The sequence below is a fragment of the Ranitomeya imitator genome, chromosome 2 (genome assembly GCF_032444005.1).
Source record: "Ranitomeya imitator isolate aRanImi1 chromosome 2, aRanImi1.pri, whole genome shotgun sequence".
NCBI lineage: Eukaryota > Metazoa > Chordata > Amphibia > Anura > Dendrobatidae > Ranitomeya > Ranitomeya imitator.
The window spans coordinates 538974728-539035675 of NC_091283.1; the positions used below are offsets into that span (position 1 = coordinate 538974728).

General features: G+C 44.6%; 2 protein-coding genes across 2 annotated transcripts; one reads left to right on the plus strand and one right to left on the minus strand.

Moving 5' to 3' along the window:
• Positions 1–6886: 6886 nt before the first annotated feature.
• CNTD1 (cyclin N-terminal domain containing 1) lies at positions 6887–37350 on the minus strand. Its single transcript, XM_069755724.1, has 8 exons — positions 37343–37350; positions 34798–34979; positions 32472–32547; positions 26643–26796; positions 25738–25900; positions 21836–21980; positions 16743–16839; positions 6887–7165 (listed from the first exon to the last, which is right to left on the minus strand). The coding sequence occupies exons 2-8, from the start codon at positions 34970–34972 to the stop codon at positions 7043–7045; spliced, it is 933 nt and encodes a 310-aa protein (XP_069611825.1). The 5' UTR covers positions 34973–34979; positions 37343–37350; the 3' UTR covers positions 6887–7042.
• Positions 37351–37784: 434 nt separating this feature from the next.
• COA3 (cytochrome c oxidase assembly factor 3) lies at positions 37785–44329 on the plus strand. Its single transcript, XM_069751904.1, has 2 exons — positions 37785–38017; positions 43911–44329. Exons 1-2 carry the CDS (start codon positions 37822–37824, stop codon positions 44012–44014), a joined length of 300 nt encoding a protein of 99 aa, XP_069608005.1. The 5' UTR covers positions 37785–37821; the 3' UTR covers positions 44015–44329.
• Positions 44330–60948: the final 16619 nt, after the last annotated feature.

The window sequence follows — 60948 nt, forward strand, 5'->3', positions numbered from 1 at the left end:
ATAAAATCGTCCCTTAAATCTAGACGGCATGAGAAGAGCAGTATGGAGATGGTATCCGATTCCAGCCCTTCGTTGCAAGAGGGCGAGTGCTCGGAGAGTTCTTCACCATCCTCCTCAGATGAGGAGGGAAGACCTTGCTTTTCCACTGACAATATGGAGACTTTAATTAAGGCAGTCCGTGCAACTATGGGGGTTGCAGAGAGTAAAGAACCGAAAACAACCCAGGAGATCATGTTCGCAGGGCTGAGCCAGAGAAGTCGCAAAGCTTTCCCGGTGGTAGATTCCATTAAAGATCTGGTCAAACGGGAGTGGGACAAGCTGGATAAAGGGTTCTTACCTTCGGCCGCAAAAAGAAGGTACCCCTTTGAGGATGACACCTTATCCCAGTGGATGAAGATCCCAAAGGTAGATGCGGCAGTAGCCTCTACCTCGAAAACAGCCTCACTACCATTAGAGGATGTAGGACTCCTTAAAGATCCTTCAGACAGGAAGGCTGACATGCTCCTTAAGAAGTTGTGGGAAGCGTCATCTGGAGCCTTTAAGCCCGCAATCGCAGGCACCTGTACGGCTAGATCAATTATGGTCTGGGTAACTCAGCTGGAGGAACAGCTTAAAGCTAAAGTACCCAGGGATAAATTGTTAAATTCCCTGTCTCAGGTCAGAGAAGGAGCGGCTTATCTAGCGGATACCTCGATTGATTCCCTGAAATTGGCTGCAAGATCAGCGGGTCTTTCAAATGCAGCCCGGCGGGCACTATGGCTAAAGACCTGGAAGGGGGATGCTCAGGCAAAAGCCAAATTGTGCTCCATTCCATGTAGGGGTGAGTACCTATTCGGCCCGGTGCTGGATGACATCCTTGCAAAGGCAGAAGACAGAAAGAAGGGATCTCCTAAAACATTTCAGAAAATTCCAGTCAGACCAACAGGGATATAATCGTGACTGGGAAACGTCGGATCAAAAGAAGAAAGGTGGATACTATAAGAACCCTTCATCTTTCTCAAGACGTAGGCGTAATTACAGATAGAACAGATCTACCAGTAGGGGGAAGACTAAGGTTCTTCTCAGAAGAATGGAGAAAGATAACTTCTAGTGCCTGGATAATGGGGGTAGTTGAGTCAGGGTTAAAATTAGAATTTTTGAGAACTCCCCCAAATCATTTTGTAGTAACATCACTGGACACTCCGGCCCAACAACAGGCCTTAGAATTAGAGATTACCGTACAAAGCGAGTTATTGAAGAAGTACCAAAACATCAGGAGAAGACGGGTTTTTATTCTCCGCTATTCTTAATCTCTACACCTGATGGGTCCTTTAGGACTATCATAAATTTACGTAAACTAAATAAATATCTTCAGTACCACGCTTTTAAGATGGAATCCATTAAATCAACAACTAAGCTTTTGTTTCCTAGGTGCTACATGTCGGTCTTGGATCTAAAAGATGCGTACTACCATCTTCCAGTTCACAGAAATCACCAGCAATTCCTCAGGATGGCAGCATGGGTAAACCATCAGATTAAACATTTTCAATTTTTGGCAATGCCCTTTGGCCTGTCCATGGCACCTAGAGTTTTTACAAAAGTTGTTTCGGAAGTAATGGCCCATATCAGGGAAAAGGAAACCCTTGTAGTGCCCTATCTAGACGATTTTTTGATAGTTGGAAATTCAATTGCTCAGTGTACGTCTAGGGTAAATGCCATAATATCATCCCTACAGGAACTCGGATGGATAATCAACTGGGAAAAGTCAAAACTGGAACCCACAAGACGTCAAATGTTCCTAGGAGTTCTTCTAGACTCAGAAGATCAGTCATCCTTTCTACCAGAAGAGAAGAAGCAGAAGATCATTCAAAGGATCACGGCCGTAAGGGAAGTTCCAAACTTAAGTCTAAGAGACGCAATGTCTCTACTGGGATCTTTGACTTCGTGTATATCGGCGCTGAGATGGGCTCAGGCTCATACCCGAATGCTTCAATACGAAGTTCTTCAAGCAGAGAAAGATCTTCACGGTGCTCTAAGCAGAAAGTTCAAATTATCACCCGCTACTCTTCACGATCTAAGATGGTGGCTCAATCTAGCACATTTGTCAAAAGGAGTTCTCTGGACCATCACTCCGGACAATGTAGTTACAACAGATGCCAGTCCGTTCGGTTGGGGAGCCCATATGGGAGACATTCTAACCCAAGGGCGATGGTCGATTCAAGAGTCCCAGAATTCCTCAAATCTAAGAGAGCTTGCTGCAGTCAATCAGGCTCTTCTTTGCTTACTACCATCCCTGAGGAATTCGCATGTACAGATACAGACAGACAATATGACTGTGGTAGCCTACATCAATCATCAGGGGGGGACAAGGTCACGATCCCTAATGACCACTACAGCACAGATATTGTCTCCGGCCGAGAATCACTTACAATCCCTGTCGGCAGTTCATATAAAAGGGGAACTCAATATAGAGGCGGACTATCTCAGTCGCCATTCCTTTCGTCAGGGAGAGTGGTCCCTAAACCAACAGATATTCGATCAAATAGTCAATCTGTGGGGATTACCGATAATAGATCTATTTGCTACGAGGAAGAACAGGAAGGTCAGGAGGTTCGCATCCTTACACATAGCAGACCAACCATTCATAGTGGATTCCCTTCGTGTCCGTTGGGACTTCCAGCTGGCATATGCCTTTCCCCCAATGTGTCTGATTCCGATAGTTCTCAGAAAGATCCGGGAGGAAAGATACAGAGTGATTCTAATCGCCCCCTTTTGGCCCAGGAGGCCTTGGTTCTCTCTCCTCAGGACAATGTCTGTGTCCGATCCCTGGGTGTTGCCAGTAGTTCCGGAACTCCTTTCTCAAGGTCCATTTCGTCATCCAAATTTGGAGACTCTTCACTTAACGGCTTGGAACTTGAGAGGGAGATTCTGAGGGAGAAGGGGTTCTCTAATGCTTTAATAGCCACCTTATTGAAAAGCAGAAAGGAGGTCACTACGAAGATCTATACAAAAATTTGGAAGAAATTCCTTATATTTTATCAGCAACCATTAGGAAACAAGGCTCCGATTTCAGCTATTTTAGAATTCCTTCAGAAAGGCTGGGAATTGGGTTTAGCAGTCAACACTCTAAGAGTTCATGTTTCGGCCTTGGGAGCTCTATATAACAGTGATATAGCTGGTAATAGATGGGTTGCTAGGTTTATTAAGGCATGTCAGCGTTCTAACCCAATCCATATTGTAAGAATACCCCCTTGGGATTTAAATTTGGTGCTTGAGGCGTTGACTGAACCTCCTTTCGAGCCATTAGACTCTATTTCAATGAAAAATTTAACCTTAAAAACAGCTCTACTTTTAGCATTAACTTCTGCCAGGAGGGTCAGTGATATACATGCGTTATCAGTAGATCCTCCCTATCTAATAATTCTCCAAGATAAGATTGTCTTAAAACCTGATCCTGCATACTTGACAAAAGTAGCAACTAAATTTCATAGAAGCCAGGAGATTTATTTACCATCTTTCTATGAAAATCCAGGTTCAGAAGAGGAGAAAAAATATCATACCCTAGATGTAAAGAGGGCGATATTAGAATACTTGGATAGGACACAAAGCTGGAGGCAGAGTAGGGCTCTGTTTGTTTCTTTCCAGAATCGGAAAAAGGGTTCTGGTGTCACGAAGAACTCTATCGCTAGATGGATTAGAGAAGCGATATGTCTTGCCTACTCTGCCAGGGGAGTAACACCACCAGAAGGCATCAGGGCGCACTCCACTCGGGCTATGGCATCATCCTGGGCGGAGAAGGCAGATGTCCCCATTGAAATGATATGTAAGGCGGCAACTTGGTCATCACCTTCCACCTTTTTATAAGCACTATCGCCTTGATCTATCTGCTAATTCCAGCTTACAGTTTGGCCGTTCAGTACTTAGTGCTGTGGTCCCTCCCAGTTAAATAGTCTTTGAAAGTCTCTCGTTGTGGGTGCTGTCGTGGCGATAGGAAAACCGGTTTTTACGTACCGGTAATAGGATTTTACAGAGTCCACGACAGCACCCATACATTCCCCCCCGTATTTAGTTACTTATTCTTGCACTCTGTTGGAAGGTGTGCCTTAGAAATCACTCTATAGAGGTGGTGGTATTTAGTAGTGTTTAAGATAATATTGTCATGTACTGATTCATTGGCGGTATCCCTTGTACTCTGGAACACAAACTGGAGGGCGAGGGGGACCGCCCCTTTTTAACCTGTAGGTTCCTGTCCGGAAGGTGGGCGGATCCCCTCTCTTGTTGTGGGTGCTGTCGTGGACTCTGTAAAATCCTATTACCGGTACGTAAAAACCGTTTTTTTTTTATTCTCACGGCTCTGCGTTATAAACTGTAGTGAAACACTTGGGGGTTCAAAGTTCTCACAACACATCTAGATAAGTTCCTTAGGGGGTCTAGTTTCCAATATGGGGTCACTTGTGGGGGATTTCTACTGTTTAGGAACATCAGGGGCTTTGCAAACGCAATGTGACACCTGCAGACCATTCCATCTAAGTCTGCATTCCAAACCGAGCTCCTTCCCTTCCGAGCTCTGCCATGTGCCCAAACGGTGGTTACCCCCACATATGGGGTTATCAGCGTACTCGGGACAAATTGGACAACTTTTGGGGTCCAATTTCTCCTGTTACCCTTGGGAAAATACAAAACTGGGGGCTAAAAAAATAATTTTTGTGGAAAAAAAAAATTATTTTTATTTTCACGGCTCTGTGTTATAAACTGTAGTGAAACACTTGGGGGTTCAAAGTGCTCACCACACATCTAGATAAGTTCCTTAGGGGGTCTACTTTCCAAAATGGTGTCACTTGTGGGGGGTTTCAATGTTTACGCAGATCAGGGGCTCTCCAAACGTGACATGGCGTCCCATCTCAATTCCAGTCAATTTTGCATTGGAAAGTCAACCGGCGCTCCTTCCCTTCTGAGCTCTGCCATGCACCCAAACTGGTTTACCCCCACATATGGGGTATCGGCATACTAAGGACAAATTGCACAACAACTTTTGGGGTCCAATTTCTTCTGTTACGCTTGAGAAAAAAAATTGGGGGTGAAAATATCATTTTTGTGAAAAAATATGATTTATTTTTACGCTCTACATTATAAACTACTGTGAAGCACTTGGTGGGTCAAAGTGCTTACCACACATCTAGAAGAGTTCCTTAGGGGGTCTACTTTCCAAAATGGTGTCACTTGTGGGGGGTTTCAATGTTTAGGCACATCAGGGGCTCTCCAAACGCGACATGGTGTCCCATCTCAATTTTAGTAAATTTTGCAATGAAAAGTCAAACTGCGCTCCTTCACTTCCAAGCTCTGCCATGCGCCCAAACAGTGGTTTACCCCCACATATGGTGTATCGGCGTACTCAAAACAAATTGTACAACAACCTTTGGGGTCCAATTTCTCCTGTTAATCTTGGTAAAATAAAACAAATTGGAGATAAAGTAAATTTTTTGTGAAAAAAAGTAAAATATATATATATACATGTATATGTATGTATATATATATATATTAGCTATTGAACCCGTTCTACGCCCGGGTGGCGAGCATTTATATTGGTATATGGTCTCCATCCTGGTATGTGCTGCTCCATCCTGCGTCCCCATCCTGTCATGTGCTGCTCCATCCTGCGTCCCCATCCTGTCATGTGCTGCTCCCATCCTGCGCCCCCATCCTGTCATGTGCTGCTCCATCCTGCGTCCCCATCCTGACATGTGCTGCTCCATCCTGCGTCCCCATCCTGTCATGTGCTGCTCCATTCTGCGCCCCCATTCTGTCATGTGCTGCTCCATCCTGCATCCCCATCCTGTCATGTGCTGCTCCCATCCTGCGCCCCCGTTCTGTCATGTGCTGCTCCCATCCTGCGCCTCCATTCTGTCATTTGCTGCTCCCATCCTGTCATGTGCTGCTCCCATCCTGCGCCCCCGTTCAGTCATGTGCTGCTCCCATCCTGCGCCCCCGTTCTGTCATGTGCTGCTCCCATCCTGCGCCCCCGTTCTATCATGTGCTGCTTCCATCCTGCGCCCCCGTTCTGTCATGTGCTGCTGCCATCCCTCGCCTTTTCTGTCATGTGCTGCTGCCATTCTGCGCCCGTTCTGTCATGTGCTGCTCCCATCCTGCGCCCGTTCTGTCATGTGCTGCTGCCATCCTGGGCCCGTTCTGTCATGTGCTGCTGCCATCCTGCGCCCGTTCTGTCATGTGCTGCTGCCATCCTGCGCCCGTTCTGTCATGTGCTGCTGCCATCCTGCCCCCGTTCTGTCATGTGCTGCTCCCATTCTGCGCCACCATTGTATGATATGCCCCCCATAAGACGCTCCAGTGTGTATGCCCCCGTATGCTGCTGCCATATATATAAAAAAAAAAAAAATACCATACTCACCTATCGTCCGGCTCCACTGCAGGTATGTCTTCAAGAAAATGGCGCCGGAAAGCGCGGACTGCGCAGGCGCCGATTCCGGCAGCAGGAATCGGCGCCTGCGCAGTCCGCGCTTTCCGGCGCCATTTTCTTGAAGACACACTCCGGCTCCTCTGCCTGTGACTGGTCAGAGGGCGGCGCTGGCGCGCATTAAGCGTGTCATTGCGCCCTCTGAACTGTCACAGCAGAGGAGCTGGGAGACGGAGCCGCACGCAGCGCTGGAACGGGGAAAGGTGAATATACTTACCCTCCTGGCGGTCCCTGACTCTCCGGTGGAGATCGCGGTATGCGTTCAGTGTTTACGCATACCGCGATCTCCTGGGAGCGTCACTCTGTGGGGGCCAGACTGCGCAAGCGCTTGCGCCTGTGGTACAATCAGCGATCTGGAGAACAGAACTCTGTAATATCTATGTGACCGTGCAAGAAGGAGGAGTGCTGTACCTACACCAGGACCAGTGCGAGGGTGCGTACGTGCATTTTAATGGCGCATTTCAGAGTCAGTGGGATCCCAGTGGTTGCATCTGCATTGATCTGCAAGTTATTACCTATGATGTAGATACATGGAACAATCTCTAACATAAAAAAAAAACATTAAACACATTAATACAATATGCTTAAAGGTTATTGGGAATCCTCGTGACTAAACACGGCGGTGTCTCCTACACAGTGCTTCAATATTGCTGAACACATATCAAACACGGAGTTCACTGAAATGCCTGTGATGTTACTCAAATGCTCCAAAACCTAAAGAAATTTATAGAGAGGAACATTTTAGAAAACTGAAAAAGAACAAGGCCAATCTTAACGAGAGGGAAATTAGCAGTATCGGGAAATCTCCAGCATTTTAGTGAAGGTAATTCTCCCTCAGACTTATCTACAGTTGTTTTTGGCTATTATCCATGCAACAAGACAAACCTGTGCATTGCTACAATGGGAACTCAAATTACTGATACACACATGGCCAAAACCATGATCCCAAACAGCACAGTGACTACTTTTTTTCCTTTTTAGATAGGCAGCCTGAATGTAGATGCTAATTACAGGACATGCCTTAGTTTTCCTATGGTCAAATTATTTACAATCTTTTCTAGGTGTACTATCATTTTTGCCCAGGCAATTTTTTTTCTTCAAAATTTTATGATAACCCACAATTCAAAAGCAATGTCTAATTTTCATTAGTTGATATTCAGTAAGTTTACATTGAAAATTCCTTTTCTCGATCGCTTCATTGGGGGACACAGGAAACCATGGGGGTATGCTGCGGACACTAGGCAGAAAAAAAAACTCCCTAGCAGGCTACACCCACCAACTGGAACAGAGGCTAAGTTCACACTTGCATTTGGCTGGTCTGTGTATGGCTGCGTACCTTCTCCCTTAAGCTCCGCCTATTTCTGCATACATCCTGCGTACCTATCTTTAACATTGAATCCAAAAGAAGAACAGGTGTGTCCAGCGAGTGGTGAAGGTAAAAATTAACTTAAGCTACATCGTACCTTATTGTGTCTACCAGGCACAGCCCTATCCCCCCTAACACATCAAGAGTGTTTGTGGCTTCCTCACAGAGGGATAGGTGGACTGGTCCTTTCCATCTATTTCCGACCCTCGATGCTGTCAGCTATGCTGCTCTGGTATCCAGAAACAAGGTGGCCGTTCGTAGGGTCATATGGCTTAAAGTGTGGAACGCAGACTCTGCATCAAAAAGTCCCTAGCCAGTCTTCCCTTTCAGGGCCTGCACCTTTTCGAGGCTAAGGTGGATCAGATGACCTCTGATGCTACAATGGGAAACAGCACCTAGCTTTTCCAGCAAAAGCCCAGACATCCGCCGTCTAAATGGCGAACCCCATTCTTTTGTTCCTTTTGACGGTTTTCCTATTCTGGACGTCTCATGCGTCAAGAAAAGGCCCCTGCGTGGCAGGAGAGGAAAAAGCCCTCTTTCAAACCAGCGCCCTCCTGGCATGCTTGCAGTCAACAACACAGATCTTCCACAACCAAATCCAATAGGTTTTCCTCCACATGATGGGCTGCTCCCACCTGGATTCTCTCCCAAGGTGTATGGCCATCTCCTTTTCTGGGACAAAGCCTAGGTCAGAGAGGTCATTTCCTCCGGCTACAAAATAGAGTTTTCCTCTCTCCCTTAAAACCGTTTTTTCATGTCTTAACTCCCAAACTTCCTGATTTTTCTCGTGATGGAACGTTTTTTCAAGTTTCTATTCAAACCTATTTGTAGTTCCAAAGAAGTCCTATTCTTGACCTAAAATAACTGAACAGGCATGTCTGTCTCTGTCACTTCAGGATGGTGATAGCGTCTATGGGACCCGGGGAGTTACATTGCTTGGAAGTCATCCAGGATGCTTACCTTCACATTCCTATATTTCCATGTCACCAAAGATTCCTCCAGTTCATGATTCACGACTCCCATTTCCAGTTTTGGCCTAGCTACCGCTCCTAGAGTCTTTTATAAATGTTATGGCTGCAGTCATGGCTATGCTCCAAACCAGTAGGATTATATCCAATCCCTTATCTGGATTATATTCTTATCAAAGCACTATTTTAACAAGACTGTTGTGAGAGTCTGCACCTTAAGGTACCTTCACACTCACCAACTTTAGAACGAGAACGACAGCGATCCGTGACGTTGCAGCGTCTTGGATAGCGATCTCGTTGTGTTTGACACGTAGCAGGGATCAGGATCCCGCTGTGACATCGCTGGTCGTAGCTAGAAGTCCGGAACTTTATTTGGTCGTCAGGTCGGCGTGATTCGTCATGTTTGACAGCAAAAGCAACGATGCCTGCAATGTTTTTTCATGGAGCTAACAACCAGCAAGAACTATAAGTACGTCACTGCATCGCTCCTGCATCGTTCAGCTGTTGCCGTGTTTGACGTCTCCTAGCGACCTAAACAGCGACGCTGCAGCGATCGGCTCGTTGTCTATATCGCTGCAGCGTCGCTTAGTGTAACGGTACCTTAACTCTCAACACCTTATCCTATCTCAGCTGAATCATCAACAGATAACACAGGTCAACAAAAAAATTTTTTTTTTCTGGTGTCCAAAATATTTTAATGAATTTGGGGTATTTTTGGGGTGCTGATTCTGAATATGCTATCAGTTTTGCCAGATTGGCTCAAGTTTTTGAGATTTTTGGTATCTTATTTATCGCACTTGTTGGTAAATGCGACGCATCATCTCATTAATTTCTTTGGATTAGTACTTGAACTGAGCAGTTCTCAATATAGTTTTGTGTTAGTGTTCTAAAAGTTTGTTCATAGCTTGATTTTTGCATTAACTTTATGTTGTTGTCTGTTTTCCAGTGAAAAGCATGAACTCATCAAGAAGAAGTTGTATTAACGATCCAGACTCATTCTGTTACATTTGTGGTGAATACACACTGCCAATACACACTTCATCATCATCAGGTGGGGGAAGGTCAGGTAACATGGTAACCACAGGTACAGGCACATCTTCACAATGAGGGACAGGCCTTCTTGCAGATTCCATGTTAGGTTACTCCCATTTTCGTTTCTTATGCTTATTGAATCCTTGCACTTGCACTGCACAGAAATAACAGTCATCATGATGATTTTTTTGCTCTCTCCACACCATTGGAACACCAAATTTGAAGCTTTTTCTTTGTCCTTTGCTCCATTTTCGTAATAATTCGATACATGCTTTGCACACTATGTGTGGTGCCCAAAACTTGTCTTGGTCCCCAAGCATAACCCCAAAATAGGCAAAATACACTTTTTTTTACGAAGTCTGTTATGTTTCTTCTATGTTTTGGCAGTGTGTATTCACCACAAATGTAACAGAATGAGTCTGGATCGTTAAGACAACTTCTTCTTGATGAGTTCATGCTTTTCACTGGAAAACAGACAACAACATATAGTGCAAAAATCAAGCTATGAACAAACTTTTAGAACACTAATTAACACAAAACTATATTGAGAACTGCTCAGTTCAAGTACTAATCCAAAGAAATTAATGAGATGATGCGTCGCATTTACCAACAAGTGCTATAAATAAGATACCAAAAATCTCAAAAACTTGAGCCAATCTGGCAAAACTGATGACATATTCAGAATCAGCACCCCAAAGTTACCCTAAATTCGATGAAATATCTTTGGCACCAAAAATGCTGTTGACCAGTGTAATAATAAATAATAATCTTTATTTTTATATAGCGCTAACATATTCCGCAGCGCTTTACATTTTGCACACATTATCATCACTGTCCCCGATGGGGCTCACAATCTAGATTCCCTATCAGTATGTCTTTGGAATGTGGGAGGAAACCGGAGTGCCCGGAGGAAACCCACGCAAACACGGAGAGAACATACAAACTCTTTGCAGATGTTGTCCAAGGTGGGATTAGAACCCAGGACTCCAGCGCTGCAAGGCTGCTGTGCTAACCACTGCGCCACCGTGCTGCCCCAAAGTCGTCTCTGATCTCAGCCCAGCACCTAGTATTCCTAGGTAGCGATTTCAACACAGTTCGCACAAGCGTCTTTCTTCACAAGAAAAAGGTCTCAGCCATTCTTCTCAGAGAGCTCTCTTCAGTTCTGCATGAGCATGTTGGGCAAGATGCTGGCAGCAGTTGAAGCAGTTACATTTGCTCGGTTTCACACCCATCCTCTTCAGCTAACCATTGTCTCACACTGGGACAGGTTGATTGTAACCCTGGATAAGTCTATTGTTCTTCCCCCCACGGGTAAGACTATCATTAACTTGGTGGAGTTCCTCCCCACTTGTCTGTCACGGGAGACCCTTTCTGCCTATCCAGTAGAAAGTGGTGATGACAGATGCCAGTCTTCTGGGTTGAGAAGCTGTACTCGAGGATCTCACAGCCCAGGGTTGCTGAAAGGTCCAGGAATCCTCTCTTCCTATCAAACTTCTGGAGATCAGAGCCATTTACCTGGGCCTCCTTCATCGTCAGGGCCAGGTATCAGCCGTTCCGTTCGCATCCAATACAGCAACAACCAGGGTGGAACACAGGGCTGACCAGTCATTTCGGAGGTGTCTCGCATCCTGGTTTGGGCCAAAGAGAAAATCCTGGCTCTCTCTGCTGTACATACTCTCCCAGGGTGGACAACTGGCAGCTGATTTTCTCAGTCACAAGGGTATCTCTGCGGGAGAGTGGTGTCTAAACCTGACTTTCTCTCAGATTTGCATCCAGCGGGGCATCCCTGAAGTCGACTTGATGGCATCCAGAATGAATAGCAAGGTTTCACAGTTTATTACCAGGTCTCACAATCCCCTAGCGATCAATTCCTAAACTCTGGCAATGTCCTGGGTTCAATTCAAACTTTTATCTTCCCCTCCTCCACCTATCCGATTTCCAACCTCCTCAAGAATATCAAGTAGGTGGGAGTCACCCTCACAGCTCCAACCACAACAGGAGGAAAAAAAGGAGGAAAAAAACCTCCACTATTCTAGAGAAAACACAGAAAAAAACAGGTATAGGTGCTTACCTGTCCAGGACTTAAATCAAATGCACTAACATGGTGCAGTGGGCCCAAGTAAAGATGGCGACTGCACAGGTATCAAATGAGACAGCCAGCCTACAATCAAGGATTGGCCGCTTGGCTCACCAGTGCAAATAAATAATCCTCATAGCTCCAGACTGACCCAAAAGAGCCTGGTATGCAGATGTAATCAATCTTCTCGCAGATGTCCCCTGGAGGCACTAAGATCATCCAGAGCTTCTTACCAGGGGTACCCTCTTCCACCAGAATTCAGTCTCTCAGTTTAAAGGCATGGTCATTGAAGCTGCAATCTTGAATGCCGCAGGGTTCTCCAACCAATTTATTCAGACTATAATCAAAGTGAGAAAATTGTCTTCCTTCCACATATACCATGGCACTTGTAAAGCCTTTTTTTCGATGGTGCAAGGCCAATCAGGTCACGCCACTATCCTTTTCCCTCCCTCCTGGCTTTCCTGGATTCGGGCCTGGATTCTGTCCTGTTTCTCAGCTCTCTAAAAGAGACAGATCTCTGCCCTTTTTATTCTCTCCCAGAAGAACTTGGCCTCTTGCACTCAAATGAAGACTTTCTTGCTCACTCCATCCATCGGACTCGCTTAGAACCGTGGGATCTCAATTTGGTCTTGTTCATCCTTCAGGGTGTACCCTTTGAACCAATAAAGGATATTTATTTCTCTCTTCCTTCCCTCCTGGAAGGTTTTGTTCCTTATAGCGATCACTTCCATTAGACATGTCTCCAAACTTGTAGCTCTTTTCGGTCGTTCGCCTTTACTTGTGTTCCATGAAGACAAGCTGGTCCTACGTCCAGTTCCAAAAAATAGCAAAAAAGGCAGAGATGCTTACCTGCCTAGGCCTCTGAACAAATGCATTATCAGGATGCAGTGGACCCAGTGGTTAAGATGGCGGTTACACAGGTGCAGAAATACCAATAAGGCAGCCACTCACAACCTACCAAATTAATGGAGGGGGTGGCTGCTTGGCATATGACTGCACATTAGAGACTTGTATGTGGCGCTGTTCACCCAATGGGAATGCACAGCATCCAGGTTAACAGCCCTTCTATTAGCTCAGGCGGGCTTCCCAGAGCTATTAAGATGCATCCCTGCATCCTGATAATGCATTTGTTCAGAGGCCTAGGCAGGTAAGCATCTCTGCCTTTTTTGCTATTTTTTGGAATTTTTGGAGGATTTTTGAATCCTTTCTTTGTGCTAGCACTGGTTACGTACAGTTCCATCCTTTCTTCCTAATGTGGTTTCCTCTTATCTCGAATGAGGACATTGTCCTTCCTTCTTTCCATCTCCCGATCATCCTCTGGAGTGGTCTCTACCAAAACTGGATCTCGTCAGAACTTTGCTTCTCTATGTTTCCAGGACAGCATCTTTCAGACATTCAGAGCCTTTTAGTGATTTCTGAAGGTTCTCGTAGAGGTCTCTCCGCTTCCAAGGCTTCCACTGCCCGATTGATTCTTTCTGCCATACTGGAAGAGTTCCGAGTGAGAAGACCGCCCCCACCAGGGGGTCGCTACTCACTCCACACGTGCAGTGGAGGCTTCTGAGAGGTTCGCTTTAGGCCTTTGCATTGTAGCTCTGCAAGGCCGCCACCTGGTCTTCGCTCCATATCTTTTCCAGGTTCTACAGGACCACACCTATGCCTTGTCTTTTGCCAGCCTGGGCAGGAAGGATCTGCATGCAGAAGTGGACCGGTCTTAGATCTGTGAGTAGCTGTTTATCGCACCCTATAGACTGCTTTAGGACGTTCCATGGTTTCCTGTTTCCCCAATGAAGCAATAGGGAAATCAAGATTTTCCGTGCTCACAGTAAAATCTTTTTCTCTGAGCCATTATTGGGGGACACAATTAATTGTGCCTTTGTTGGTTAAGATTTTATGCTACCTCTCTTTCTCCTTCCTACTGCTTTCCCTCTAATGGTATTTTCATATTATGTTTAGGGAAACACTCTGTGGATCCGTGGGGGCATATGTCTGAATCCCCCGCAAAACGGGATTCGTGTGTATGCGCCGACAGGGGCTATAGACTGATATGGTGCCTGCAGAGCTAACGTACACTGTGATGTGCATCATTTTCGGGAGTTTAGCTCTACAGGATGTGGACACTCAGACCCAGTCCACTACATCTGAGTGTCAACCTCCAGTAGGTGTACACTCCCGAAAATGATGCACATCAGAGAGCACATTCATTCTACCAATTACCCATTACAGTCTATGGCCCATTGGCGCAAATGTCCAAATCCCGTTTTGTAGGGGGTTTGGACGTATGCTTCAACGGTTCCACCGTTATGCAATGTGAACTGATTAACTTGGTTCCTGTTGGTGGGTGTAGCTTGCTGGGGAGGAGTTCATTTTTTTCTGCCTAGTGGCAGCAGCATACACCCATGGTTTCCTGTGTCCCCCAATGAAGGCTTCGAGAAAAAGATTTTACGGTGAGTACCCAAAATCTTGTTTTATCAATTTCAAGTTATTTCAGTGAGCATTGCAGAGTTTTCTTACTTTAACAGAAGGATACCAACAATTTTGCCCATGTGTGTAAATAATTATGTATATGTTTCAATACAAGTATAGTGGCATGTAAAAGTTTGTGCGCCACAGGTTAAAATTACTGTTACTGTGAACAGTTAAGCAAGTTGATGATTAAATGATGTCTAAAAGGCCTAAAGTTAAGATGACACATTTCCTTTTTATTTTAGGCAAAATAAAATATAAATATTTTCATCTTTTACATTTTAAAAACTACAAAAAATAAAATGGGCCAATGCAAATGTTTGAACACCCTGCATGGTTAGTGCCTAGTAGCACCCCTTTTAAACATATCACAACTTTCAATTCTTATTTGAGGTATTTACATCCATTCTTCCTTGGAAAATTCTTTCAGTTCTGTGAGCTTCCTGGGTCATCTTGCATGCACTACTATTTTGAAGTCTAGCCACAGATTTTTAATGATGTTCAGATCAGGGGACTGTAAGGGCCAGTGTAAAACCTTCACCTTGCGCCTTTTGAAGTAGTCTATTGTGGATTTTGGTGTATGTTTAGGATCCCTTTAACTTCATTGGTCCACAGTACTTGTTTCCAAAATGCAATGTTCAGATGTAATTTTGCATACTTCTGATTAATTTTATGGTGAGGACGCAGGGAACGTTTTTTTTCTGATGACTCTTCCATAAATGCTATGTTTGCGCAGGTGTCTCTGAACAGTAGAACAATGTACTACAACTCCAGAGTCTGATAAATCTTTCTATTGGTCTTTTGCAGTCAAGCGGGGGGTTCTCATTTGCCTCTCAAGCAGCTCTCTCTGAAATTTTGCTTGGTCTTCCAGACCTTATCTTGACCTCCATGATTTCTATTAACTGCCAAAACTACCTTTTCAACTGCGGACAGGGCCACTTGAAACCGCGTTATCTTTAGAGATGAGCGAGTATACTCGTTACTCGGATTTTCCCGAGCATGCTTGGGTGGCCTCCAAGTATTTTGGCGTGCTCAGAGATTTAGTTTTCGTCGCCGCAGCTGCATGATTTGCGACTGCTAGACAGGTTGAATATGAAAACTAAATCTCCGAGCACGCCAAAATACTCGGAGACCACCTGAGCATGCTCTGGGAAACCCGAGTAGCGAGTATACTTACTCATCACTAGTTATCTTCTTATAGCCTTCTCCTGCTTTGTGGGTCTCCACCTTTTTCAGAGTGCTAGGCAGCTGCTTAGAAGAACCCATGGCTGCTGTTTTTTGGCACAAGGCTAGAAGAGGCTGGGTTTTTATAAAGCTGCGGAATTTGCATCACCTGGCCTTTCCTATCAAGAATAGTGAACAAACCATAACTCTAACAGGCAAGGTCTCAAAGTTATCTGAGAACACATCTCCTTGGGTTCCCAAACTTTTGCATTGGCCCATTTTCTTTCAAAATTTAAAAGGTGAATTTTTTTTTTTTTTTTTGCCTACAATGCAAAGAAAATGTGTCACCTTTAACTTCAGCCCTTTTAGAGATCATTTAATCTTCCTAGGAACACTCATTCACGATAATTGGTAAGGATAAATGCACCCCGTATGTAAACAGCTCATGTAAGATATTTACAGCATGGCAGGTGACTTCAAAGGCTTCAGTAAGCTCTATTACAGAGCTCAACAGTTTCCCTGAAAAAACACTACTGGTCCATGCAAGCTGCACAACTTAGGGTACATCTGCAATGGCAAAATCCAAGGTTTGCTGCAGAAATCACTGTTTGCACTGCAGTAAAAATCTTCCCCTAAATTAAAATGCTGCAGGTGACAAACTTCCAGGGCTGGCAAATTGTTGCTGCGCGTTTATGAGATTTTCAGCCCATGTAGATACACCCTAAGGGTACGTTCACATTTGCGTTGTTATGTGTTGCGTCGGCGACACAACGTACAACGCATGCACAAACGCATGGTTTTGTGACGCATGCGTCCATTTTTGGCTTGCTTTTGGACGCAAAAAAAAAGCGACTTGCTGCGTCCTCTGCGCCCTGACGCTTGCGCCAAAAATGACGCATGCATCACAAAACGCAAGACAACGCATGTCCATGCGCCCCCATGTTAAATATAGGGGTGCATGACGCATGTGTCGCCGCGGCTGCGCCCGACGCAACACTAATGTGAACGTAGCCTAAGAGGGAAGAAGACATCAGACAATGATCTCTTCCCTTTCAGCCATTAATAGTATCTCAATGCTTCATCCGGAAACCTTTTTTATATTGGATTATATTTATATCACTGTCCAGTTTTACACATTAAACACTTTTCTTGCTAATTAAATAAAATTCTCTGCTGCTTAAAAGGTGGAGATTGGAGTTGAAAGGAATAAAGGCTGGTTACCTGATTCCAGGAGTCAGGGTGAATAATGAAGGTGCTGGCAGATATTACGCCTGTGCCCAAGAGCATGTGATCTTCCTTTACTGGGAGAAACGTGCTCCTATCAAAAGAAGGTAATGAATTCACAATTAGAAAGAAACCAAATGATGAAAAATGGGAGTAAGGCGGATTTTACACGGCAGTTTGTTTTCTTATATCACAAAATTGGGGCTTTTTTTTTACTGCGCTGAACCCATTTTTGCTCCATGTATCAGTTTTTACAATCTGCCTCTGTTGAAGAAAAAAAATTCTTAGCCATACCCATTAACCCCTTCCCAATAGGGCAATTTTCCATTTTTGAGTGTTCATTTTTCCTCCATATCTTCCCAGATCTATAACTTTTTAAAAAACTTTTCCTTATGTGTAGGGCTTGTGTTTTGCAGGACGAGTTGTACTTTTAAATGACACAATCTATTTTGTGATGTACAGGAAAGGGGAAAAATATCAAAATGGCAATAAAATAAATAAAGTGCAATGCCGCTATTGTTTTTTGTGTTTTGTTTTTACACCATTTATTGTACAGTACAAATGTCCAAGCAATAGGATACTCCAGGTCAGTACAATGAAGGTGATACTAAAACTGCAGTTTTTGTTTAATTTAAGTGGTGGAAAAATAATGTTGCGCGTGTCTCATTACCGTGTTTACCCATAAGGTTAATTAATGTAATATTTTGAAAAATCAGGCTTTTACGGATGTGTAAAAACCACATGTGTATTTTTTTTAAATTTCTTTTTAATGGGAGAAAATGGGTGACAATTCAAACTTTTATATGTATATATATTTTTTAAAACCTTTTTTTTTACGGTATCGTGCAGTCCCCTTAGGGGACTTGAACCTGTAATCTTCTGATCGCTTGTACTGTATACTGCAATACCAAAGTATACTGCAGTACCACAGGCTGGCTTTTATACAACCGCTGGCAAAAATTATGGAACCACCGGCCTTGGAGGATGTTCATTCAGTTGTTTAATTTTGTACAAAAAAAGCAGATCACAACTTCAACTCAATCCACAAAAAAAGCAAGTCCTCGCTCAGGTCTGTCGTCTGTTAACAGAAATATAGGGGGCTTCCGCATTACTGGTAGTACAAAGACTCTGGAAAAGCTAAATGGCTCCTTGCCCCTCAAAAGAAATTCTCTGCTTCCAAATCCAAATGCCTCCCCTCCCTTCTGAGCCCCATAGTATATCTAATCCACATATAGCATCCACGTTTGACATTTCTGAAGTGATGAGAGCCCACCTAATTTGCGAGTGCATGCCTCCAGAAGCACAGGCTGGGCATAACGTATTGGTGACTGCAACGTACTGGTCACTACAACATACTGGTCACTAAAGTGTACTGGTCGCTACAATGGCAATTTGCAATTTTCACTCGGCAACATTCATTGCTGCTTGTTTTTGGAAAATACCCATGGAGTCAAAATCGTCACTACACCTGCAGATAAATTCCCCAAGTGGTATAATTTCCAAAATGGGGTCACTTGAGGGGGGATTCTGCTCTTATACCTATTAGGGGCTCTGTATATGGAGTCTGCCAACTGTTCTAGGAACATCTGCCCTCCAGGAGGCAGATAGCGCTCCGTTCCTCACAAGTTTCTCCGTATGGTTAAGTAGTACTGTTCAGCCACACATGGGGTATTGCCACGTTCAGTATCAATTGTTGGACAAAGTTTGGTGCCATTATTACCCACTTCTTGTGTGAAAATGTAAAATCTGGGGCTAAAACAAAATTTTGGTGGTAAAAATGTAGTTATTTTTTTCTGCACTGCCCAATGCTATAAAATTCTTTGACACACCCGTGGTGTCACTGTGATTACTGCACCCCTAGATGAATTCATTGAAAGGCGTGGTTTGTAAAATGCGGTCAGTCATTAGGGTTCTGCTGTTCTAGCACCTCATGGACTCTCCCAGTGTATCATGGTATCTGCAAACCATAACCGTAAAATCTGGCGCTCCTTGCCTTCTGAGCTTTGCACTGTGCCTGAAAAATATTCCCAGATTACATGTAGGGTATTGGCGCGCTCAGGAAAAAATGGACCTCAGTTTGTAAAAAAAAATCCTATTAGTTGTTAGAAAGATTAAAAACTTGGAGCTAAAACAACATGTTACTGGTAAAAATGTAATTTATTTATTCCTCACTGCTCAACGGTATAAAATTCTGAGTCACATGTGGTGCACCCCTACGAATTCATTGGGTAGTGTAGTTTTTAATAGGAGTACACATGTAGGGGGTTTCTGTTGTTCTGGCACCTCAGGAGCTCTGCCAATGTAACATGGCACGCTCAAACCAGTGCAACAACATCTGAACTCCAATATGGCGCCTCTTCCCTTCTGAGCTTTGCATTGTGCCTCAAAAGTAGTATTCCCCCACATATGGGGTATCGGCGAACTCAGGAGAAATTGTACTACAATTTTTATGGTGCGATTTCTCCTGCTACTCTTATGAACATGCAAAATTTGGGGCTAAAATAAAATTTTTGTGAAGAAAATGTGATTTTATTACTTTCACGGCCCAATGTTATAAACTTCTTTGAAAAGTTCCTGGGGGTTCAAGGTGCTCACCACAAGTCTAAATACATTTCTTGAGGGGTCTAGTTTTCAAAATGGGGTCACTTGTGGGGGGTTTCCACTGTTTAGGCACCTCAGGGGCTCTCCAAATGTGACATGATTCTAGGAAATTTTACATTCAAAAAGTCAAATGACGCTTCTTCCCTTCCGAGCTCTACTGTGCGCCCAAACAGTAGTTTTCTCCCTCACATGGCGTATCGCGTACCCAGGAGAAATTGCACTACGAATCAAATTGTATGGTGCAATTTCTCCTGTTACCCAAAATTTGGGGCTAAAAAAACATTTTTGTGAGGAAAATTGTGATTTTATTATTTTCACGACTCAACATTATAAACTTCTGTGAAGGACTTGAGGGTTCAGTGTGGTCACCACACATCTAAATCAGTTCCCTGAGGGGTCTAGTTTCCAAAATGGGGTCACTTGTGGGGGATTTTCACTGTTTAGTCACATGAAAGGCTCTCCAAACGTGACAAGTCATCCGCTAATTATGCCAGCAAACTGTGGTTTTCTCCCTCATATGGGGTATCTGCATGCTCAGGAGAAATTACACAACAAATTTTGGGGTCCATTTTTTCTTGTTACCGTTGTCAAAATAAAAAAAAATTAGATCTGAAGTAAGTTTATTGTGAAAGAAAGTTAAATGTTAATTTTTTTCCACATTCCAAAAATTCCTGTGAAGCACCTGAGGGGTTAATAAGCTTCTTGAATGTGGCTTTGAACACTTGAGGGGTGCAGTTTTTAGAATGTTGTTACTTTTGAGTATCTTCTATCATATAGACCCCTCAAAGTCACTTCAAATGTGATGTGGTCCTTAAAAAAACTGGCTTTGTAAATTTTGCTGGAAAAATGAAAAATCGATGGTCAACTTTTAACCCTTATGACTTCCTTACAAAAAAATTTTTGGGTTCCAAAATTGTGCTGATGTAAAGTAGATAAGTGGGAAATGTTACTTATTAACTATTTTGCGTGACACATTTCTTTGATTTAAGGGCATAAAAATTCAAAGTTGGAAAATTGCAAAATTTTGGGCAAATTTCTGTTTTATTCACAAATAAATCCAAGTTATACCGAAGAAATGTTACCACTATTATGAAGTACAATATGTCACGAAAAAACATTTTCAGAATCACTGGGATCCGTTGGAATGTTCCAGAGTTATAACCTCATATAGTGACAGTAGTCAAAATTGTAAAAATTAGCTTGGTCTTTAACGCGCAAATCACTTTTGGGGGTAAAGCGGTTAAAGACGGAAGCTGACATTGGACGTGCCGTACATCGCTCTAACGTCAATCATGAGTTAAACAGTAAGATACGGACAACACATGGATGACAAAATATGAAAGAGCCCTAAAAAGCATATACTGTACGTATAAAAAGGCTCATATTTATCAAGATCTTTGAACCTATTTTTTAGTTCATGTTTGTAAATCAGTTTACCCAACATTTCTTGAGACTTTCCAGTTTTGAGAAAAATTAGTGTGATTATTTCTTGTTAGGGCACGGTGTACATATCAAACATTTATTACTAGGAAAGCCTGATAATGCAAATTTTGGCACAAATCGCTCACTGCAAGGGTTGATTTAATTTTCTAACGTTTAGATTTTCTCATTTCTCAAATAAACCAAATGCATGTAATAGGACTAATGCAATGTCAAATCTACAGTATTCTGTGACATTAACTATTTGCGCCATGAACATGAGTTTGGAAAAATGAGTTACGGTACCTTTGCACCTATTTAACCAATCAATACCGCGCTTGAGGAAGCAAACAGAATAACAGCTAGGTGGAATGCTTGGGGACAAAGTGACAAGTAATCAATCTGCCAACAAAAACCTTAGACTAGCCACACGGTATGTATGGATTTGACTCAGGTGCCGATCTCCCTCAGCTTACCTCTATCAGATGGATGTAGCTGAATGTGGGACCGTGCTGAGTATCCGTTCACCTGCCCGGTAAGTGCACCCGGGGCTGCGGCGCCGTGCGTGTTAGATGGCAGAGTGCAGTATAAGTCCAGGGAAGCTCCGGCCGGTAGCGTTCCCTGGATACCGCATGGAGCAAAAAGACGGCCGATAGGCTCCTCCTACAAGTGACGTCACCTACAGTATGGAGCGCTGTGGCGCTCAAAAAGGGGAGAGGAAACAACCAACGCATTTCGAAGAGCAGCGCTCTTCTTCCTCAGGGTTACCGCTCCCCTGGCTCACCCTATCTTATATCGTAACTAACCATCTATACGCACCGCCCCCAAATTAACCCCAGGTTTCCCAGCACGTGTCAAGACATCCACATCAATCACCTATGTATTTACAACAGCGCCCGAATTTGCTTAGAAGTAGAATACGTATGTTTTAGCTTGTTTTGATGGGGCAGACGCATGCATTTCGTGGTGTGCTGAATTAATATATAAATAAATAAATGTGTATATGTGTATATTAAAACCATAGTTTTATTTGGGAATACGAAATATATAAAATATGTATTAAAACTTACCTTTGCAAACTAGTTGGAGTAGAAAGATCCATGGAAGCCTTCAGAACGGCATCATACATGGGGGTTCTTAGTAAATAAACCAAATCCAAGACCATTACACAAATCTCATGCATATCTTTCAATCGCAGAGAACAGCCATTATGCCCTGTCGATGGTAAACACAACTGTACTACTTCGGCATTAAATATATAACTTACAATTGCTGTGCAATTCATGAATAAGAGAGATCACCAAGATTATTTTTGGCCATTATGGATTAAATCTACTGTATAAATGTATGGGATGATCTGCAGAATACATCTGCGCATGCTCACTCTGTTGTGTTAAACTTTAAAAAAAAAAAAAAGGAATTGTTCACATTCAAACTTTTTTATTATTGTTAATTCCTAAATGCAAAGTTAAGTAACTTTCTATATAATCTTCATAGAAATCTACAACATTTTGCTTCTCTGGAGAATAAATTATTTAATCTAGCTGAATGATCTGCAAAAAAATCCATCAGAGCTCTTGATTGTGATGACTCTGCTCTTTGCCTCCCTTCTTTCAGTGTTAAGGCCCCGTCACACATAGCGACGCTGCAGCGATACCGACAACGATCCGGATCGCTGCAGCGTCGCTGTTTGGTCGCTGGAGAGCTGTCACACAGACAGCTCTCCAGCGACCAACGATCAGGGGAAAGACTTCGGCATCGTTGAAACTGTCTTCAACGATGCCGAAGTCCCCGGGTAACTAGGGTAAACATCGGGTTACTAAGCGCAGGGCCGCGCTTAGTAACCCGATGTTTACCCTGGTTACCATCGTTAAAGTAAAAAAAACAAACGCTACATACTTACCTACCGCTGTCTGTCCCCGGCGCTGTGCTTCTCTGCTCTGGCTGTGAGCACAGCGGCCGGAAAGCAGAGCGGTGACGTCACCGCTGTGCTCTGCTTTCCGGCTGCCCGCCGCTCACAGCCAGAGCAGAGAAGCCCAGCGCCGGGAACAGACAGCGGTAGGTAAGTATGTAGCGTTTGTTTTTTTTACTTTAACGATGGTAACCAGGGTAAACATCGGGTTACTAAGCGCGGCCCTGCGCTTAGTAACCCGATGTTTACCCTGGTTACCAGCGAAGACATCGCTGAATCGGCGTCACACACGCCGATTCAGCAATGTCAGCGGGACCTCAACGATCAAAAAATGGCCCAGGCCATTCCGACACGACCAGCGATCTCACAGCAGGGGCCTGATCGCTGCTACGTGTCACACATAGCGAGATCGCTACTGAGATCGCTGTTGCGTCACAAAACTTGTGACTCAACGATCTCGCTATGTGTGACGGGGCCTTTAGAGATAGTAGGAGGTAGGGAGTTGTATATAGTTCTGCAGTGGAGGAGAGTGGGGAAAGAATGTGGAGAAAAAAATAAATGCAGTTCTGGAGCTGTGATGATAGAAAGTGACATCAGCAGCTCCTTGGGACACACAGTCCTCACATCCAGCATGTATTACTTCGATCAGATTGCATATCGGGGGGTCTGAAAATGCTGGAGGGAATGAAGACTACAAACTGAAAATTAGTGCAATTTTATTAGCTGCACGTACCCATTGAAATGGTTATCCACTACCTGGACAATCCCTTTTTAAATTAAGTTGTCCCTGTTGTAAAATCAAAATAACATATACTCACCTCCCGCACCAATGCAGTTCCAACAATGTTGGTGCTTGCCAGGGTTCGCTTAGCATTTTCTGTCACATGAGCCCTGCAGCCAATAAGCTGCCGATATTGGCGCAGCAGCCCCATAGCAACCACTGATTGGCTGCAGAGCTCATGTGACCCAACAATGTTACATGAGTCCCAGGAGACCCAGCATCGGTGAAGGAGCCGAGTATATTTTTTTATTTGACAATGGGAACTACTTCATTTAAAAAGGAGTTGTGCAGGTAATAGACAACCCCTTTAACGTGTAAAAAAATATATATATAATGTCAAAGATGTCCACCGCATTTAAATATGACCCTATGTTGATGGCTGGATCTTTTGTATGAGTGATCTAAAATAATTGATCAGCCAATCATAATTGTAGTGAAAGGTTTAATGCCAGCCATAAATATGAGATCACTGTTAGACAAAACTCGTTAAGATAAGTTACCACCTCAACCCCCCATTACCATCAATCTACATGATTAGATAGGCTAGGTGCGCATGTCTAGCTAAATATGCATAGGGAGATAAGCCGATCCTCTATCTGATTCATCTGCCGTCATTGGTGGGTGTTAGTATGTATAATCTGTATGAAGCTACGATTAGGCAACAGGGTTTAGCAATGTGGGCTCCATTACCTTCTAAGATCCCACTTGCAGTCAATTAAAACCATACACTTCTGAATGGATTACATGGATGTATGTGCACAGAGCTTTGTTTCATTCACTTCCTGAGAGCTCATAACATAACACCTAGGTGCTCTTGTCTTCATAGACACATTAAGATTAATTTCTATGTGCAGTACATCTGAGAATAAGGCTGTGTTCAGATTGTGTTTTACCCTCAGTTCAGTGCCTCTATTGGGACTTATGTCGGAAGCTCTGGAAAACGGGACTCTGCGTTTGCACCGACTGGTCATTGAGTGTAATGATGCAGATGGAGTCACTGTGTGCTCTGGTGAACATCATTTCCGTCCGTGTCCGCCTACTCGATGAGGTCTCCTAGACGTAGCTGACTGCATCTTGGAGGCCGCCTCATATGAGGGAAACTGCCAAAAATGATGTCTGGACAACATTGCAAAATGGGCTCTGACAGAGCAACAACATTGCAAAACAAGCCTAAATATACAAATTGTCATGATCCCAGTGCTGGGTTTCACCTGCACGCCAGGGGTTAATGTGTTGATCAGTGCAGGCTCTGACCTGCACACCTGGGGCTTGTTATTGGCCTCTCTTTGGTTCGGGGTGAGCTTCTTATAGTCCTGGGAAGCTTTAATCTCTGTCAGTTATACTTTTGCTATTGGCTGAGTGTGTTGACCTCTGTTTGCTTGTGCCTTGTGCCAGTATTGTAGCTTGCTTGTATGGTTCTGACTCGGTTCTGTTCCCTGGTGTGATTTTGCCTTCTGATTCTGTACTGTGTATCTGCTTCTCTGGTTTTCTGACTCCTGCCACGTCCCTGACTATTGTTTATTTCCTTGCTCCTTGTGTACTGCGTTTCCGTTCCCGTTTATTGACCTCGGCTTGTCTTGGATTGCGCCTCCCTCTGCCTCATCCTTTCCCTGGTGTCCGGTGACTCCCTTTCCCTTCTTCTGTACCCTTTGTTCCTGTAGTATCCTGCATACTCCTGCTACAGGACACTAAGCCCCGCCCCCTGTTGTCACGTGACCACAGGTCCTTTCAGTACATTCACTACCTGGCGCTCTGCTCACTCCAGCTCTGCTGTAACGGTGTTTTCTTGCCCAGCTCTCCCAGCATAAACCACTGGGGAGTGCCACCTGGTGGTTTCTCCTGATACAAATGTCCAGTAATAGCAAAGGTGCAATCAGACAGGCTATATTTTGGCTCATTAAAGAAGCACTCCCATGAATATTTTTCCTCATTAAATGTGTATATGTGTATGAGTGTATAAGTGTATAATATACTCACCTACCGGGGTTCTGTTTACATTGGCTGATGAGTACTGATGGGAACAGAACGACCATTAATATGATCATTCTTCCCCATATAACCTAACGTTGTAGACAGCCCAATCCCTGTGCTGCTGATAATCATTTTTATGCCGACATAAAGGATCCAATCCTCTGACTAACACGGCTTTGTTTGTTCATCTAGTGATCACTGCCATCTTTACACTCACCGGTAATTGGGAATGATCATTAAAACGAACTCCCGCACACCGATTGTCGCCCATCTAAATGCACCCATAGTCCAGGTGTCACTGCACTTACCTAAAACTTCCAGAAGTATTTCCACATATGTCAAAGGAGAGTGGATATTTATTTGGAAATTAAGGGTTTTTAACACTGTCAGTTCAGATCTCAGAACATCTTCTTTCTTATAAGAGTAATCTGCGGATCTCAGAAACTGCAGAACCATGTGGTTGTTGACAATCTGCAATCAATAGCAAAGTTGTATGTATAATATTCATTTTCTAGATTTTAGTGGAGTATGGCTCTAAATGCTTATTCCCATCTTGACATATTATCACCTAGCCAAATTACAGGTGCTACATCGCTGAGACCCCTGACTCCAAGAACAGGGCTCTGCAATGCCCCATTTGAATAGAGCTGGTGCACTGTTGTGGTTATGAGACTACAGAAGATAGGTCTCTCTAAGTATGGTACTTCGCTATCCCATGCCAGCAAATCACCGATCCTGTAGATCAGAGTGGGCTGTGGGGGCATTATACTGTGTGCATAGGAAGGCTATGGGGCATACTAATGCGTGTGGGACAGCTGATGGGACATCATACTGTGTGGGGGACATCATACTGTGTATGTGTGACAGCGGTGGGGATATCATAGGGGGACTGTGGGGGCTATAACACTCTGGGGGAGCTATTAGTCAAGTCACATCTATTTATCTTATACTTCAGACTGAATAGCGGGAGCATATGATTTATAAACTTTATAAAAAGCAGTGCACTATATGGTGTTAATTAGCTGCTAGAGTTAAGGATACATGTTACAATAAGCCCTATCCTAACATGCAGTAGCAATGAGCCAAGATACTTAATTCTGCCTAATATTAAGCAAAATACTTATTATTAATATGCAATAATAAGTGAAAAATAATAATATTAAGTAGAATTAAATGAAATAACCCTTTAAATAACTTAAGAGAAATATCTTACATTATAGTGGAAATGTAACTTGCTTGTGATCTGAATACAAGACACCAAATGGAGTATGAACATGTTACACAGATTGGCTTTCATGAGATCCCATCTCCGATTGAGACTTCTGGCACTGGATTTATATAGCTCCTCCACATGAAAAATCATGAATCTGAAACAGAGCACTCGCTATTATTACAGCTGCTTCTCCTTACATGTGAAATATCAAATTAAATAATCTCTCCCTCCCTCAATATATATATATGTATACAGTATAGACCAAAAGTTTGGACACACCTTCTCATTTAAAGATTTCTCTGTATTTTCATGACTATGAAAATTGTACATTCACACTGAAGGCATCAAAACTATGAATTAACACATGTGGAATTATATACTTAACAAAAAAGTGTGAAACAACTGAAAGTATGTCTTATATTCTAGGTTCTTCAAAGTAGCCACCTTTTGCTTTGATGACTGCTTTGCACACTCTTGGCATTCTCTTGATGAGCTTCAAGAGGTAGTCACCGGGAATGGTCTTCCAACAATCTCTGGGAACTCCTTCAAGATTCTTAGCACTTGTTGGCCCTTTTGCCTTCACTCTGCGGTCCAGCTCACCCCAAACCATCTCGATTGGGTTCAGGTCTGGTGACTGTGGAGGCCAGGTCATCTGGCATAGCACCCCATCACTCTCCTTCTTGGTCAAATAGCCCTTACACAGACTGAAGGTGTGTTTGGGGTTATTGTCCTGTTGAAAAATAAATGATGGTCCAACTAAAAGCAAACCAGATGGAATAGCATGCCACTGCAAGATGCTGTGGTAGCCATGCTGGTTCAGTATGCCTTCAATTTTGAATAAATCCCCAACAGTGTCACCAGCAAAGCACCCCCACACCATCACACCTCCTCCATGCTTCACGGTGGGAACCAGGCATGTAGAGTCCATCCGTTCACCTTTTCTGCGTCGCACAAAGACACGGTGGTGGGAACCAAAGATCTCAAATTTGGACTCATCAGATCAAAGCACAGATTTCCACTGGTCTAATGTCCATTCCTTGTGTTCTTTAGCCCAAACAAGTCTCTTCTGCTTGTTGCCTGTCCTTAGTAGTGGTTTCCTAGCAGCTATTTTACCATGAAGGCCTGCAGCACAAAGTCTTCTCTTAACAGTTGTTGTAGAGATGTGTCTGCTGCTAGAACTCTGTGTGGCATTGACCTGGTCTCTAATCTGAGCTGCTGTTAACCTGTGGTTTCTGAGGCTGGTGACTCGGATAAACTTATCCTCAGAAGCAGAGGTGACTCTTGGTCTTCCTTTCCTGGGGCGGTCCTCATGTGAGCCAGTTTCTTTGTAGCGCTTGATGGTTTTTGCCACTGCACTTGGGGACACTTTCAAAGTTTTCCCAATTTTTAGGACTGACTGACCTTCATTTCTTAAAGTAATGATGGCCACTCGTTTTTCTTTACTTAGCTGCTTTTTGCTTGCCATAATACAAATTCTAACAGTCTATTCAGTAGGACTATCAGCTGTGTATCCACCAGACTTCTGCACAACACAAGTGATGGTCCCAACCCCATTTATAAGGCAAGAAATCCCACTTATTAAACCTGACAGGGCACACCTGTGAAGTGAAAACCATTCCCGGTGACTACCTCTTAAAGCTCATCAAAAGAATGCCAAGAGTGTGCAAAGCAGTCATCAAAGCAAAAGGTGGCTACTTTGAAGAACCTAGAGTATAAGACATAATTTCAGTTGTTTCACACTTTTTTGTTAAGTATATAATTCCACATGTGTTAATTCATAGTTTTCATGCCTTCAGTGTGAATGTACAATTTTCATAGTACCAAAAAGTTGATTTGTGGCGGATTCAAAGTGTTCCAAAGCCTCTAATTGCACTGGAAAGATCACTTTTCTTCAAAAACTAACCTTCTCCACTGATGCGCAGTCTCACACTATCAGTACAGTTTCTTTAATATTTTATGGCTTTCTATCTCTATGCCTAAGTAGTGAATTGCACTATCCAGATTCACTACAAAATAGCTGCTGCATTCTCTATCTCTGCTTTTATACAGGCTCTGATAGTGTTTCCTGATTGTATGTGTTATACCATGTGATGTGATAGCTGCAAAGCATTTTGTGAGTGCCCACCAGGTCGTCGTGCCTTTGGCATTGTGTAAAATGGTGGCAGCCATTTAGGTGATTCACTGTAAGAGATTCTCACATTTTTCAAATTCGCCAAATTCAGTGATATTAGACAGATAGCTAGATGTCTAATCAGTGTTTAACCGATAATGTGAATTTAATTATCTTGTGACAATGGCACAGATTGGATATATTAGCCAGCAAGTGAACAGTCAGTCCATGATGTATAAGAAGCAAGAAAACTGGGCAAGTGTAAAAATCTAAATGAATTTGAGAAGTTCAGTGGAGGAAAATGGTGAACCAATGACAGGATCATGGACGCACAAGGCCTATTGATTGGTTTGGGGAGCACAGTTGGCCCATGTAGTCCAATCCCACCGAAGAGCTACTGTAGCACAGAGTGCTGGAAAAGTGAAAAGGTGTGGTCCACTACTGGATAACCCCTGCTTAATTGAGAACCCCAGGTGAAATAAAAACATTCATTATATACTCACCACCTGCAGCGTCGCAGTTCCAGCACTGTCAATGCCACTGTTCCCAGTGACGTCACTTGGTGTATCACATGCCTGCTGTCGGCAATGAGAGGTCGCCATTAGTCTGCAGCTCATAAATATTCCTTCAAGGAGGACGTCCACTCTGATATACAGTAATAAAGGCTGCAGCTAAACAGTGGACAATCATTGGCTACAGCAGGCACGTGACACAAGTCACATCACTCTTTGGAAACAGCGGCACTGACCATTGCTTTTATTTTAATTGAGCCGTTCCTTTCATTCTAGCTGCGATAGAATCACATCACAGTTTTCTGCACCTAGGACAAGTTTATCCCTGCTCAGTGCTAAAAGTGGCAAAAATGAGCACATATGCATCAGAACTGGACCACAGAGCTGAGACTGATAACACATTTTTCATTTATATACAGTATCGCCAACATATTCCTTGGAACATTTCCCTGTAACACATACAGTAATTCAACAGTTAGAGGGGGAGAAAGGGCCCTGCTCGCAAGTATACCGAAATGGGGGTCACAATAGGTAACAAGGGCTCGTCATGTATAGTCCAGCCATTACAGAATGCTACGTTGTTTGTTGTTTATCATTACAGGACAACACGGCTCATGCAGGGTAGTTTAACCCTGACCCCAGCACTGACTAGCAGCTCTCTGTCACTGTACAATGTACATAAAAAGCTGTGGTGCGGGGTTATACAGAACTCAACAAATGAGCTCTGCTAGATCTGCAGCAGAGAAAACTGCGGCTCTCAGTATACTAAGTGATACTTCACTGGAATCAGAGTCTCTCGCTCTACCACATGGTGCTGTTCAATTACATAGCTAAAACCTGCTGACAGATTCCCTTTAAAGGGAACCTGTCGGCAGGATTGTGCACAGTAACCTACAGACAGTGTCAGGTTGGCGCCATTATACTGAATAAAATGATACCTGGGGTGATGAAATCCGTCTTGTGGTTGTTGTGTAATCTTTATTTTCAGTTTTGAGTTAGATATGCTCGTGCTCCGCGGCGGTCTGTGGGGCGTTTTATTTGGTGCTCTGATTAGGTATTCATCAGTATGGCTTCTGACAGGTCACTGACCCCTTTACCCTTTTTTCTGTAGAAGTTGTTGTCTCTTTACATTGGCCGCATGTTGATATGCTGTATTCACCACAGATAGGGGGTAGTTTTTCTCTTTAAATCTATTTGTCATGTCAGCTGCCTGACTATGAAACATACCACTGTCTGAACAGTTTCGCCTAAGTCTTAGGAATTGCCCATTGGGGATTCCCCTTTTGAGCGGAGTGGGATGGTGGCTGTTCCAATCCAAAAGGCTATTTGTACTGGTCGGTTTGCGATAAATACTTGTCGTCAGATGCCCCCCTTCTGTCTTTTTCATCATTACATCTAAAAATGCCAGTTGCTCTCTCTGTATCTCCCAAGTAAATTTTAAATTGATCTTATTTACATTAAGTTCTTCGATAAACTTTATAAACTGTTCCTTAGTGCCCGTCCATATCACCAGGACGTCATCTATGAACCTTAGCCACAACGCCACCATATCATGCCACCATTGTGTGGCCTCGCCAAACACTACGGTTTCCTCCCACCAGCCCAGGAACAAATTTGCATACGATGGGGCACAGGGACACCCCATCGCAGTGCCCCTGAGCTGGTGGTAGTGTCTGCCATTGAACTGGAAGGCGTTGTGGGTCAGGATGAAGTTCAATAGAGAGATCACGAACTCATTATGTTTTTTACAGGCGACTGACCTCTGTTTTAAATAGTGTTTAATGCCTTCCACCCCTTCAGCATGAGGAGCGGGGGCGCCATAACGCTTCCCCTAGGGTGCCTACCCCCGCAGATAGGTAGCCATTCAGCATAGACGTTCTAGTAGGGTGACTATTCCCCCCACTTTAGTTTATTCACGGTGTGTTGTTTTTCGTTTTTTTGGGGTGAGCCATTGGTTGTTGGCTTTTTAGAGATATATTTAATAAATTTTGTGATTTTTAAGGGTAATTCATGATTACACATATACAATTACTACCTGGATATATTTACTTTAAACATAGGTCACTGACCCCTCACTGACCTGCCCCATAGTTTACAAAATAAATACATGTACATACTAAAGAAAAAAAAACCTTCTGCAGGCTGATGACGGCTGTGGCACCTGCTCTGCAGAATCATCGCACATGTAATGTCCCAATAATAAATGTGGTTGATGTTGTTCAGATAGAAAAAAAAATCATATATATGATTGAATGTATATAGCTGTGATCCAATAGCTGCTACTGCGCATGAGCCGGTGGCGCCATCTTACTGGAGAAAAAAAATGTCCTCCTCCAAGATGGCGCCGCCCGAGCCTGCCATTTTAAAATTGATTTTTTTTTTTTTTTATCTGAACAACATCAACCACAATTATTATTGGGACATTAAACATGCGATTATTCTACAGAGCAGGTGCCACAGCCGTCACCCGCCTGCAGAAGGGTTTTTTTTCTTCAGTATGTACAGGTATTCATTCTGTAAACTAGGGGGCAGGTCAGTGAGGGATCAGTGACCTGTCAGAAGCCATACAGATGAATAACTAATCAGAGCACCTCATGCAGACCCCCACAGGCTGCCCCAACTCACGAGCATATTATTAACTCAAAACGGAAAATAAAGATTACACAACAACCACAAGATGGATTTCATCAACCAAGGTATCATTGTGATCAGTATAATGGCGCCAACCTGACAGTATCTGTAGGTTACTGTGCACAATCCTGCCAACAGGGGAACTTTAAGGCTATGTGCACACGTTGCGGATTTGGCTGCAGATCCGCACCGGATTTGATGCTGCAGATTCGCAGCAGTTTTCCATGCATTGTACAGTACTATGTAAACCTATGGAAAACCAAATCTGCAGTGCACATGCTGCGGAAAACTCAGCGCGGAAACGCTGCGTTTTTTTGTCGGCAGCATGTCAATCCTTTGTGCTGATTCCGCAGTGTTTTACACGTATTCCTTTATAGGAATCCACAGGTGTAAAAACGCAGGCGAATTCCGCACAAAATCCTAAGGTAAAACGCAGGTCAAAAGCAGGGCGTTTCACCTGCGGATTTCTCAGAATCCACGCTGAAAAATCCGCAATGGACGCTGCAGCGTGTGCACATACCCTAAGAATGGTACAAAGACTGCATGCTGTGATTAAAAATAATGACTAATAAATACCTGTCTAATAATTCCACTGCCTGGTACTTAGTAGAATTGTCCTGACCCCAGTGCTTTGACAGAAGAAAGACCAATTCTGTAATAAAACATATGGGTAGATAAGGTCTGAATAAAAAGACAGCTCCTGTTCAGCATTAATCCAATAATAAAGTATTGAGGTAATTGATAAGGGTTTTCCAAATCTAAAAAAATCTGTCATGATGATCACCCCCCATCACACACACACACACACACACACACACCTTAGGCCGGTTTCACACGTCAGTGGCTCCGGTACGTGAGGGGACAGTTTCCTCACGTACCGGAGACACTGACTCACGTATACACATTGAAATCAATGTGTCTCTGCACATGTCAGCGTGTTTTCACGGACCGTGTGTCCGTGTGCAAAACACGGAGACATGTCAGTGTTCGTGGGAGCGCACGGATTACACGGACCCATTAAAGCCAATGGGTCCGTGTAAAACACGTACCGCACACGGACGTTGTCCGTGTGCAGTGCAGGAGACAGCGCTACAGTAAGCGCTATCCGCCCGTGGTGCTGAAACCGCCATTCATATCTTCTCTCCAGCGGCGTTCGCTGGCGAGAAGATATGAAAAATCCTTTTTTTTATGTTTTTTTGTTTAAAATAAAGATCCCTGTCCCCACCCCCCTCCCACCCCCTGTGCACCCGCCTGCTGTTAATGAAATACTCACCCGGCTCCCTCGCAGCGTCCTGTCCTGGCCGCAGCTTCTCCTCTATGAGCGGTCACGTGGTGCCGCCGATTACAGTCATGAATATGCGGCTCCACCTCCCATAGGGGTGGCGCCGCATATTCATCACTGTAATGGGCGGCACCACGTGACCGCTCATACAATAGAAGCTGCGACTAGGACAGGACTCTGCGAGGGAGCCGGGTGAGTATTTCATTAACAGCAAGCGGGCGCACAGGGGGTGGGAGGGGGGTGGGGACAGGGATCTTTATTTTAAACACGAAAAAACATTAAAAAAAAGGATTTTTCATATCTTCTCGCCAGCGAACGCCGCTGGAGAGAAGATATGAATGGCGGCTTCAGCACCAGATGCAGGGGACAGCGCTTATCTCTAGCGCTGTCTCCTGCACACTCCGTGTGGCACACAGATGGCCTACGTGAGCTCACGGACACACGGACACGGATAATTCCGGTACCGGAATTATCTGGACGTGTGAGACTGGCCTTAAATTGTGCCACTGGTCTCTGAAGGATGAGCCAATTTATACCTTTATAAAATCCACCACTCCATAGCTGAAAAATCCACATTTTAATCCCTATGCAGGTGAGGCTGAGCCTCTGCTTCTCTGGCTCTATTTCATATCTAGAGACGCATTCTTCAACTTGTCACATCCAAAAATGGCTGTCAGCACTCACTCTGTGAGATGCACGTCCATATTTACCAAGGAACCCACTTGGAGATATCACAGCAAACAAAGACTTGCAGACCGCGTCCAATCCAGGGTGTTGAATTAAAAACATGAAGTTTATTCCGCCATAAAAACCACAATGTTTGGACCCAAAATGGGTACATGAAAAGGACCCACTTAGGGTCGAAACGTTGGGCTTTATATGGCGGAATAAACTTCATATTTTTAATTCAACACCCTGGATTGGACGCTGTCTACACTTTTTGACCTTTGTTTGATGTTCTTCAACTTAAGCGACATATCACCGGCTGTGTAAAGCAGTAGAACATGGCTCTCACAAGGAATAGATAGTAGATTTCACCACTGTACAGTGCACCACAGCCACCTTAAACATACTGTCATCACTTGCATGGGCAACTAATAGTGATGAGCGAGCGTGCTCCGTGTGCTAATAGAGTTCGGGGTGCTCGAATAATATGTTCTAGTCCCTGCAGCTGCATGTCTAGAGGCTGCAACACATGCAGGAAAAAAAGAAAACATCCAGCCTTCCTTGCATATGGAACAAACATGGAGAGTGGAAGGTATAGATTGGCTTATTTCTTAAAAGTGTTATACGATAATATAAGTCCTCTGACCTAAATCTATCCAGATCGCTGGAGCGCACAATCCGGATAGCTTTATTGTCCCTGCACTCCTCCGATACTGGTGCTGTATCAGAGAGGTCACAATTCGAACCACTGGTGAAACCACACTGAGCTGTCAGTCTTCAGGGGTGCACTGCCCGAGACAAACAGGGGGCCTGGAGACTGGGGAGCGGAGCATACTCCCAAATAGTACTCATGTGAATAGCCCTTTAATAAATGTGGCCTCTACCAACCCCTGTGCCCATAGACAATACATATGTGTCAGTACATAACCCATCCTCACCTAACCAAGTTCTTACCAATTACTTTGGGCTGCTTGAATGAGCCTGTGTGCTCCGATAAGTGGTCCAGAGAAAGCTCATTGTCATTGGCCAAGCCAATAAGAATATCTTCTATCACATCAGAAGGGGCTATTCCAAATACTGTGCCGGGTAACAGTGACCCTCGATTTGATTTGAGTGGCATTTGGTTCATCCTTACACTGTAACAAATAAAGCAAACATTTTGCTGAACCATGATAGTATAAGGGCCATGCTGTCAGAATGCATGACCCGAACAGACTGCAATAACATTTAGACATATCATATACTACAAACCGAGAGTACAGTTAATGGGTTTTTCAAAAGTTTTTTTCAAAAGAGAAGGGACTGTCATATAAAAAAAATAATAATGAAACAAAAGTTTTATTTAAAGGGGTTGAACCCTTTAAGAAATTCTTCATCCCTGGCTGCAGTAAAATAAAAAAAATCCTCTCTTAGGCTGGGATCACACATACGCGAGATACGGCCGAGTCTCACAGGTGAAAACCAGGCTCTGGCGCTAGCACTCCGGAGCGGAACGTGCAGCTCTGTGTATTGCTATGCGGCCGCACGCTCCGCTCAGAGCTGGGATTTCACCTGCGAGACTCGGCCGTATCTCGCCGTGTGTGATCCCGGCCTTACCGTCCCCAGGTCCAGTACTGAATCTCCAGGGCTGCTTTCAGTGTCTGGTAGTGAATGATGTAGAAGCCAATCATCTGCTGAGATTTCCGACCGGCTGTTACACTGTCAACATGACTTCATAGCTGCAGCAAAAACTCAGTGCCGGGTATGGTAAGGAGAGGTTTATTTTTTTTCAGAACAAATGAAGATTTTCTGATAGGAAACAGCCCTTAAGGGCTCATTCACACTTGCAAATAAATCTGACAAATGTAATCCAGTAAAAAATGGGATTGCATTTGGACCAATGTTATTCTAGGATTGTGTGCTCATCTACTTTTTTTTCAGCTCCGATCGGATTGGGATCAGACTGAAAAAAAAGGCAGCATGCTGCGATTGCATGCAAAATTCGGATCGCACACACCAATATAAGTCTATGGGTGCGTGGGAAACAGGACACTGCACTCGGATGTCACCCAGATGCTGGCAACAGAGGAGATGGAGAAATCACTTTCTCCGTCTCCTCCGCGCCGTGCTGTGATTCTCCGATGTGAGAGGACTGGAGCACAGAGCACTGACACTCGGACCACTCTCGCAGCAGAGCTGGAGGTCATTAGCATCTCATATCGGATGCCGTGCGCTGGTGTGTCTCTGACCTAACACTTCAAATCTCTGCCACTACGCTGCTGCTTCTGTGGGCCCTGCCAGGACTGTAAGTGATGATGCCCTGTCCAATAAGTCATCCGACCACTGATTGGCTCAGGGTCAGCTGACTGATGGAGGGATTTGATCACTTTTCGGCTGATAACGTCCCATCCATCAGCCATAGTGTATAATTTTCAATGGTCGGCAGAAATGGTTTTCTCACTAGGGATGAGGGCCGGAGATGGTAGGGCACCGCTCTCCTCGTGACCACAGTAGATTCACTCCAGAATTCAATATAAACTTATCACTCTCATCCACAAAGCACTCCATGGCTCAGCACCACCCTACATCTCCTCTCTGGTCTCAGTCTACCACCCTACCCGTGCCCTCCGCTCCGCTAATGACCTCAGGTTAGCATCCTCAATAATCAGAACCTCCCACTCCCGTCTCCAAGACTTTACACGTGCTGCACCGATTCTTTGGAATGCACTACCAAGGATAATACGATTAATCCCCAATCCCCACAGTTTTAAGCGTGCCCTAACAACTCATTTGTTCAGACTGGCCTACCGCCTCAGTGCATTAACCTAACTATTCCTGTGTGGCCCATTCAAAATTTTCTTCAAAACCAGGTTCCTCGCATCATGTCCTCTCACGCTTTATGCAGTTAATAGCCCTCTGTGTCTGTACTGCTACATACTTAGGCAGGTAACTGGTTCATGCAGCTTTACATGAACACCCGAGGCTTACACTATGGCCGGTCCGAATAACTAAAGCAATTGTTACCATCCACCTCTCGTGTCTCCCCTTTTCCTCATAGTCTGTAAGCTTGTGAGCAGGGACCTCACTCCTCCTGGTATCTGTGATTATTGTTATGCTGTAATGTCTATTGTCTGTACAAGTCCCCTCTATAATGTAAAGCGCTGAGGAATATGTTGGCGCTATATAAATAAAACTACTATTATTATTCAAGCCTGCAGTAGGATGTTTCAGGGTTATTGGACAAATATCACACTTTCTACATTTCCTGAAATATCTGTAAGCCTCCAATAACAGGGAAGACCTCGCCAGCTCCCTGAAATGTGGGCATCGCCTGCACCTCCACAAAAGCAATGCTTCTGGAAGGTTTCTTGTGCACAATGCCGGCACACTCCACCATCAAACTGCATCCAAACACGGGTTTGGAGGGCACAAGGCGCCATGATGGGATTTGAGCACCAAACTCACAAAATAACACAAGGGGACAAGTATAAACAGACGTCAACCGCCAGCCCCTGCTCACACTGCAAGTGGTCGGACACTAGAGGCAGAGTGGTGGAAAAGAGGCTGCTACAGAGCAGCCAATCAGATGGAAAAGAACACAGCTACAGAGCAGCCAATCAGATCGCATTTACCAGGAAAGATGGCGTTTAAAAGCAGCGACCTGATTGGTTCCTACGGGAGGCCGATTTACTACGCCCAAACTAGAATTTTGCCCTGTTAGTTACACACATGACGATAATCCAATTACTAGCCCTGTTTCGTGTAGCCCACCTCACAATGGTAATGAGCTGTAACCTACGAGGCCGCCATATTTGTTGTGGGCAAAATGCCAGTCTGCGCTCTAACTGCGAGGTTCTTTATAACTTTTACCACGAGACGGCACTTTTTTGCATGGCGTTATAAGGAAATCACTTTATGAGCATTTTTTCCTCCTATTTCTTGAGCCTTGCTCCGGAGGTTACTGATGACGTCATCTTTGAGCGCTGCCGACAGATTAACATGGCGGAGAAGGGAAGCACGCAGGGGTCAGGCGCCAGGGACGCGAAGCAGCAGCAGCAGCAGCAGCAGGCGCTCACCCCGGAGCAGATGGCGCTTCTGCGAAGGAGGGAAATGGCGCAGTGGGCGAATTCTGGGAAGCTGAGGATGAGAAATGTAATAACCGGGCTGGCCATAGGCGGCGTAGTGCTGGGCATCTGTATCCTTCCCGTGTCCCGCTCACCTCCCCGCCACCCGGACACACAGGGCTCGGTGGGCCGGCAGGAGGCTGTGCTTCTTTATTTCCTGTGTACAGTGTGTGGGATAGTGCCAGTATGGTGGGCACACAAGGGGCAGTGCGCTCAGCTCCGGCTTCATTCTATGTGCTGTTCTGTTTCTTATTTTGCATTTTATTCCTTTATTTGCACTTTTTTTTTAAAAAGGGAACATGTCACCAGGAAAACGCTGGCCCCGTGTTACAGAGCAGCGAGATATATAGATTTGTGAGACCAGACTCAGTATAACCTGTGTGTTAATCCCATAATCCTCTGCTCTTTCTGGGATTTGGGGTCCAGTGGGCGGTCCTATCAGTGACTGACAGCAGACTGTGGGAACTGCATATTGGGATAATAATAATAATCTTTATTTTTATATAGCGCTAACATATTCCATGGCGCTTTTCATACCTAAGCATTACTGTTCGGATTGGGGCTCACAATCTAAATTCCCTATCAGTATGTCTTTGGAGTGTGGGAGGAAACCGGAGTGCCCGGAGGAAACCCACGCAAACACGGAGAGAACATACAAACTCTTTGCAGATGTTGTCCAAGGTGGGATTAGAACCCAGGACCCCAGCGCTGCAAGGCTGCAGTGCTAACCACTGCGCCACCGTGCTGCGCCACCGTGCTGCGCCACCGTGCTGCGCCACCGTGCTGCGCCACCGTGCTGCGCCACCGTGCTGCGCCACCGTGCTGCGCCACCGTGCTGCGCCACCGTGCTGCGCCACCGTGCTGCGCCACCGTGCTGCGCCACCGTGCTGCGCCACCGTGCTGCGCCACCGTGCTGCGCCACCGTGCTGCGCCACCGTGCTGCGCCACCGTGCTGCGCCACCGTGCTGCGCCACCGTGCTGCGCCACCGTGCTGCGCCACCGTGCTGCGCCACCGTGCTGCGCCACCGTGCTGCGCCACCGTGCTGCCCGGGATGATGGGCTGCAATACTAGACTCCACCACTAGATGGCAGCACATTTTACAAATGCAGCCCAGGAAATGACTTCTTGTAATATAGCAAGAAGGGAATTCAATGGAAATACTTAAAGGGAACCTGTCACCCCCGTTTTTTGAGATTGAGCTATAAATACTGTTAAATAGGGCCTGCGCTGTGTGTTCCTATAGTGTATGTAGTGTACCCCGATTCCCCATGTACGCTGAGAAATAACTTACCAAAGTCGCCGTTTTCGCCTGTCAATCAGGCTGGTCAGGTCGGGAGGGCGTGGTGACATCGCTGGTTCTTCCTCAGCTTTACGTTGGTGGCGTAGTGGTGAACAAGCAGCGCGCGATCTGCGCTGTAATCCCTTGCATCGGTGGGGGCGGCCATCTTCCTGGGGCCGCGCGTGCGCAGATCGAGTGCTCTGCTGCACGGGGCTTCAGGAAAATGGCCGCGGGATGCCGCGCGTGCGCATTAGAGATCGCGGCGGCCATTTTCCCCATTATGTAGTTTGCATCTCAGCTTTGGGAAAATGGCCGCCGCGATCTCTAATGCGCACGCGCGGCATCCCGCGGCCATTTTCCTGAAGCCCCGTGCAGCAGAGCACTCGATCTGCGCACGCGCGGCCCCAGGAAGATGGCCGCCCCCACCGACGAAAGGGATGACAGCGCAGATCGCGCGCTGTGTCTTCACCACTACGCCACCACGCCACCAACGTAAAGCTGAGGAAGAACCAGCGATGTCACCACGCCCTCCCGACCTGACCAGCCTGATTGACAGGCGAAAACGGCGACTTTGGTAAGTTATTTCTCAGCATACATGGGGAATCGGGGTACACTACATACACTATAGGAACACACAGCGCAGGCCCTATTTAACAGTATTTATAGCTCAATCTCAAAAAACGGGGTGACAGGTTCCCTTTAAATGAATCAGAACATCCACAGGGCTGGATTAAAGTTTAATAATAGAACCAGGGAAAAAAGATTGTAACTATATGGGATTATGTGTAGACTATCGGGTTACACACGCCTGGTGATATATCTCATCAACATCTCATAGGAATATGGGTATATCTATTGATCTGTATGGGGATTATGGGTGAAATATCACAAATACACATGCCCAGGAACATACTTCATCTACTTCTGATAGGAATATGGGTATAATTATTGTTCTGTATGGGGATTATGGGTGAAATATCACAAATACACATACTCAGGAACATATTTCATCTACTTCTGATAGGAATATGGATATATCTATTGATCTGTATGGGGATTATGGGTGAAATATCACAAATGCACATGCCCAGGAACATATTTCATCTACTTCTGCTAGGAATATGGGTATAATGGTTCTTTGTGGGTATTATAGGTGATATATCATGAATACACATGCCCAGTGTCATATTCGATCAATTCCTGGTAAGAACACGTATGTGTACAATTATTGTTTTATATGTTGATTATTGGTAAAATATGATGAAACATTTCATTAACTTCCGGTAAGAATATGGGTATATTTATTATTCTATATGGGGTTATGGTCAGAATGCTATGGATATACAGATCCTGTAACCTATTTGCATCTGACAGGATTACATGTCCATTGACTTCTCCCACCCCTGGGAGATGTGAGCCCTGGCATCATAGGTCTTAGACCCAGTGTTCCCACCTCCTTATTAGGCTGGCCATGTCATAGAGATGAGCAGTCTTGCACCATACTTCTTGCTTATATACCTATATTATTCTCAATACATTGTTCTTTATAGGATGTTGGATCTTTTGCAGGATTTTATTGGTTACTTAGGTTTGTTGACATCAATAACTTTTAATGGAGATATATAGAATTTAAAAAAAAAAAACTTTTAATAAAATAATAGGTTTTATCTTAACAAAAAAAATTTGTGATATTTCACCCATAATCCCCATACAGATCAATAGTTATACCCATATTCCTATCAGAAGTAGATGAAGTATGTTGCTGGGCATGTGTATTTGTGATATTTCACCCATAATCCCCATACAGATCAATAGATATACCCATATTCCTATCAGAAGTAGATGAAGTATGTTCCTGGGCATGTGTATTTGTGATATTTCACCCATAATCCCCATACAGATCAATAGATATACCCATATTCCTATCAGAAGTAGATGAAGTATGTTCCTGGGCATGTGTATTTGTGATATTTCACCCATAATCCCCATACAGATCAATAGATATACCCATATTCCTATCAGAAGTAGATGAAGTATGTTCCTGGGCATGTGTATTTGTGATATTTCACCCATAATCCCCATACAGATCAATAGATATACCCATATTCCTATCAGAAGTAGATGAAGTATGTTCCTGGGCATGTGTATTTGTGATATTTCACCCATAATCCCCATACAGATCAATAGATATACCCATATTCCTATCAGAAGTAGATGAAGTATGTTCCTGGGCATGTGTATTTGTGATATTTCACCCATAATCCCCATACAGATCAATAGATATACCCATATTCCTATCAGAAGTAGATGAAGTATGTTCCTGGGCATGTGTATTTGTGATATTTCACCCATAATCCCCATACAGATCAATAGAAATACCCATATTCCTATCAGAAGTAGATGAAATATGTTCCTGAGCATGTGTATTTGTGATATTTCACCCATAATCCCCATACAGATCAATAGATATACCCATATTCCTATCAGAAGTAGATGAAATATGTTCCTGAGCATGTGTATTTGTGATATTTCACCCATAATCCCCATACAGATCAATAGATATACCCATATTCCTATCAGAAGTAGATGAAGTATGTTCCTGGGCATGTGTATTTGTGATATTTCACCCATAATCCCCATACAGAACAATAATTATACCCATATTCCTATCAGAAGTAGATGAAATATGTTCCTGGGCATGTGTATTTGTGATATTTCACCCATAATCCCCATACAGAACAATAATTATACCAATATTCCTATCAGAAGTAGATGAAATATGTTCCTGAGCATGTGTATTTGTGATATTTCACCCATAATCCCCATACAGATCAATAGATATACCCATATTCCTATGAGATGTTGTTGAGATATATCACCAGGCGTGTGTAACCCGATATTCTACACATAATCCCATATAGTTACAATCTTTTTTCCCTGGTTCCATTATTAAACTTTAATCCAGCCCTGTGGATGTTCTGATTCATTTAAGTATTTCCACTGAATTAAGGGAATACTTGCTATATTACAAGAAGTCATTTCCTGGGCTGCATTTGTAAAATGTGCTGCCATCTAGTGGTCGAGTCTAGTATTGCATCCCATCATCCCAATATACAGTTTAGTCCGTCCCCGGACTGTGCGCACACTTGGGGCACACTCACACGAGAGTGTAAATCGGACGAGTGCAATCCAATGAAAGGACTGCATTCTGACCAATGTTATTCAGTGAGGCATATCGGCCTATTTTGTGACCCTAGCCTTATACAGAGCAAGCTGTCAATCACTGGTAGAACCACTCCCTGGCCCAAAAATCCCAGAAAAAGTAAATTATTTAACGGATTAAATCACAGGTCATGCTGAATCTCTTTCATAAAGCTCTACGCCATGTCAAGTATCCTCTGATCTGCGGTAAAATCATTACCACCGGCCAGCCAGCCGTGGTTCCCACGCTTTCAAATGACAGCATGAGCCTACAGCTTTAATCATTGCTAAAGTTTACCTCCTGTCACTGGCGTCGGCTGATGGGACTACTACTCCCATCAGCCTACGTCTGCTGCAGCTAATAACAGCGGGAGCTGAGAGTAAAACCAGTTTGACTTCCCCTGTGTAGGCCTCTTAATGATGTTGCTCTTGTGGTTATCAGACCAATTTTTGGACATCGTTACTTTCAAAACAAAAGCGGAACCCATTGCAGAAGAAGATGGATCTCCATTTCAGCCTCCGATTTTATGTGGGTACCATATGGACAATGCCTTGCAGAGAGGCCTTCACAAGAGAACATAACACTGGTTTTACTCCTGGGTTTGGATTATGGTGTGGCGTAATGTTAATGTTCAGCGTGGTAGAACGTTCCTCAAACCACTAAAGGGAACCTCTTGGATGAAAAAATGTTATTAACCTGCAGATATGGAATTATTCTTCAGGTTAATAGTATTTTGAACCTGCACAGCACCCGCATTTAGAGCCCCACTGCCAGGAGGAAACAAACCTTATTCCTCGCTGCAGCGTTAGGGGGTTTCAATCACGAGGATGGCGCCGTCGTGTGTCCAGTCTCCGCTGTGTGTATATGGGGCGCAGTTACAGCCACCTCTCTTTTATATGCAGAATGGAAACTGAGCTCACTCTGGCGCCATCCTAGGGACTGAAACCTGACCCCTGCCAGGAGGAATTAAGTTAATTTCTTCCTGGCAGCGGGGTTTTAAGTGCGGGCGCCAGGCAGATTCAAAATACTATTACCGTGCAAATTAGCCCCACATGTGCAGGTTAATAAAGTTTTTTTTTTTTTTTTTTGTGTGTGTGTGTGTTTTTTCACGTGGCAAGTTCCTTTTGTTAACCTCATTGATAACAGCTTAGGTGCAGAAGTGTGTATATTCCTGCATGTCGTGTTTATAGTTGATGAATTGAGATTTGTTTCCATTTTTTTCATCGTTAAGGCTATCTTCACACTAGCGTTCGGCAGGGCTGCGGACGAAAGCCTCCTTGCTCTGTGAAGCCCTGCCGAACCCTAGTGTGAAACTAGCCTAACATAAACATGTAATTACTATTGATTCTCTAATTCTACAACTTTTTAGTGTTGCAATTTCATTGTTGAGAAGTGTAGATTGCTTTGCAGTAAGCACAACTATACGTGATCACTGTGTGTAATCTTAGACTCTCATATTAGGTTTCTTAACTGGTAGCACAGATGGATACACCTTCTTCTCTGTATCCCAAGAGAAGTTTCTAGATGAGCTCGAAGATGAAGCCAAAGTTGTACGAGCAAATTATCCCAAAACATCAGCAAATTGATTGTTCTCTGAAATATGAATTGTGGCTTAAGAAGTGTCTAGAATTCTCCAGCCATGGAAAGAGAAGTACAAGCCCAAGTCTTGAACACCAGAGATACCGTAAATGTCAAGTGGCGGATGCTTGACCACAAGTTACCATGATCCACGGGTTGAAAACTATCTGTGTTACATAATAATCATTTCTTTTTATTTTGTCTGTAATATTACACTGCAAGTTTTTGTTTGTTTGTTTTTTTACTTCGTGTGTCTGCATTATGGGTGGTAGATCCCTATCATGTTCTGTTGATCTAAATTAAATTTCCTTGTATTCATAAAATGGTTTGTTTAGAAAAATTTGAATTTTTATTAACCCCCTTCATAACATGTCACATGTACATCATCCGGCACTCAACTTTGTAGTAAGAAGAAATGAATAATTTATTATATCCCAAGACATTAAACGTTTCGGTCACACAAGGGGACCTTCATCAGTAACGTACACTGGGATAAAGCGTAAATACAGTGACACACTGGATACCAAAGAGAAGAGATTTCAGCCTGTAGGGTAGCTGACATCGCGGTGTCCACTGCTGTGCTGTGATGAAGGTCTCCTTATGTGACCGAAACGTTTACTCTCTTGGGATATAATAAATTATTCATTTCTTCTTACTACAAAGTTGAGTGCCGGGTTTTGTATTAGGCTACTTTCACACTAGCGTCGGAATCTCCCCGTCGCAATGCGTCGGGCAGAGATTCCGACGCTAGCGTTTAACGCACTGCACAACGGAGGCAGCGGATGCATTTCTCCGGCGCATCCGCTGCCCCATTGTGAGGTGCGGGGAGGTGGGGGCGGAGTTCCGGCCGCGCATGCGTTACATGTAGCGTTTTTTGCTCCCGACGGTCCGCCAAAGCACGACGCATCCGTCGCAATGCGTCATCAATACAAGTCTATGGGGAAAAAACGCATCCTGCAAGCACTTTTGCAGGATGCGTTTTTTCTGCAAAACGACGCATTGTGACGGATTGCAGTTAACGCTAATGTGAAAGTAGCCTTATTTGTGATTACGGTTTGGGAACTTACCAGTGCACCTCCTCGGGTTGTACACACGTTGATTTGTTACATGTACATCATCCTTCTGGTAAGCGTACATGGAGCAGGACTATTAATGTAATGTGCCAACAACATGGTGCTGGCTGTGTTACACAGCTGGAAACTTCCATTACCAAAAGCAATCAGCTATAGCTCTAGTTGCTTTTCTTTAACCTCTTATTGGTTACCTATTTGAATACATTGTTAATGAACATGGTACTATTTTGGTGGTAGTGGGTATACATTTAGCAATAATCACAAGTTTTATGGCGAGGCAAAAACTTGTTGGAACTGATATATCCCTTTGTTTTCTAGTACCTCTACAAAAAATAAATGAACTAAACATTTTAATAGTAGTAAATATACAGCAAAGGAGAAAACTAGTAATATCTGTGTAATATTATTTAAAGGAAACCTGTGATGTTAAAAAACCCTATTAACCAGCAGATATGGGGGAAATCTGCATGTTAATATTTTTCTTAACAGGGCTATGGAATCAGTAAACCAAACCACCGACTCTGACTCCTCCTGACCCCACAGCACTGGTCACTACTAAGCATGTGCATAAAGTGCAGCATAGATTCATCTCAACTACAACTCCACAGCACTGGTCACTACTGAATACGTCCATAAAGTGCAGCACAGATTCATCTCCACTACGACTCCACAGCACTGGTCACTACTGAGCACGTCCATAAAGTGCAGCACAGATTCATCTCAACTAAAAGCCGAGATCCTGAGATCAGGAACAGAACTGACATTTATAGGAGATTTCATAACTTTTCCATAGTCTTATGAAAATATTTACTGCATTGAACTACTGAACCCAATTTATTTATTTTAGGAGTCACGGTCGGCCCATTTATTCCGATTTTACCAAAATGCACACCGATTCCACAGCCCTGGTTCTAAAGCTGTGCAGCTGCCACCCTGAAAGCCTGTTGTCAAGAAGGAAATTAAAAGGACTTTGTGAGCACAGAATGACGCACAAGCGCTCAGTGCTCCATGGTATGGACAATAATTTAAATGCACCTTCTCCCCTGCTTGTTTTCTGTCCATCCATGTCCACCCTTCCCTGGCCCTATAAAGCCAGAGCTGTCAATCAAAGAGGGGAGGATGGTGCATTATCAGTACCACATGCACGGGTGCCTCAGAATCAGCTGTACAGTAAGTGCTGTTCCCCTGTGCCAGGTGCTGAAGAAGGCTCTCATCATTGTTCCCTGCTCTGTCCATCAGCTACCGTCTGCGCTCATTATTATTACTTGAATATAACTCTCATCATTGTCCCCTGATCGCTGGCAGAGCATTATATAGAGACTGATGAGCACTATATACAGTGATTGATGAGCACTATATATAGAGACTGATGAGCAGTATATACTGTGACAGATGAGCACTATATACAGTGACTGATGAGCACTATATAGAGACTGATGAGCACTATATACAGTGACTGATGAGTAGAGTTGAGCGAATTTGATCTGGTCCCTGCTTATTCGGCAAGCTATAGCGCTGATCAGCTGTCCAGCACCGCAGTTGCATGTGTTGCAGCTATGTCACTGTCATAGCAGCATGGAGAGCCCAACACACATGCTCTCCCCAAACACAACATACCCACTGACTCTCTTGTCCAGCTATTTAACCTAGACCATGTGTTCATCTCATGACTGTAAGTAGAGGAGCTGCGGAGACACCATCACGTGTTTCTCAACGCAGGCAGTGAATAGCCAGGCCTTTCACCGGGAAGGAACAACCAAGGGAAGGGCAGCATCCAATAAAGGAAAACATCCAATAAAGGAAAACCACCTATGCCAAGCATGGTATCCATCCACAGACAGCTGTTTCGGGGTTTTTGCCCCTCATCAGTGTGGAGGAGGAAACTGGCTATCGGGAGCAGTGCCTAGTAGAAAGTCTATAAAGGCACGGATGATTGACCTCGTGGAGACCAAAACATCCAACACCGCGGAGACACCATCACGTGTTTCTCAACGCAGTGATCCAGAACACTGCCCCCAAATATGCAAATGCAAGTAGAGGAGCTGCGGAGACACCATCACGTGTTTCTCAACGCAGGCAGTGAATAGCCAGGCCTTTCACCGGGAAGGAACAACCAAGGGAAGGGCAGCATCCAATAAAGGAAAACATCCAATAAAGGAAAACCACCTATGCCAAGCATGGTATCCATCCACAGACAGCTGTTTCGGGGTTTTTGCCCCTCATCAGTGTGGAGTAGGAAACTGGCTATCAGGAGCAGTGCCTAGTAGAAAGTCTATAAAGGCACGGATGATTGACCTCGTGGAGACCAAAACATCCAACACCGCGGAGACACCATCACGTGTTTCTCAACGCAGTGATCCAGAACACTGCTCCCAAATATGCAAATGCAAGTAGAGGAGCTGCGGAGACACCATCACGTGTTTCTCAACGCAGGCAGTGAATAGCCAGGCCTTTCACCGGGAAGGAACAACCAAGGGAAGGGCAGCATCCAATAAAGGAAAACATCCAATAAAGGAAAACCACCTATGCCAAGCATGGTATCCATCCACAGACAGCTGTTTCGGGGTTTTTGCCCCTCATCAGTGTGGAGTAGGAAACTGGCTATCAGGAGCAGTGCCTAGTAGAAAGTCTATAAAGGCACGGATGATTGACCTCGTGGAGACCAAAACATCCAACACCGCGGAGACACCATCACGTGTTTCTCAACGCAGTGATCCAGAACACTGCCCCCAAATATGCAAATGCAAGTAGAGGAGCTGCGGAGACACCATCACGTGTTTCTCAACGCAGGCAGTGAATAGCCAGGCCTTTCACCGGGAAGGAACAACCAAGGGAAGGGCAGCATCCAATAAAGGAAAACATCCAATAAAGGAAAACCACCTATGCCAAGCATGGTATCCATCCACAGACAGCTGTTTCGGGGTTTTTGCCCCTCATCAGTGTGGAGTAGGAAACTGGCTATCAGGAGCAGTGCCTAGTAGAAAGTCTATAAAGGCACGGATGATTGACCTCGTGGAGACCAAAACATCCAACACCGCGGAGACACCATCACGTGTTTCTCAACGCAGTGATCCAGAACACTGCCCCCAAATATGCAAATGCAAGTAGAGGAGCTGCGGAGACACCATCACGTGTTTCTCAACTCCACACTGATGAGGGGCAAAAACCCCGAAACAGCTGTCTGTGGATGGATACCATGCTTGGCATAGGTGGTTTTCCTTTATTGGATGTTTTCCTTTATTGGATGCTGCCCTTCCCTTGGTTGTTCCTTCCCGGTGAAAGGCCTGGCTATTCACTGCCTGCGTTGAGAAACACGTGATGGTGTCTCCGCAGCTCCTCTACTTGCATTTGCATATTTGGGGGCAGTGTTCTGGATCACTGCGTTGAGAAACACGTGATGGTGTCTCCGCGGTGTTGGATGTTTTGGTCTCCACGAGGTCAATCATCCGTGCCTTTATAGACTTTCTACTAGGCACTGCTCCTGATAGCCAGTTTCCTACTCCACACTGATGAGGGGCAAACACCCCGAAACAGCTGTCTGGAGTGAGGTTTTCTGGAGCAATCCAGACCCTTTTGCAGAGAATTCTGTTTTTTTCTGTGGTCGTTTGTACCGACAGCTTTGAAGATGAGTTATGTGAAGAACACCATCCGAGTGACGTTGGAGCCATCTATCCGGGCAAGGAACAGCGTGGTCTTTATTGTACGTGACCTTATTGAGGAAAAGGCTGGAGGAAAGCGGGAGAACATCTATAGCATCAATGAGTTCCCTAATCAAGGTAACTACGATGTTACTTTTATGTCGGAGCATTATTGCCTGAATGTCTATGAGTGGTTTCGGAATCATGCCGGAGATCCCTGTTTGAAGGGAGTCAAATGTGAACCACTGTTTGGTCTTCAGGAAAGGCAGGTGACTATCACTGTCTATAACCCCTTTACTGAACCTGCATTGTTGGAGAGCTTCCTCTCACAGTATTGTGACTTTGTTTCAAAGGGAGAGAAGCAAGTGAACTGTTTAGGAATCTTCAATTGTCGATACAAATATCGTGTAAGGTTCAGAAGAGATCCTGGCAGTGTGGGTGGGTTCAGACACCCTCCGGCGAACTTCTCTGTGGCAGGGCATAGGGGTTTCCTCACGTACCCTGGGCAGCCTCTGTTTTGCAGGAGATGTTTCTCTTTTGGACATGTCCAGGCAGACTGCCAGAAGGGGCAGTGTTGCCGAAACTGCAAGAAGGAGGGGCATATGGCTGGTGATTGCCCGATGGCTAAGACCTGTGACGTGTGTGGTAGTAGTGACCACATGTATAAGGATTGTCCGTGGAGGGCGCCTAGACGCTCAGAGAGTGAATGGAGAGAGGAGGAGGAGAGAAGGAGGAGGTTGGCGACTATCAGGAGGGAAACTGAAAGAATGGAGAGAGAGGAAAGGAGGGAGAGGGAAAGACGCTCTGTGACTCCAGATGACATTGTGCTAGCACAGTGATGCACAGAAGGAAGATAAGGAGTTTTGGTTGGCGGCAAAAAAAGTAGAGAAGGGGTTTAATAAGGAAGATCAGGAAGAAGATGAGGAAGAAGATGATGACTCTACTGTGCCTGAAATGTTTTCTCTTGAGGAAGCAATGGATGCAACGGAGGAAGACGTGCGTATTTCTGAAGCTGAGAGCCCTGTGCACCCCTCAGATCCTCAGAATATTAGAGGGCTTTCTTCAGATCAGGACAGGGGTGCGAATAAGTGTCAGAGGGAGGAGGATGGGGAAAGTGATGAGGCATGCAGTAGTATGCCTAAGAGGAAAATTGTGCCAGCTAAAAAAAAATGGAGTGAGCACGAAGGGGTTAGTGGTTCAGAGACTTGCTGTTCAGTCCAAATGGCAGAGGAGGACAATGGTGATACTGGGTAAAATGAAAGCTCAGTGGATCTGTTTTTTTTTTTTTCTCTCCTTTCTGTGAGTCTTGACCTTTGTCAAGGGCTTTTTGTGTAATGTGTGTAGTTTTGTGGTAATTTTTGCATTGTTTTTTTGTTTTTATAGTATGGGTTTTTCTATAGTTTCTCAAAATGTGAGAGTTTTTAAGAAAGCGAGGAGGAGAGCAGCAATTTTGGATTTTTTAGCTATGCAGAGTGCATCTATTTTTTGTTTGCAAGAATGTGGGATTGTGGATGGTGTGAAAGGGGATGAGTGGTCTTATGGTGCGTCTGTGTGGTCTGGTAGTGCAAATAATAGAAATGATGGTGTGGGTATTTTAGTTAAGGGGCAGGAGGTTGTTTTGAATAATTATTTGGTGGTGGAGGTGGTGAGGTGTATCTTAGCAAATTTTGAATATAAAAATGCTAAGTTTTGTGTTATCAATATTTATGCGCCAGTAGAAAAAAATGAGCGTAAGTTATTATTTGAAAAAGTGAAGCTTTTTGTTCCAGGAAGAGTGCCTGTGGTGATTGTGGGTGATATGAATTGTGATGTGGGGGGAGTGAATGTGGATGTGTCTGGAAAAGTTTTGCTGGAGTTAGTTACTGACTTTGATTTGAGTGATATGCAGCGTGTGTAAGGTTAACCCTTTGTTAGATACCTTTTTTTCTGATAGTGGAAGAGCACAGTCCCGGTTGGATTATTGTTTTATTTCTAAAAATATTATTCCTGTTGGATATAAGCAGGATAGGGTCGTTTTTTCGGACCATGTTTGTGTGTTGTGCGAGTTAGATATTAATGTTAGTGGTGTGTTTGGAAAGGGTTTGTGGAAATTAAATGTGAAATTGTTGGAAAATGAAGCTGTGAGGAAGGAGTATGTGAGAAAGTATGAACAGTGGTGTAAAAGTAAGGAAAGTTTTGGGAATGTTTGTGAGTGGTGGGATTGGGTTAAGAGGCAGACAAAAAAGTTTTTTAAAAGTGTGGGGTATGAATTTGCGGCAATTAAGAGGGAAAAGTTTGTTAAGTTGAATACCCGTTTATGTTTATTGTATAAATTGAGGGAAGGAGGAATGGAGGTGGAGGAGGGGATAAAAAAGGTTAAAAAAGAAATTAAAGAGTTTTTGGAAGAGAAAGGGAAGAGTATTATTTTTAGGGCAAAAATTGATAGAATGGAGCAAGATGAAAGGTGTTCGAGGTTTTTCTTTAAAAAGGTTTTTGGGAAAAAGCAGAGTATGGGTGTTTTGAATGCAGAGGATGGAAGAGAGGTAAGTGGGGAGGATATGTGTGAACATGTGGCTAAGTTTTATGAGGAGCTGTATGCAGTGAAGTGGAGGGATGAGGCTTTGGAGCAGGATGTACTAAGTGTATTAGAAAATAAATTGAGTGAGATGGAGAGAGAGAGTGATGGGTGAGGTGACAGGTGATGAGGTATGGAAGGTAATGAATAGCATGGCGTTAAATAAGACTCCAGGAGAGGATGGACTTCCTATAGAGTTTTATAGGGTGATGTGGCATGTAATTGGTAAGGATTTTGTGGATATGTGTAAGTATATGTGGTCTAGTATGGAGGTGGCTGAGAGTATGCGTGCAGGGATGGTTGTGTTAATACCTAAAAAAGGAGATTTGAAGAGTTTAAAAAATTGGAGACCGATAACGTTGTTGAATTGCGATTATAAGATCTATGCGAAAGTAATGGCGAATAGGATGCGTGATGTGATAGAGAGTGTGATTGGGGATGAACAGTGTTGTGCAGTGCCTGGGAGACGTATACATGAGTGTGTGTGTATGTTGAGAGATTGTTTGTGGGACTGTATGAGTCGGAAGAAGAGTGTATTTGTTTTGAGTTTGGACTTTGAAAAGGCGTATGATCGGTTATCACATAGTTTTTTGTTCCGGGTATTATTGAGAATGGGGTTTCCGCCTGATTTTGTTTGGAGGGTGAGGAGCTTATATAAAGACATTTATAGTTGTGTTTTGATGAATGGTTCTGTGGGTAGAAGAGTGAATGTTTTTTCAGGTGTGCGACAAGGTTGTCCTTTGTCTCCTGTGGTTTTTATTTGTGCGATTGAACCGTTGCTTTGTATGTTGAGGAAAGATAAAGTGATTAGAGGAGTACAAGTGCCAGGAGGTGGAGGGAGGGAATGGAAGGATAGTGCTTATATGGATGACGTGTGTGTGTTGTGTGATTCAGAGTATTCTGTGAGGTGGGTGAAGTTATTAGCGTCTATTTTTTGTGGTGCGTCAGCATTTAAGGTGAATTGGGAGAAGAGTGAGTGTAAGGTTTTTGGGGGAGGGGTTTTAAGTAAGGATGTAGGAGTGAATGAGGTGACTGGGTCTATTAAGGTTTTGGGGGTGAAATTTTCAGAGAGTTTGGATGGGAAAGAAAGTTGGGATGATGCGAAAGGAAAGGTTGAGCGGAAGTTATGTTTTTGGAAGATGAGAAGTCTTTCGTTTTTTGGAAAAATCTTAGTTATTAAAAGTGTGATTTTGCCTATTTTCTTATATATTGCAGTGGTCTTTCCGCCGGGGTATATGTGTATGAGGGGGTTAAATAGGATTCTGTTTGTGTTTTTGTGGAATTCTAGAATGGAGAGGGCTAGGAGGGAGGTTTTGGTGAAACGTTTAGAAAAAGGTGGGTTGGGTTTTCCAAACCTTGAGGTGTTTTTTGGTGTAAATATTGTGGTTTTTGTGTTGAGGGTGATTAGGATGGATGGCAAGTTTTCTTGTCTGTGTAGGTTTTTGTTTGGGACGTATTTATTTCGTTTGAAGTGGCGAGAGAGGGATCTGAGGTATCCGGTTGCTTTTGACGTGCCTAGATGGTATGTGTGGGTTTATAAATTTTTGGTGAAGTATGAGCTATGTGATGTGGATGTTAGGTTGTTGAGTAATAAGAAGGCTGTATATAGGATGATTGAATGTAGAGAGACAGAGTGTGGAATAAACATGGTAAGAGGGAATGATATAGAAAAAGTATGGAAGAAAGTGCGGTTAGACGGTATGACGAATAGGCAGAGTGAGATTGTGTGGCAGTCTTTGCATGGAGTGTTACCAGTTAGGGAATTTCAGAAGAATCGTGGGTTGGGGAGAAATGATATGTGTCCGAGAGGTGGGTGTGGTGGAAGGGAGAGTGTAATACATGTGTTTTGGAATTGTCATTATGCTAGGGAGGTGATTGGAAGAATGGGACCGTTTGTAAAGAATTGTGTGGTGTGAGTTTGTTATCATTCGAGTTGTTCATGTTTGGCTTGGGAATGTGTGATGGAGTGAAGGAGAGAGTGTTGTGGTTAATAGTTGCATGTATAAAGGAAGTATCATGGGATGTGAGGAATGTGTATGTTTTTAAGAGAAAGGTAATTGTAGTAAAGAATAGTCTAAAAGTGATTTTGGGGAAGATGTATGTGTGTTTTCTATGGGATAAAAGAAGAAGGGGGGAGGTGGATGCCGAAGGGATTTGGAAGGTGAAGAAGTGGAGATACCTTGTAAATATGTCTTGACTTGTTTTTTTTGATGTTGTAGTAAACTGAAATTTTCTGATGATGATGGGAACAGCTTTTGTGTTTTGGATTTGACGCAGCTGTTTGGGATTTTTCTTTGGTCTTGGATTTCTGGACCGTGGATTTTCCCATCTGAGGGAAAAAAAAAAAAAAAGAAACAGCTGTCTGTGGATGGATACCATGCTTGGCATAGGTGGCTTTCCTTCATAGGATGCTGCCCTTCCCGTGGTTGTTCCTTCCCGGGGAAAGGCCTGGCTATTCACTGCTTGCATCGAGAAACACGTGATGGTGTCTCCGCAGCTTCTTTACATGCATCTGCATATTTCCCATAAGGGATGGGGGCAGTGTTCTGGAATCACTGCGTTGAGAAACACGTGATGGTGTCTCCGCAGTGTTAGATGTTTTGGTCTCCCCTAGGCCAATCATCTGTGTCTTTATAGCCTTTTTAATAGGCACTGCTCCTAATAGCCAGATTCCTACTCCACACTGATGAGGGGCAAACACCCCGAAACAGCTGTCTGTGGATGGATACCATGCTTGGCATAGGTGGTTTTCCTTTATTGGATGTTTTCCTTTATTGGATGCTGCCCTTCCCTTGGTTGTTCCTTCCCGGTGAAAGGCCTGGCTATTCACTGCCTGCGTTGAGAAACACGTGATGGTGTCTCCGCAGCTCCTCTACTTGCATTTGCATATTTGGGGGCAGTGTTCTGGATCACTGCGTTGAGAAACACGTGATGGTGTCTCCGCGGTGTTGGATGTTTTGGTCTCCACGAGGTCAATCATCCGTGCCTTTATAGACCATCTCATGACTGTGACACCATCACAGGTCCTTTCAGGACACTGCAGGTTTAGATACGGTGGACATTCTCCCACCCGTTCTATGAATGTCCATCAAAAACCAGCCCATGAAACTTTACCTTAACTCTCACAACACATAGTTTCTGGAGGAAAATTTTGGTTTTACATCACTGACGCCATTATGCTCAGTGACACATATCTCCCGTCATATACTGTGCCAGTGACCCTGTCACATACTTCCCCCTCTGCCCAAGGCCGGAGGTTTTGGCACCTTCAGACACTAAACGCGATTCGGGAGAGAGCATCCACATTACCATGTAACTTTCCTGACCTATGCTCTATGTGGAAAATGAAGTCTAGAAGGGTTAAGAGCCACCTAGTCACCCGGATAAACTTCTTCCCCTTCTCTCTTAACCATCTCAAAGGGGCATGGTCTGACACTAGCTGAAATCTACAGCCTAGAAGGTAATGCTTCAGTGTGTCCAAGGCCCATTTTATGACTAAACACTCCTCAGCAACTGCGTAGTTTTACTAGCAAGAAGAGAGTTTCCGGCTTAGGTATAGGATGGGATGCTCTTCTCCATTTATTTCCTGAGACAGCACGGCTCCTAACCCAACTTCTGAAGCAACCGTCTGGACCACAAATTCTTTGCTAAAGTCCGGTGCGACCAGAATCGGATGCTTGAACAGAGCCTGCTTAAGTTCCTGTAATGGCACCTCTGTGTCAGGAATCCATTTCACAATCGTCAACTTGGTGCCCTTAAGGAGATCCATCAATGGCTCGGCAATTATGGCGAAATTTGGGATAAATCGCTGGTAATACCCCACAATTCCAAAAACACCCTCGCTTCTTGGAGAGTGATTGTGGCCACTTCTGAATTACCTCAATCTTATTTAAATGTAGCTTGATTTACCCTCTCCCAACGACATAGCCTAAGGACCTGGCCTCTTCCTTCCCTATGGCACACTTCTTTGGGTTTATGGTCAATCCAGCTTTTGCCAATGTATCCTGGATCACCTGTACCTTTGGCAGATGACTACTCCAGTCAGGATTAAAGATGGCAATGTCATCAAGGTAGGCTGTGGCATATTTCTTATGTGGAGCCAAGATCCGATCCATCGCCCTGTGGAAGGTAGCTGGGACCCCCTCCAGACCGAAGGGCATTCTTGTGTACTGGAAACACCCATCCAGCGTCGAGAAGGCTGTCTTCTCCTTGGCACTCTGGGACATTGGGATCTGCCAGTACCCCTTTGTCACGTCGAGGGTTGTGATGTACCTCGCGGTCCCAAGTTGCTCAATGAGTTCGTCCACACGGCACATCAGATATGCATCAACACTGGATAACTCATTCAGGCTGCGGTAGTCATTACAAAATCGCAACCTGCCATCGGGCTTTGGCACGAGGACGATGGTACTCGACCATCCATTTTTTGACTCCTCTATCACACCGAGGTCTAGCATTCTCTTCACATCCATTGATATGATCTCCCGTCATGCCTTGGAGATTCTATAGGGCTTGAGGTTCACCCTTACATGCAGCTCTGTTAACACATCATGTTACACTACCTGTATACGCCCTAGCAACTCGAGAATTTCAAGGTTCTGCTGCAGCAGTTCTCAACACTGTTGCTTCTGGGCCGGCATTAGAGTCTCTGCGATTTTAACCTTCTTTACTTTGGCTTCGGGACGAGCCCCCAGGCAAGGAGCTTCCAGCAATTCCCGATCTCGCCATGGATTGAGCAAGTTCACATGGTACACCATGCTTGAACAGAGCCTGCTTAAGTTCCTGTAATGGCACCTCTGTGTCAGGAATCCATTTCACAATCGTCAACTTGGTGCCCTTAAGGAGATCCATCAATGGCTCGGCAATTATGGCGAAATTTGGGATAAATCGCTGGTAATACCCCACAATTCCAAAAACACCCTCGCTTCTTGGAGAGTGATTGTGGCCACTTCTGAATTACCTCAATCTTATTTAAATGTAGCTTGATTTACCCTCTCCCAACGACGTAGCCTAAGGACCTGGCCTCTTCCTTCCCTATGGCACACTTCTTTGGGTTTATGGTCAATCCAGCTTTTGTCAATGTATCCTGGATCACCTGTACCTTTGGCAGATGACTACTCCAGTCAGGATTAAAGATGGCAATGTCATCAAGGTAGGCTGTGGCATATTTCTTATGTGGAGCCAAGATCCGATCCATCGCCCTGTGGAAGGTAGCTGGGACCCCCTCCAGACCGAAGGGCATTCTTGTGTACTGGAAACACCCATCCAGCGTCGAGAAGGCTGTCTTCTCCTTGGCACTCTGGGACATTGGGATCTGCCAGTACCCCTTTGTCACGTCGAGGGTTGTGATGTACCTCGCGGTCCCAAGTTGCTCAATGAGTTCGTCCACACGGCACATCAGATATGCATCAACACTTGATAACTCATTCAGGCTGCGGTAGTCATTACAAAATCGCAACCTGCCATCGGGCTTTGGCACGAGGACGATGGTACTCGACCATCCATTTTTTGACTCCTCTATCACACCGAGGTCTAGCATTCTCTTCACATCCATTGATATGATCTCCCGTCATGCCTTGGAGATTCTATAGGGCTTGAGGTTCACCCTTACATGCAGCTCTGTTAACACATCATGTTACACTACCTGTATACGCCCTAGCAACTCGAGAATTTCAAGGTTCTGCTGCAGCAGTTCTCAACACTGTTGCTTCTGGGCCGGCATCAGAGTCTCTGCGATTTTAACCTTCTTTACTTTGGCTTCGGGACGAGCCCCCAGGCAAGGAGCTTCCAGCAATTCCCGATCTCGCCATGGATTGAGCAAGTTCACATGGTACACCTGCGACTGCTGGTGTACCTTGTAATTCACCTCACAGAGTTTTTTCACCACCTCCTATGGGCTTTGCCGCTTGGCTAGGAACTTGCTCTCCACATGGGGATAAGCACTAGCATTCGGTCCCAAGGCTGGAACTGCATCAGCCTTGCTGATCATTTGTATACCATTGCCTGTGCCTCCTGGGCCTGGAGAAGATGTTCCTTCACAATAGGCATCACGTGCACCATTCTCTCCTGCAACTGTGCGGCATGCTCAATGACGCTCCGTTGTGGGTTTCCTTCGCAATGTCCAGGAGCCCTCGCAGATGTTGACCGTAGAGAAACTCGAACAGCAAGAAGGCAGTGGAGTCTCGAGAGACTTCTCTGATGGAAAAAAGCAGATAGTCCCAGTCTTATCTGTCCTTATCAATGACCTTCTTGAGCGTGACCTTCAAGGTTTTATGGAAGCGCTCCACCAGCCCATCGGTCTGTGAATATACAAAAAACCCTGTTTGGGAGAGAAGAACAGACAAATCGCGGCGCCCTAAGGCCGGTTTCACACGTCAGTGGCTCCGGTACGTGAGGAGACAGGTTCCTCACGTACCGGAGCCACTGACACACGTAGACACATTGAAATCAATGCATCTGTGCAGATGTCATTGATTTTTTGCGGACCGTGTCTCCGTGTGCCAAACATGGAGACATGTCAGTGTTCGTGGGAGCGCACGGATTACATGGACTCATTAAAGTTAATGGGTCCGTTTAAAACACGTACCGCACACGGACGTTGTCCGTGTGCCATGCAGGAGACAGCGCTACAGTAAGCGCTGTCCCCCCCACTGGTGCTGAAGCCGCCATTGATATCTTCTCTGCAGCAGCGTTTGCTGTAGAGAAGATATGAATATTCCTTTTTTTGTTTGTTTCTCGTGTTTAAAATAAAGATCCATGTCCCCACTCCCCTCCCACCCCCTGTGCGCCCGCACCCGCTGTTCTTAAAATACTCACCCGACTCCCTCGCTGGCTGGCGCTGCTTCCTGTCCTGGCCGCACCTTTTACTGTATAAGCGGTCACGTGGGGCCGCCGATTACAGTCATGAATATGCGGCTCCACCTCCCATAGGGGTGGAGCCGCATATTTATTACTGTAAATGAGCTTCCCCACGTGACCGCTCATACTGTAGAAGGTGCGGCCAGGGCAGGAAGCAGCGCCAGCCAGCGAGGGAGCCGGGTGAGTATTTTAAGAACAGCGGGCGGGCGCACAGGGGGTGGGAGGGGGGCGGGGACATGGATCTTTATTTTAAACACGAGAAACACAAAAAAAAGGATTATTCATATCTTCTCTACAGCAAACGCTGCTGCAGAGAAGATATCAATGGCAGCTTCAGCACCAGATGCAGGGGACAGCGCTAAACTTTAGCGCTGTCTCCTGCACGGTGCATGTGGTACCCAGTGGGCACACGTGTGCCACACTGATGTGCCACAGAAACGCACGGGCACACGGACACTGATAATTCCGGTACGATTTTTCCAGTACCGAAATTATCTGGACGTGTGGGACTGCCCTAAGTGTGTAAACACAATATTATAGTCTTTAAAGGTTGCACAATTTTATGCACTCACCTGATAAAAGACTACCATGGCTTTAGATTGTGTATCCTCAAAATTCCCTCAGGGATACTTTTCAATAGACAGGGCTAGCAGCTTCCTCGGGTGGATCCAAGTGAAAGAGCCAGAGTAAGGCTCACAAAGGATGAGTAAATCAAGAAAAGCACATCCAGCCCATGAATGGCAGTGCTTCCCAGGACTCACATCCATAGATGATATTTTATATTTTTTTTATTATTTATTTTTTTATTTATTTCTAAATAAAATCGGTCTGTAAATGGTAAACTGAAGTTTGCAGCTGGACAAACTGGAGGACTCTGCACAGCTCCCTTATAACGTTGCTTGTGAAGGGGGTTCCCTGGTCTGTCAAAATCTCCTTTGGTGGTCCTATTCCAGCAAAGATATGGACATGCTCCTGGGCAATAGTCTTAGCTGGAGAGTTCCTTAGTGGCACCGCTTCTGAGTACCGGGTCGCATAGTCCATGACTGCAAGGATGTACTGATGGCCCTGTGCACATTTAACTAGGGGTCCTACTAGGTCCATGGCAATCCTCTCAAAGGGGATCTCTGTCACTGGTAAAGGGACTAAGGGGCTTCAGAAGAGAGAAGTAGGAGCGGTTATCTGTCAGGTGGGGCAGGACCTACAATAATTTAGGAACAGGTAACATCCTGGCCAATAGAACCTCCGTAATACTCTCTCCTGAGTTTTCTCTACCCCTAGATGTCCCCCCAAAACATGAAAATGAGCTGTGTCAAAAAACTCTCCACCAGTAGGGTCCAGGAACTAACAGCGGCTCCACTATTGCTACTCCCCTCAGTTTGGTCACCCAATACAATAACTCGCCATTGACTGCAAAGTGTGAGAACTTGGTGTCAGCCCCCGGTTCTTGAGCAACCCCATTACATACGGTAGCATTATCAAGTGCCCCTTTAATGTAAGATCTCCAAGTCCCAAAGTTCTCTTTGGGCACCTCTAAGTCAGGGAAGCTATGCTCCTCTTTCTCCTTCTCATCCTCCTCTCCAGCAAGGACACATAGGGGGAACTCCTCCTTCTTTACTTTGATGGAGCCTCTTCCAGAGGGACCTGGCTTTTGTCCGGAACACTCTGCACAGCCCCCTTTTGCTACAAGTTCCAAAACTGAAAAATACTGTCCAAAAATGACAGGATGTATTAAGTTTTTTACTACCCCAACCTCATGGGACTTGGTACCACAGTCTGTTCCCATGGTCACTTTGTCTACAGGGTAGTCCTTAGCGTCTCTGTGTATACAGCGGATGCCCCCAAACATATTGGGGATAAACTGGTAGGGCAATCTAGCACTAATTAGGGTCACTAGACTGCCATAGTCCAAAAGTCCAAGAACCATTACCCCATTGATGGACATGGTACACGACTGTAGTTTGACAGTCCACACTGCAGGCGGGATAGGTATAATAGGAGCAGCGCCTGCCTAGGCTGCAGTCCATTGGTTCATGGGACATATGACATGGGCGGCTACGTGTCCAGGATTGTGACATCGCCAACAGACCACGTCCTTAATAACAGCCTTAAGGGACCCCTCAGCGGAATTGGGACGCCCACATTTATTGGTCTAGCCACCCTCTGCGGTGAGCCCGCACTCCTTTGGGTATCCCAGTACGGGGAAGTGGGGACGTCTAGTTTCCCAAGGGATTTCTCAACAACCTGGTATCTCTCAACCAGGCTAATCAGGTCGTCCGCATTCCGATTGTTGCCCTGGGCAACTCAGGTCTGTATTGGCATGGGAAGGGAGTGGATGAACCTGTCCATTACCACCCACTCAACCATCTGGGCAGGAGTAGGAGTTTCTGGCTGTAACCACTTTTGGACCAGGTGCAACAAGTCAAACATTTGCAAGCGAGAGGGTTTGTTGCAAGCATACAACCAGCGGTGGACTCTCTGAGCTCTAACTGGCATCGTTACTCCCAAGACTTCAGTTTTTAATTTGGCGTGTTCCTTAGCATCCTGGAAGGCCAAGTCATAATATGCCTTTTGAGGTTCACCCGACAAATATAGCACCAGCACCTACGCCCACTGCTCTGGCGGAAATTTCTCCCGTTCAACCACCCTCTCGAAACAGTCAGAAAGTCTTCCACATCTTCCCCATGGTCATTTTTTGCATGGCTCGTCTTACTGTTTTCCGGACTTATGAGTTATCACCTGGAGTTGAGGAGGAGACCGCCGGCCTCCCACGAACTGCCTATGCAAGGAGCTACATTTGCCGCGTTAGCGCCTCCTGCTGC

Coding starts and splice junctions, on each gene's coding strand:
- COA3 (XM_069751904.1), top strand. CDS start 37,822: ATGGCGGAGAAGGGAAGCACGCAGGGGTCAGGCGCCAGGGACGCGAAG. Junction 38,018..43,910: donor CGGCGTAGTGCTGGGCATCT/GTATCCTTCCCG, acceptor CTGGTAGCACAG/ATGGATACACCTTCTTCTCT.
- CNTD1 (XM_069755724.1), bottom strand. CDS start 34,972: ATGAACCAAATGCCACTCAAATCAAATCGAGGGTCACTGTTACCCGGC. Junction 25,901..26,642: donor AGTTACATTTCCACTATAAT/GTAAGATATTTC, acceptor TATTGATTGCAG/ATTGTCAACAACCACATGGT. Junction 16,840..21,835: donor ACTCCAACTAGTTTGCAAAG/GTAAGTTTTAAT, acceptor TTCTTTTGATAG/GAGCACGTTTCTCCCAGTAA.